Genomic DNA, 72,089 nt, shown 5'->3' with positions numbered 1-72,089 from the left:
AGCCAGTGCCCAAAGAGCCCCACACTGGTGTGTTCTAAATGAAGTAAGAAAGACACGGTGATCTCATCTTTACAATGTCTCGCCATGATTCTGCATGAGCCATCTACAAGTTTGAAGATGATACCACTATAGTGGGTTGTATCTTAAATGTCAATGAGTCAGAGTACAGAAAGGAGATAGATAGCTTAGTAACATGGCATCATAACAACCTTTCCCTCAACATCAGCAAGACAAAAGAGCTATACTGTACATTGACTTCAGGAAGGTGGGCAGTGCACATGCTCTGATCTTTAGCAACAGTGCTGAGGTTGAGAGAGCTGAGAGTTTCTGGTTCTTAGGAGTGAACATCAGCAAAAGCCTGTCCCGGCCCAAACATATGAATGCCACAGCCAAGAAAGTTCACCAATCCTGTACTTCATCAGGAAGCTAAAGAAATTTGGCATGTCCCCATTGACACTTGGCAATTTTTATCGAGGTACCTTTGAAAGTGTTGTATCCGGATGTATCATGGCTTAGTATGGCAGCAAGAAACTGCAGAGAGTTCACACAGCTCAGCTCATCCTAGAAACCAGACTCCTCTCCGCGGACTCGGTCTGTTTCTCGCTGCCTCAGTACGGCAGCCATCAACAGCCTCCACCCACACCAGACATTCCCTCTCTCCTCTCTTCCATCGGGCAGAAGATACAAAAGCCTGAAAGCACACATGGCCAGGCATAAGGACAGTTTCTAACCTGCTGTTCTAAGACTATTGAATGGATCCCTAGAAAAATAAGATAGATTCTTGACCTAGCAACCTACTTTGTTATGATTTTGCACCTATTGTCTGCCTACACCGCACTTCCTCTGTAGCTATTGCACTTTATTCTGCATTCTGTTACTGTTTTACCTTGTACTACCTCAATGCACTGTATAATCGTTTGAAATTCATGAACAAGACATGACAAGCTGTTCATTGTACCTCAATATATGTGACAATAATAAACCAATTTTAATTCCATTTCCAATTTAATCCAGAGACTAGATCAGACGCAGCACATGAGTTAAAGGGTAAGCCAATTTAAAACATGGTTATTATCGATGAATTTATTGAAAACTACTTCTCTGTTGATTTGTTCTTCTTTCTGCTGGGTTGCAACAACTTCATGATTTAACTTTCTGCTTTTAACCATGAGGCTTTGATTTTTTTTCTCTGTTAGCATTCTGAAGAAGCATCAACAAGCTTTTCTGTTGTGTGCATCCTGGAGGAAGAGGAGGAACATTTAGAGAGAAGTTCAGCAGCGTGATCATCAGACACACAGCCGCCACCCGATACCCACTTTGGTAAAGGTTCCAGCCACCAGACTGCACTGCGCATTGCCAGAGCGCACTGGTGGTTAACTGCTCAGTGCTGCACTCAGCCAGACGCAGTAAGACAAATGAAAGATCACCAGCCTTAAATGAGCCCCAGTTGACAATCACAGTAAATACGGAGCAAACATTCTGAGATCACCACTCTAGCTATAGGGAGCAGCCAGCTTTATTTCCCACTCATCCACCTGCGGCTGTTGATATCAACAGGATTTCAATAAACTGATATCACCTTGAAGTGTTGAAACAGGGAGAATCATTAACTGCGTGCAGGTTAGTCACTGATTGACTCTTATTGACTGTTGGTACAATTGTACAAGTATACTGGGCACTGTTCTTTCAAGTTGCAAAAGTCTCCTGTCTTTACTGTACTGGAATAAACCAGATGCCCCCACACCTCAGCATAGCTTGGGAAACAGTTTGAGTGGGTGGATGAGTGGAGGGCATGAGGACATGATCAAGCTAGTGAAGTTGGCTCTCACTAATTTTTATAGATGCACCGTACAAAGCATCCTTCTAGGCTGCATCACAACCTGGTATGGAAGTTGTCCTGTCCAAGACCGGAAGAAGCTGCAGAAGATCGCGAACACAGCCCAGCACATCACACAAACCAATCTTCCGTCCTTGGACTCACTTTACACCGCAGGCTGTCGGAGCAGTGCTGCCAGGATAATCAAAGACACAACCCACCCAGCCAACACACTTTTTGTCCCTCTTCCCTCCGGGAGAAGGCTCAGGAGCTTGAAGACTCATACAGCCAGATTTGGGAACAGCTTCTTTTCAACTGTGATAAGACTGCTGAACGGATCCTGACCCGGATCTGGGCCGTTCCTTCCAGATATCCAGACCTGCCTCTAGGTTTTTTACATACCTTACTTTCCCTTTTCTATTTTCTATTTATGATTTATAATTTAAATTTTTAGTATTTACTATTGATTTGTACTCCAGGGAGCGCGAAGCGCAGAATCAAATATCGCTGTGATGATTGTACATTCTAGTATTAATTGTTTGGCGACAATAAAGTGAAGTAAAGTAAATAACTAAGTAAGTAAGGAATTGTATGGGAGAGAGAAGAGAAGGGGAAGTGTGAATCACAGCAGAAGACCCAAGAAAGCCATACAGAAGGTCACTCAAACACCTGAAGTTGGAACAACAAATAGTCCACGTTTTAAAAAAACTTTCATCAGGACTGGAAAGAAGTGGGGGGGGGTGGTAAAACCATTATAAACTAGTGGTGAGAGGGAAAGAGGTACAAACTAGCAGATGATAGACAACGCCATTGGGGGGTAGGTAGACAGGAGAGGGAGAGGGAATGAAGTTAGAAACTGGGAGCTTCTTCCGTGGTTGATACTGAGATATAGCAACATTTTTGTTTTTTTTTATTGTTGAGTAAGTGTTGTGGTGTATTAAATTTTGTTAAAATATTAGATGAAAGTCTGAACAACTCCAAGTGAAGCTTTAGCTCTTTATGAGATTACAGCATTTAAACTGTCTGTACAAGTTAAACACTGTAGGCATGTTAAATGTTTGTTAATAGCAGTTGTATTCTTACAATACAAGTTTGTTAAATCACAAACACAAGAAAATCTGCAGATACTGGAAATTCTGGAGTCCTGACAAAGGGTCTTAACCCGAAACATTGACTGTTCATTCCTTTCCATAGATGCTGCCTGACCTGTTGTGTTAGGTTTGTTAACTGTTAGCTAACACAAAATAATCTGCAGATGCTGGGGTCAAAGCAACACTCACAACACGCTGGAGGAACTCAGCAGGTCGGGCAGCATCCGTGGAAAAGATCGGTCGACGTTTCGGGCCGATGATGAGTCCTGACGAAGGGTTCCGGCTCGAAACGTCGACCGATCTTTTCCACGGATGCTGCCCGACCTGCTGAGTTCCTCCAGCGTGTTGTGAGTGTTGCTTTAACTGTTTGCTAACAGCATCTGGATTCTTCCTTAGCCTCAGGAACTATCTGCATGAGAACAAAAGACCAAAGAGTTTATTTGTCTCTTCGTGTCTCTCAGTGCTTGTTGATTGAACCCCTATTACTGAGGCACATTTCGCTTGGTTCTTGGTTCCCAAGAACTCCACCTAGATCAAAGATTACGATCAGTAAGTGCTTAGCGTGGACCCAGGGTGATTTCACGAGTCAGAATTCAGAAATCCCCCAAGAACGGTGACAATCAAGTGGCGGCTGAGAATCGTGAGCCCTGAGATATTTGTGGAAATCTTTGCAACTTACTACGTAGTATTTAGTGTGATTTATTTGTGCTTTCTGTTTTATTATAATAAATTAGCTCAAGTTACGTTCTTGTGCTTGTATGCTTATTACCACTTCAACAAAACAAGAAACCCATTGTTGGCCTTTTGTCATAGTCATAGTCATAGTCATACTTTATTGATCCCGGGGGAAATTGGTTTTCATTACTGTTGCACCATAAATAATAAATAGTAATAAAACCAATAATAATTAAATAGTAATATGTAAATTATGCCAGGAAATAAGTTCAGGACCAGCCTATTGGCTCAGGGCGTCTAACCCTCCAAGGGAGCAGTTGTAAAGTTTGATGGCCACAGGCAGGAATGACTTCCTATGACGCTCAGTGCTGCATCTTGGTGGAATGAGTCGCTGGCTGAATGTACTCCTGTGCCCACCCAGTACATTATGTAGTGGATGGGAGACATTGTCCAAGATGGCATGCAACTTGGACAGCATCCTCTTTTCAGACACCACCGTCAGAGAGTCCAGTTCCATCCCCACAACATCACTGGCCTTACGAATGATTTTTTTGATTCTGTTGGAGTCTGCTACCCTCAGCCTGCTGCCCCAGCACACAACAGCAAACATGATACTGGCAGCACCACATACCCCATTTGACCATGCTCCTTTGACCCTCGTACACTGTGACCTAAAGAGATTTAGTTTTGTATAGGGCCCGAGAAACAACCAGCTTTTGAGGCTGAAAGGGAGGCCGTCTCTGCAGCTTTACCCCTGTCCCTTCCTCAAAAAGGCCTCCCCTCCAAAGTGCAAGTTTCTGTTCAAGATGATGTGGCTGTCTGGAGCCTGTGGCAGATGGATATAAGAATGAAGGAATGAATATGCCTCTGGGTTTCTGGTCCTGAAAGCTTTCTGATGCTGCCAACAGACACACTGCTTCTTGCCTGTTACTGAGCTTTAGTGGAGACTGGAACACAGGTAGGAGATTCTCTCGTCTCCCTCCACCCTGGGATGGGACGGGCACTCTCTGACAGACTCGCCCACAGGGTAAGGCATGCACAACAGAATTCAATTGTCAAGCGCAGGTGACATTTTTCTGAACGAGCATCAAAGGCACAGGAACCGCTTGCTGAACCCCCTCAGGCTGTGTCGCCCACACCTGAAGTTACTCCGGTGGAAATCTCACCTGCTAGTGGGGGAGTTCCTTGGATCTTCTGACTCCTGCTTAGCAGCAACACACCTGGTTCACTGGTGGCTCTGCAATATGGAAGAATGGTTGTCATTGTTGGAAGACGGCAGCCTTTAACCCTCCCACCCAACAAGTTCAGAAGAAAAAAGGCTCTGATAGGTCAAGTCAATATGCAGAGCTTATAGTAGTGCACACTGTCATTATGCATGAAACCAAAGAAGCTCATATTTACATCAATTCTTGGGCTGTTGCTAATGGACTTAAGGCTGATTTATACTTGTGCGTCAACTTGACGCCGTAACATACGCAAGTGGCCTACGCGCGTTGTGAGCATTTATACTTGTGCGTTGATGTGTCTGCATCGCTCTGCAATTCGAGCATGTCGCGCATGCACACGCACCTGCCCACACAAGGCTTCATGGTCATGGTAGTCATTCTCGGGGTAAACAAGTTTAAAGCGAGTGTCTTTTTTCGTAAAGGCAAAATGTGTCCTCCATAATTTCGGAAGTCTGTAAAGCTTTATGGAAAGCATTGCAGCCAGAGTTCCTTCCCTGCCCTTCAGTCGCCCAATGGGAAGCTATTGCAGCGTAGGAAGAAATGCGATGCTACCAAGCAGACCAATCACAGTTGTTGCGGTCTGCGTTGTCGCGACACGTAGTTACATTTTGGGAGAGGTGCGCGTCAGGCTACAGCGTAGGGATCCGCGTAAGACCTGTGTAGGGTTCGTGGCAACGCCGTACCTACGGCGTCCATTTGACGCACAAGTATAAATCAGCCTTTACTGTCTGATTGCCAGAATGCAGCTAGTAGTCTTATACTGTTATGGGACGTCCGTTATGAGGAACAGGGTTATGGAGGGACGTTTGGAACTAACCATTGCATGTCACTCGCTTGTGTTGACAATGACATCTAGCTGTCAGCCTCAAATACCCTTACCACTTGCTTGGTAGATCCGTGAAACTTCTGGTCATTTGGGGGGTACAGGGTACCGTGGAGTGGTCTAGGCAGTGGGGATTATTCTTTCCCACTGATGTAGTTTGTACAGTGGTAGGAAATTGTGGGCTATGATTAGAAATTAAGGGTTGAAAGCTGTTAAAATGACCCTTGGCTACTATTCACCATGGGCGTGCGCCTGCTCAGATTTGGCAAATAGCTTATGTTGGTCCTCTTCCTTTACAGAAGCGATTTCGTTACCTCCTCACCATGGTAGACACTTATTCTGGTCTTTTGATGACAAATGCTACTGTAAAATCTAATCAGGATGGTTCCATTTGGGGATTGGAACACCTCATTTCTGCAAATGGTGATCGGCTTGAAATTCAATCCGATAATGGTTCAGACTTCATGGGTTCCAGGGTACAAGGGTGGGCTATCTCTAACAGTGTATGTTGGGTCTTCTGTGTCCCCTGTTACCCAGGTCAGTGGTCTGATTGAACAAATAAATTGCCTATTAAAACAGTAAATTCATTTACTTATTCCTGCCCTAACTGGTCTGGATGGTTACCTGTCCTCTCTCATACTTTTGTATAATTTGAACAACCACCCATTGAAAGGAGGCACTCCCTTTTTGTTGATGACGGGATAATCTATTTCTTTTATTCCTGATGGCACAACTGACAGCTGATTCAGTTCTACATTGGGGGTAAAGTTTTTGTGACGTATTGCATACTGACAAGGAAATACATACAGGATGATGGTATGACTCAGGGGTGTCAGGGAAGAGAAGTGTGTGCAGTCACAATTACGACAGAGAAAGTACTCGGGAAGCTGAATAGTCTGAAAGTAGATAAATCTCCTGGACCAGATGGAATGCACCCGCGTGTTCTGAAGGAAGTAGCTGTGGAGATTGCGGAGGCATTAGTAATGATCTTTCAAAAGTCGATAGATTCTGGCATGGTTCTGGAGGACTGGAAGATTGCAAATGTCACTCCGCTATTTAAGAAGGGGGCAAGGAAGCAAAAAGGAAATTATAGACCTGTTAGCTTGACATCGGTGGTTGGGAAGTTGTTGGAGTTGATTGCCAAGGATGAGGTTACAGAGTACCTGGAGGCATTTGACAAGATAGGCAGAACTCAGCATGGATTCCTTAAAGGAAAATCTTGCCTGACAAACCTATTACAATTTTTTGAGGAAATTACCAGTAGGCTAGACAAGGGAGATGCAGTGGATGTTGTATATTTGGATTTTCAGAAGGCCTTTGACAAGGTGCCACACATGAGGCTACTTAACAAGATAAGACCCCATGGAATTGTGGGAAAGTTACATACATGGATAGAGCGTTGACTGATTAGCAGGAAACAGGGAGTGGGAATAAAGGGATCCTATTCTGGTTGGCTACCGGTTACCAGTGGTTTTCCACAGGGGTCCGTTTTGGGGCCGCTTCTTTTTACATTGTACATCAACGATTTGAATTATGGAATAGATGGCTTTGTGGCTAAGTTTGCTGACGGTACGAAGATAGGTGGAGGGGCCGGTAGTGCTGAGGAAACGGAGAGTCTGCAGAGAGACTTGGATAGATTGGAAGAATGGACAGAGAAGTGGCAAATGAAATGCAATGTTGGAAAGTGTATGGTTATCACTTTGGCAGAAGAAATAAACGGGCAGACTATTATTTAAATGGGGAAAGAAGTCAATATTCTGAGATGCAACGGGACTTGGGAGTCCTCGTACAGGATACCCTTAAGGTTAACCTCCAGGTTGAGTCAGTAGTGAAGAAGGCTAATGCAATGCTGGCATTCATTTCTAGAGGAATAGAGTATAGGAGCATGGATGTGATGTTGAGGATTTATAAGGCGCTGGTGAGACCTCACTTGGAGTACTGTGGGCAGTTTTGGTCTCCTAGTTTAAGAAAGGATGTGCTGACGTTGGAGAGGGTACAGAGAAGATTCACCAGAATTATTCTGGGAATGAGAGGGTTAACATATGAGGAACGTTTGTCCGCTCTTGGACTGTATTCCTTGGAGTTTAGAAGAATGAGGGGAGACCTCATAGAAACATTTCGAATGTTGAAAGGCATGGACAGAGTGGATGTGGCAAAGTAGTTTCCCATGATGGGGGAGTCTAGTACAAGAGGACATGACTTAAGGATTGAAGGGCGCCCATTCAGAACAGAAATATGAAGAAATTTTTTTAGTCAGAGCGTGGTGAATCTATGGAATTTGTTGTCACGAGCAGCAGTGAAGGCCAAGTCATTGGGTATATTTAAGGTAGAGATTGATAGATATCTGAGGAGCCAGGGCATCAAAGGTTATGGTGAGAAGGCGGGGGAGTAGGACTAAATGGGAGAATGGATCAGCTCATGATAAAATGGCGGAGCAGACTCGATGGGCCGAATGGCCGACTTCTGCTCCTTTGTCTTATGGTCTTATGGTCTTATGACAACAGACCCATCCTGTGTGTGTGGATAAGGGTAAATTGAGTAAGAGGTGATGACAACATTTCTAACTATATCCCTACTTTTGTTCTGTTGCTTTGTTCTGGTTTAATGCCTGCCTTGTGTTTCGTTGGAGGTAGTTCACGAGTTTACATACCTTGGCTCCACCATCACGGACAGTCTGTACCTAGAACCCGAGATCAACAGACAGATCGGACGAGCAGCCTCAACATTCGCCAGGCTGACAAAGAGAGTCTAGGAGAAGAGAAAGCTGACGACGCACACCAAAGTTGCAGTCTACAGGGCCTGCGTCCTCAGCACACTGCTTTACGACAGCGAGACCTGGAGCCTCTACTACAGACAAGAGCGGAGTCTCAACGCCTTCCACCTTCGCAGCCTGAGACGCATCCTGGACATCACGTGGATTGACCGAGGCACCAACAATGAGGTCCTGGCCCGCACCCAGATACCCAGCCTCTTCACCCTGCTCCAACAACGCTGTCTCCGCTGGCTGGGCTACATACACCGCATGTCAGACGGGAGGATCCCGAAAGACCTGCTGTATGGAGAACTGGCCTCCGGCAAGAGAGCACAAGGGCAGCCCCATCTTCATTTCAAAGATGTCTGCGAGAGAGACATGAAGTCGCTGAACGTGAATGTCGAAAGGTGGGAGGACATGGCAAGCGATCGCTCTCGCTGGAGGCTGGGACTACGCAGACGTCTAAAAAGAGGAGAAGAGAAGCTGAGGCTTGCTGCTAAAGAAAAACGCACTCACCGGAAAAACAGCACCAAGACAACACTGGAGGACAGCGCCTTCAAGTGCAGTCACTGCAGCCGAGATAGTCACTCCCATGTGGGCCTCTACAGCCACAACAGATGCTGCTCTAACACAGACTGAAGCAAGACTTCCCAGGCGCAGATCCATGGTCTCGGCAGACTAACGGATGCCACTATACTTGTGCTTTGTTGGATATCATACTTCTGTTGAGACCTGACAAGCCACCGATAACTTTGTGATTTGTGAAAATATTATTGTTTCGTGAAAATGTACATTGTGATATGTGCTAATTGTGCTAAATAGGGTCCTATAGGTGTGAGAGGATGTTGTAAACCTAAAATGGTTGACCTTATACGACCTTTTCCTGTGAAAAAAGTGCCAATTTGATTGTAATCTGACTCTTGCAACCTTGATCACAAGGTAGTGTCCGTAAATCTTACACATTGTGTTTTAATTATCAAGAAGATGTTGTTCACACTCTTTAAGGATGAGGACATATATTTTAATGTGATCCTTAAGGTTAATAATTTGATCTGTATAATGTTTCATGATAGTATTAGTTGTCAATCATCTAAGGGATATTAATATGCATTTTAAGCTGAAGGAAGAGTTCTATACACTTTGAATTGTTCAGTCATTCAGAGGGGTGGATGTGTTGTGGTTATTGAAATTTGTTAAAACATTAGATGAAAGTCTGAACAATTCCAAGTGACACTTTAGCTCTTTGTGAACTTGCAGCATGTAAACTGTCTGTACAAGTTAAGCACTGTAGATTTGTTAATAGTGGTTGTATTCTTACATTATAGGTTTGTTAAATGTTTACTAATAGCCTCTTGATTCCTCCTTGGCCTCAGGCACTAATGGCATGAAAGCAAAAGTCCAAAGAATTTATCTGAACACAAAAAAAAATCTACAGATGCTGGAAATCAAATGCAAAATCCTGGAGGAATTAGTTAGGCCAGGCAGCATCTATAGAAAGGAATAAACATTCAATATTTCAGGAGGAGACCCTTCATCAGGGCACATCAGGCTTGAAACGATGACTGTTTATTCTTTACTATAAATGTTGCCTGGCCTGCTGCGTTCTTCCAGCATTTTGTGTTTGTTGCCAAGGTATGTATCTGTCTCTGCGTGTCTCTCAGTGCTTGTGGATTGAAACCCTATTTATTGAGGCAACCTTTGCTTGACGGTTGGGACTTCACCTAGACTAAGGATCATGATCAATAGGTACCTAGGACGGACCCAGGGTGATTTCATGTGTCAGAATTCAGAGCACCCCCAGCCACAGCGACAATCAATTGGTGGCAAAGAGTGGTGACTCCTGAAAACTTTGTGGAAATCTTTATAAATTACTATGTAGTTCTATTCAAAAGGTTCAAAGGAACATCTGAACAAGCCTGATGCATTTTGGAATCAAGTCCTGGGGACTGATGAAGTTAAAATAGAACTTTTTGGCCGCAATGAGCGAAGGTATATTTGGAGAAAAAAGGGTGCAGAATTTCATGAAAAGAACCCCTCTCCAACTGTTAAGCACGGGGATGGATCGATCCTGGGCACTCAAATTGGTTTGGGTCTTTTGAGTCTGATCAACCCAGCCAAGTAAGAAAGGTTAGTTTCTGTATTAATTTTTATCTTCTTTCAAGGGATGTTGGTTTTGCAGGCTGAGCCAGCATTTAAGTACCAATGCTTAATTGCCCTTGAGAAGTGGAAATAAGCTTGCTTTTTGAACAGCTACAGACATTGAGGTCAACAATGCTGTTAGAGAGACAGATCCAGCATTTTAACCCCGCAGTGAACAGCGTGTATTTCCAAGACTTTATGGTGTGATTTGGCGGGCAACTTTCCAGGTAGTGCCCCCATACTTTTGCATCTCTTCATTGAAAGAGTGGGTAGAAGGATATAATGAGTGGTGTGCCAGATCCTCGATCTTTCACAACCTATTTAAATGACAGGGGCAAAACAACAAATGTGTTGTTGCTAAGTTTGTAGATATCACAGGGTAAGAAAATTGTGAGAGGACATAAAGATGCTACAGTGGACATAGGAAGGTGGACAAAGATCTGGCAAATTATCCATAATATGAGAAAATGGGACATTGTTCAATTTGACAGGAAAACTAGAAATAAAAGGATGTCTTCTAGATAGCGAGAGGTTACCGAGCTCTGAGATGCAGAGGACCTGGGTCTCCTAGTAACGCACACAAAATGCAGGAAGCACTCAGCAGGCCAGGCAGCATCTATGGAAAAGAGTAAACAGTCAATGTTTCAGACAAAGACCCTTCTTCAGGACCCGATGAGCCTTGATGAAGGGTCTAGGCCTGAAATGCAGACTGCTGCTCATCATTGCTGCTGCCTGGCCTGCTGAGTTCCTCCAGAATTTTGTGTGTGTTACGTTGATTTCCAGCATCTGCAGATTTTCTCCTGTTTGGGTCTCTTACTGCCTGATGTGCAAAAGGCAAGAACTCAGATACATCAAGCAAATTTAACAGAATGTTATTGAGAATTAAATACAGAAGTAGAGAGGTTTATGCTTCAGTTCTATAGGCCACTGGTGAGACTTATTTGCAGTACTGTGCTCAGCATTGTTCCCGTCATTTCAGATATTTTTCTTAGGAAGTAGTATAGAGAGGGTTTACTAGCAGTAATACCTGAAGTGGATGGTGTACACAGCACCACTAGACTCAAGAACGGTTACTTCCCCCAAGCCATCTGGTTGATCAATACCTCCACCCACAAACTCACCCCACCATCACTGCATACAGATCACCTAGTGTCACTTTATACAGTATACAGTCTATGTATATAGAAGTTCCTCGTACATTGTGTTTTATAGGATTGATATTTAGATTTATTGCAAGATTTATTTGTAATTTTTTTTGTTAATGTGTTTTTTATGCTGCATCAGAACAGGAGTAACAAGCATTTCTTTTTCCTTTATACTCGTGTACTGAGAAATAACAATCAGCAATCATGATTGACTGAGGAAGGAATGGACAAGCTAGACGTATCCATTGTTCAGAAGAGTGGCAATGGGCATATGTTATACATGGGAACTGGAGGCGTCTTGACTGGTTAGATGAAGCAAATAGTCAAACCAGTGAGGATTGCAAGCAGAAAAAGCGCTACACCTGCCCCTACAACTACTCCTTCACTACCATTCAGGTCCCCAAACAGTCCTTCCAGGCGACACTTCACCTGTGAGTCTGTTGGGGTCATCAACTGTATCCGGTGCTCCTGGTGTGACCTCCTGTATATCGGTGAGACCCGACATAGATTGGGAGACTGCTTCGCCGAGCACCTATGTCCCATCTGCCAGAAATAGGATTCCCTGTTGGCTACCCACTTCAATTCTACTTCCCATCCCCATTCTGACATGTCAGCCTCCTCTACTGCCACGATGAGGCCTCACTCAGGTTGGAGGAGCAACACCTTATATTCTGTCTGGGTAGCCTCCAACCTGATGGCATGAACATCAATTTCTCGAACTTCCGGTAATTGCCCCCTCTTTCACCATTCCCATTCCCATTTCCTCTCTCACCACCAATCCTTATCTGCACATCACCTCCCTCTGGTTCTCCTCCCCTTCCTTTTCTTCTATGGTTTTCTACCCACTTCTATCATATTCCTCTTTCTCCAGCCCTTTATCTCTTTCACCTGTCAGCATCCCGCCCTATCTCCCAGTTTCACCTATCAACTACCACCTTGTACTTCTACCTCCATTGCCCCCAACTTCTTGTTCTAACTTCTCATCTTTTTTTCCAATCCTAATGGAGGATTTTGGCCTAAAACATCAACTGTCTTCTTTTCCATAGATGCTGCCTGGCCTGCTGAGTTGCTCCAGCATTTTATGTGTGTTGTTTGGATTTCCAGCATCTGCAGACTTTCTCATTCTGGTGAAGATGGGTTTTACGGCATTGAATATAGAAATTTGATATTCTGTTGCAGTAGTATAATTTGGAATACTTTGTTCAGTTTTGGTCACCCTAATCTAGGAAAGATGCCATTGAATTGGAAAGAGTGCAGAGCAACTTTACAAGGGATTTGACAAGACTTAAAGGACTGAGTTATGGAAAGAATTTGAGCAGTTTGGAACTTTTTCTACCTGGTGCTTAGGAATGAGCGGTGCTCTTGTAAACTCGTAAGAAGCAAAAATGGAGTCAATGTGGACAGTCTTTTTCCCAGGGTTGGGGAATTAAGAATTAGAGGTTTAAGGTGAAAGAGGAGATATTTAATAGGAACCTGAGGGGCACCTTTTCACTCAGAGAGCATTCTGTGTGTGGAATGAGCTGTCTGAGGAAGTGGTTGGGCAGTTATATTAATGACATTTCAAAGACACTTGGAGAGGTATATGGGTTGGTGAGGTTTAGAGGGATGTAGGATAAAAATGGAAAAATGGTACAAGCTGAGATGGTAATTTTGGTCAGCAGGAACCACTTTGTGTGAAGGACCCGTTTCCATTCAGTATGACTTTAAGACTATGTGAAGATGATATTTCCTCTTGTAGAGTAATCTAGAACTTGAGATCATGATTGAAAAATAAGAGGTCGCTTATTCATGACAGAGAAGAAAGCAATGGGTCTTTAGAACTATTGCAAAAAATGATGGAATCATAGTTTTGAATGTTTTAAAGGCAGAAGTTGAGAAAAAAAAGGGGGTAAAATATTGCCATGAAAATGCAGGGTTCACATTGTAACCAGGTTAGCCATAATCTTATTGACTTGTAGAGCAGGGTTAAGGGGCCAAGTAGACCATTCCTGTTCCTAATGAACTAACGAATGTAGGCTTTGATGTGCTACCAAGTGACTTTGGCTGCAAATACTTTGTTTTGAGAGTGCCACATATGAAATTAGAAATGCAAAGCAGCTGACTAGAAGGAAAATCTCCCCAAAGTCAGTGGATGCATTACCACATATAGAACACCATGTAGATTCATGCTCAGTTTTAACCAGCAATCATAATGTCTTTGTTTTTGCAATGGAATCTGAATTAGCTGTTCACTCAATTGATTCAAAAGGATGAGGATCCTGTGAAAAGAATGTTGTTCTTTAGAAGAAAGTCTATTTCTTTGAAGAAACATAGATTCTTATTCAGACATACAAGGTGCTGAGGGAACTTGGTGGGGTAGATTTGAAGAGGCTATTTCCTTTGGTTGAAAAATCTTAGGATAAACCAGGGTCAGTGATGACTGAGATGAGGAGAAATTTATTTAAACAAAGGAGTTTAAATTGTTGGTAATCTCAACTACAAAGGCTGTGGATGTTCAGTAATTACATTTTTAAAGGCTCAGTGAATCAAAATTTTGAGACATTAAGCTATCCATACAATCTGGCAAATGAAGCACAGACTTGGTCATGAAGTTACTTAATTGCGGAACAAGTTCAAGGGATGATATGGCAGTGACTATTTCCTAGGTTAGCAGTCCACTTCGCTGTTTCTATCTGACCCAACAAGTTCAACCAAAGAGTGGCTACTGAGCAGTTGACAGCTTGAGCTCATGATTGTAATAGACAACTCAAACCACAGTCTAACACAAAACAAGATGGATTGGATGGCTAAAACAAAGCAGTCCTGATGGCGGGCTGTGCAATCTTGCACCATGAGTGGACTTAAGGTGCTCAATCCCCAGTTCTAAAACTGAGCAAGCAGCCAAAGGCAATTACCACATTCCCAGTCTCTATGCCAATGTCCCTTTGCAATGCTGCTCTCAGTCAATGAAATTCAGATGGGCTTAGAATTCAAATCAAAAAGCCCAGCTGAAGACTACCCCATTTCAAGTTAGGTAACACACACAAACTGGTGAAAAGACTGTGGTGAGGTCATGACTGTTGGCATCCTGAGGGTGGAGAGCTGATCTGAACACTATGGAGCTACTACCATACTCCCAGGATGATGCCTTAGCAGGCTAGGTAATCACTTGCTGGACTCCCTGAGACACTGCAAACGTCCTTACCTGTTGCAATTCACAGCTTTGATGATAGAAGTCTGAATATACATGGTGGCATTCAATCTAAAGTGATTTCATCGTCCCTTTTCTGTCTGCCTCTTGGGCATCAGTTCTTGTTGGCTCCTGAGCATCCCCAGTTGTTTCAAAAAGGCGCCATCCATCTGACTTGACTCAGATTCTGATTGTATTGAAAGAATCAAAAGCTCAGTTTTTACACATCATGGTAAATTTTTGCAAAGTGGATGGCTAACCCAGGATATTGGCCCATTTTATACTCTGCCTCTCAGGCCTCAGTCATTTGGTTTCAATATTAAATATCAAAAATACATTTCCTGTTAAGATCCAAAATTTCAAAATTGGTATGATTTGTTATGTCACCAAAGACTATTAGCAAATTTCTACATGTACCATGGTGAGTATTCTTACTGGTTGCATCACTGTCTGGTATGGAGGGGCCACTGTACAGGATGGTAATAGGCTTTAGAGAGTGTAGACTTAGCCATCTCCATCACGGATGCGAGACTCCTCATTATCAAGACCATCTTCCAAAGGTGGTTCGTCAAGAGGGCAGCATCCATCTTAAGCACTCTCACCATCTGGGACACGCCCTCTTTTCATAACCACCATTAAAGAAAAGGTGCAGAAGCTTGGAGACACACGCTCAACATTTTTGGAACAGCTTCTTCCCTTCTGCTGTCAGATTTCTTGCGGACACTATTTATATATTTATTTTTATTGTAACTTATAGTAATTTGTGTGCCTGTTCTCTACTACTGTCAAATTTTAGTGACTTATGTCAGTGAAAATAATCCTCATTCTGATTCAAACATGATGTGCTTTGAATTTTATTTTGGTATGGTTGGTCCTAATTCTTCAATGAATTTAACAATCCAGCCATTTCTCTTGTTCAAAAGTTCACTTTAGGTAGGTCAAATATGATGGCAGAATATAGTATTAATGGTAAGACTCTTGGCAGTGTGGAGGATCAGAGGGATCTTGGGGTCCAAGACCACAGGACGCTCAAAGCTGCTGCGCAGGTTGACTCTATGGTTAAGAAGGCATAAGATGCATTGGCCTTCATCAATCGTGGGATTGAGTTTAGGAGCCGAGAGGTAATGTTACAGCTATATAGGACCCTGGTCAGACCCCACTTGGAGTACTGTGCTCAGTTCTGGTCACCTCACTACAGGAAGGATATGAAAACCATAGAAAGTGTGCAGAGGAGATTTACAAGGATGTTGCCTGGATTGGGGAGCATGCCTTATGAGAATAGGTTGAGTGAACTCTGCCTTTTCTCCTTGGAGCGATAGAGGATGAGAGGTGACCTGATAGGGGTGAATAAGATGATGAGAGGCATTGATCAAGTTGATGGAGATTTTATCCCCAGGGCTGAAATGGCTAGCATGAGAGGGCACAGTTTTAAGGTGCTTGGAAGTAGGTACAGAGGAGATGTCAGGCGTAAGTTTTTTTACCCAGAGAGAGGTGAGTGCATGGAATGGACTGCCAGCAACAGTGGTGGAGGCGGATACGATAGGGTCTTTTAAGGGACTCCTGGACAGGTACATGGAGCTTAGAAAAATAGAAGGCTATGGGTAACCCAAGGTAATTTCCATGGTATGGACATGTTCAGCATAGCTTTGTGGGCCAAAGGGCCTGTATTGTGCTATAGGTTTTCTATGTTTCAATATTTCTATATTTTGTTGTCAGAATATGTACACAGAATACAACTTTGATATCCGTCTTCTCCAGATAGCCACGAAAAACAGAAAAACCACGCGAGTCAGCATTGAACAGACAACAATGTGTTTGCTGTTACAGCCCCTCCCTGCATATTATATTCTTTGTTATAAAATATGGTGTGATGTTCCTTTATTAATGCAAACATGTTTACTAATGTGCGTGAGTTTGTAAGCAGGATGATTGCATTTTACTGATACAAGTCAGTTAATTATTCCAGGTCTACTCTCATTCTGCTCTATTTAACCTTTGTAAGAAGGGGTGAATTAAACCAAGCCAACAGGACACCAACCAATGAAACATTTAAACCAATCCAATAAAAATTGAATAATGAAATGACATGTAAAAAAAACTGCACATAACTATTCAGTGACGTACATAAATAAACGAAACCAAATGTTCCAGGGCAGCATTGCAAGATTTATATAAGTTGCTTCACATTTGCATACAGTATATTGCATAGGAATGAAACAGTTTTTAATATTTATAGTTCGAGTAGGAGCTGCCAAACATTTGTCTTTAGCACCTAAGTTGCTCTTTGAAGACTCTCGTATGGGAATCCCTTTCTGCCCTTTATCTTGTCTCTGTAAGGTGTCTTTCACACTAATCGGTTTGGATGGCTACCCATGTGACAAGAAACGCATAAAATAATTCAAACACGTCAAAACCTAAAGCTGACGAATCTGCCTTGGTGTTTGAATTTGCAGACTTACTTAGCTGAGCAACAGTTCAATTATATCGCAAATGCCACATTTTGTCAGCAATCTTTGCAACCAAATCATGCATCATCTGGTTAGACAGGTTTCTTTTAATCGACATACTCTCTGCATTTACTAGAATAAAACATCAGAAAAGTAGTAACAGAAACCTCACTCATTCGCACCTGCTTCTTGATCCTATCTAGAATTAGCTAGCACTGAGTAGACTGCTGCATAATCACAGTGATTGTGTATTGAGTCAGGCCAAGATTCAATCACTGGGTTCTCCAGAGCACTAAGCAATTTTGTTCACTGCTGAAGATGAATGCTTATCTTAAGCTTCACGGCAATGTGTTATCTGAAGTGATAATAGGCAATTTAAAGAAAAGCAGCTTCTCTTGCAGTAGTTTGTTTAATGGATTATTACCAAGAAAGACACTTCACATAAATTGGAATCTCACATGATAACTTACGTGTAACTACAATTACAAATGCAGACATGAACATCTAGTAATGGCTTTGATGTCATTAGGCCAAAGTGATGTAACAAAATGCATTTTTTTATGAATCTGTCTCCCATCAATTCAACTATTCTCAAAGCAGGAATTTTGAATGGGGACTGTAGTAGACGTTTCAATACAATTTGTAACTGAGTTCAAACACTTGGCAATCAAAACATTTTCCAACTAAAAAATTGCATTGCAATACAGTACGTATATGAAATATATACATATACTTCAGACACAGAGAAGACAATCTTAGGTATACACATTATTAATTTGGTGCTTATGTTTCATACAGCTTACATGACAGGAAGCATAGCGCAAGAACAATACAAAATAACATATCCCGGTATATGGAACCTTTGTCGGCATTATAAACGGGATTAGCTTGTTTGTCATGATTTCCATAGCTTTGAATGGTGAGCATCTACTGCATGTGGCAGTAATTTGCAAGAGCTTAAGGGAGCCCATAAAATTGTAACATATTGCGGGATGTGAGGAGTATATTACATGAGTTCTCTTACTCCCCCTTTCCGTAAGCCCAAGAGGATGAATTTTTACCAACTACTTTAACTATTAAAAAGATAAAGAGGTGCCTAGGATGGGATATGAAGCCAAAACATTGGAGGAGACAGCATGTTGCTTAGTTATCACCTCACTGCCACTTGAATACATTTGGTGGTGTTTATCTAAAGAGGCTACTGGACAATTGATGGTAATTATTTCGATTAGTCCCACGACAGTGGCTGACTGGTTGCAACTATAAGCACGGAGATTTTGCAGGAGCTGGAAATCTGAAGTAACATGTCCAAAATTGCTCGAGGAACTCAGCAGGTCAGGTAGCATCAGGTGAGGACCTGATGAAAGTTCTTGGCCTGAAGCGTTCACTGTTTATTCCTCTCCATAGCTGCTGCCTGCCGTGCTGAGATGCCCAGCATTTTGTGTGTGTTGCTCTGCTTCTGGGTATGGTGGTCATGTTGATTTCAAGTTCCAATTAAAGGGACGCTCACCACTTACATAAAGTATTACCTCTTCGAAGGTGTCTCAAATGAAGGGGATATTGAAAGGCTTTCTGGAACAAGGTTTCACTAACATGAAACCAGCATTTATTCGAGAAATCCATAAAGGAATTCATTTAAAAAGAGACACTGCAGTGCTCATCCAGCCTATTGAATACCATACATGTGTCACAGACAGAGGGAGAGCTTAGTCATTAGCAACTGTGAAGGTATTTTCTATCTGCAGAAGGAATGGAAGAAGGCATGATAGCCATGGTAGGACTATTTCTGCTGTCATGGTTAACCTGGTCTCCTTTCTGGTCCTGTATTAGATATCCCTCTTTCGCTATACCTTCTCCACAAAGACCTTGCTTGAGAATGGATAGCCCTGAGTCATCTAACAGCATGCCAGCCACTACTCACCTCAAAAGCAATTGGAAGTAAAGAGCCCATATATATAATGGTCATAAGACCTTAAGACATAGGGGCCATTCAGCCCATCGAGTCTGCCCCACCATTTCATCATGGCTGATCCATTTCCCTCTCAACCCTATTCTCCTACATTCTCCCCATAACCTTTCATGCCCTGACCAATCAAGAACCTATCAAACTCTGCCTTAAATGCTCCCAATGACCTGGACTCCACAGCCACCTATGGCAACAAGTTCCAGAGATTCACTACCCACTGGCTAGTGAAATTCCTCCTCATCTCTGTTCTAAAGTGATGTCCCTGTATTTTAAGGCTGTGCCCTCTAGACTCCCCTACTATAGGGAACATCCTCTCCACATCCACTATATCTAGGCCTTTCAGTGTTCAATTTGTTTCAATGAGATTCTCCCTCATTCTTTTAAATTCCAGAGAGTAAAAGGTCCAGAGCCATCAATCGTTCCTCATACATCATTCCCAGAACTTCCTCTGAATCCTCTCCAATATCAGCACGTCCTTTCTTAAATAAGAGATCCAAAACTGTTCACGATACTCCGAGAGAGAGCTCACCAGTGCAGTGCAGTATAAAGCCTCAGCATTATATCCTTGCTTTTATATTCTAGTCTTCTTGAAATGAATGCTAACATTGCATTTGCCTTTCTCATCACAGACTCAACCTGCAATTTAACCTTTAGGGAATCCAATACAAGGACACCCTTTGTGCCTCAGTTTTTTGTATTTTCTCCTCATTTAGAAAATAGTTTATGCTTTTATTCCTTTTACCAAACATACATTTCCCCACACTGTATTCCAATTGACACTTCCTGGTCCATTCTCCTAATCTGTCCTTCTGCAGCCTCTCTGCTTCCTCAACACTACCTGCCCCACTATCTATATTCATATCATCTGAAAACTTGGCCAGAAAGCCAACAATTCCTTCATCCAAATCATTCACACACAACGTTAAAAGAAGAGGCCCTAACACCGATCCCTGCAAGACACCACCAATCGCAGCCATCCAATCAGAAATCTCCCTTACTTCCACTGTTCATCTCCTGCCAAATAGCCAATGCTAGTATCTTTCCTGTAATACATAGAACATAGAACATAGAATAGTACAGCACAGTACAGGCCCTTCAGCCCACAATGTTGTGCCGACCCTCAAACCCTGTCTCCCATATAAGCCCCCACCTTAGATTCCTCCATATACCTGTCTGGTAGTCTCTTAAACTTCACTAGTGTATCTGCCTCCACCACTGACTCAGGCAGTGCATTCCACGCACCAACCACTCTCTGAGTAAAAAACCTTCCTCTAATATCCCCCTTGAACTTCCCACCCCTTACCTTAAAGCCATGTATTGAGCAGTGGTGCCCTGGGGAAGAGGCGCTGGCTATCCACTCTATCTATTCCTCTTATTATCTTGTACACCTCTATCATGTCTCCTCTCATCCTCCTTCTCTCCAAAGAGTAAAGCCCTAGCTCCCTTAATCTCTGATCATAATGCATACTTTCTAAACCAGGCAGCATCCTGGTAAATCTCCTCTGTGCCCTTTCCAATGCTTCCACATCCTTCCTATAGTGAGGTGACCAGAACTGCACACAATACTCCAAGTGTGGCCTAACCAGAGTTTTATAGAGCTGCATCATTACATCGCGACTCTTAAATTCTATCCCTCGACTTATGAAAGCTAACACCCCATAAGCTTTCTTAACTACCCTATCCACCTGTGAGGCAACTTTCAGGGATCTGTGGACATGTACCCCAAGATCCCTCTGCTCCTCCACACTACCAAGTATCCTGCCATTTACTTTGTACTCTGCCTTGGAGTTTGTCCTTCCAAAGTGTACCACCTCACACTTCTCCGGGTTGAACTCCATCTGCCACTTCTCAGCCCACTTCTGCATCCTATCAATGTCTCTCTGCAATCTTTGACAATCCTCTACTATCTACAACACCACCAACCTTTGTGTCGTTTGCAAACTTGCCAACCCACCCTTCTACCCCCACATCCAGGTCGTTAATAAAAATCACGAAAAGTAGAGGTCCAAGAACAGATCCTTGTGGGACACCACTAGTCACAATCCTCCAATCTGAATGTACTTCCTCCACCACCACCCTCTGCCTTCTGCAGGCAAGCCAATTCTGAATCCACCTGGCCAAACTTCCCTGGATCCCATGCCTTCTAACTTTCTGAATAAGCCTACCGTGAGGAACCTTGTCAAATGCCTTACTAAAATCCATGTAGATCACATCCACTGCACTACCCTTATCTATATGCCTGGTCACCTTCTCAAAGAACTCCGTCAGGCTTGTTAGACACGATCTGCCCTTCACAAAGCCATGCTGACTGTCCCTGATCAGACCATGATTCTCTAAATGCCTATAGATCCTATCTCTAAGAATCTTTTCCAACAGCTTTCCCACCACAGACGTAAGGCTCACTGGTCTATAATTACCCGGACTATCCCTACTACCTTTTTTGAACAAGGGAACAACATTCGCCTCCCTCCAATCCTCCGGTACCATTCCCGTGGACAACGAGGACATAAAGATCCTAGCCAGAGGCTCAGCAATCTCTTCTCTCGCCTCGTGGAGCAGCCTAGGGAATATTCCGTCAGGCCCCGGGGACTTATCTGTCCTAATGTATTTTAACAACTCCAACACCTCCTCTCCCTTAATATCAGCATGCTCCAGAACATCAACCTCACTCATATTGTCCTCACCATCATCAAGTTCCCTCTCATTGGTGAATACTGAAGAGAAGTATTCATTGAGGACCTCGCTCACTTCCACAGCCTCCAGGCACATCTTCCCACCTTTATCTCTAATCGGTCCTACCTTCACCCCTGTCATCCTTTTTTCCTTCACATAATTGAAGAATGCCTTGGGGTTTTCCTTTACCTTACTCGCCAAGGCTTTCTCATGCCCCCTTCTTGCTCCTCTCAGCCCCTTCTTAAGCTCCTTTCTTGCTTCCCTATATTCCTCAATAGACCCAGCTGATCCTTGCTTCCTAAACCTCATGTATGCTGCCTTCTTCCTCCTGACTAGATTTTCCACCTCACTTGTCACCCATGGTTCCTACACCCTACCATTCTTTATCTTCCTCACCGGGACAAATTTATCCCTTACATCCCGCAAGAGATCTCTAAACATCGACCACATGTCCATAGTACATTTCCCTGCAAAAACATCATCCCAATTCACACCCGCAAGTTCTAGCCATAGAGCCTCATAATTTGCCTTTCCCCAATTAAAAATTTTCCTGTCCTCTTTGATTCTATCCTTTTCCATGATAATTATAAATACCATAGACTCTTATCTTATTTAGCAGCCTCATGTACGGCACCTTCTGAAAATTCCAATTACACAACATCCACCTATTCTCCCTTGTCTATCCTGCTTGATATTTCCTCAAATAATTCTAACCAGATTCGTCAGGCAAGATTTTTTGTTAAGGAAACCATGCTGACTTTTGCCTGTTTTACCATGTGCCTCCAAGCACCCCGAAACCACACCAACACCTTCCCAACCACTGAGGTCAGGCTATAATTTCCTTTCTTAAGCCTTCCTCCCTTCTTGAAATATATAGTGACACTTGCAATTTTCCAGTCCTCCAGAACCATCCCAAAATCAAGTGATTCTTGAAAGATTATTCCTAATGCCTCCACAATCTCTTAAACCACCTCTTTCAGAACTCCGCGGTGTACACCATCTGGTCCAGATGACCTATCTATCTTTGGTGCTTTCAGCTTCCTGAGCACCTTCTCCCTAGTAATAGCAACTGCACTCACTGCACTCTCTTCTGCCCTCTGACACTCTAGAACCTCTGGCACACTGCTAGTGTCTTGCACAGTAAAGACTGATGCAAAATACTTATTTAGTTTGTCTGCCATTTTCTTGTCTCCCACTACTACCTCACCAGTATCATTTTCCAGAGGTTCAATATCTACTCTTGACTCTCTTTTAAACTTTACATATATGAAAAAACTTTTGGAAGCTTCTTTGATATTATTGGCTAGCTGACCCTTTGGCTTTTTTAGTTGTCTTCTGTTGGTTTTTAAAAGTTTCCCAGTCCTCTAAGTTCTCATTAATTTTTTGCTCTATCTTATACACTCTATTTTGCTTTAATGCTGCCTTTGACTTCCCTTGGTACTCATGGTAGTGTCATCCTGCCTTTAGAATACTTCTTCTTCTTTGGGATGTATCTATCCCAGATCTTCCAAATTGCTCCCAGAAATTCCATCCATTGCTGCTGTGCTGTCATCCCTGCTTGGCCTTCCAGTCCTCCATGACTATCATAACATTGCCTTTTTGACAAGCTTTTTCTGTTTTTAATTTTAGCCTATATATTGGCTACTGTTTGGAGGCCTGTATATAATTCCTATCTGGTTCTTTTTAGCCTTGCAATTTCTTAACTCTACCCACAACAATTCTATATCTTCCAACCCTGTGTCACCTCTTTCTAAGGATTTGATTTCATTTTTTACCAACCTCCACCACACCTCCTTTGCCTACCTGCCTGTCCTTTTTGGTACAATATGTATCCTTGGATGTTAAGCTTTTTCAGCCACAACTCAGTGATGTCCACAACACCATTTCTGCCAATCTCTAACAGCGCTACAAGATCATTTACTTTTTTCCATGTTAAGTGCATCCAAATATAACACCTTCAATCCTGTATCCAACAATCATTTTGATTTCTTCCATCTTCTACACTGCAACTCATCCCACTGACTGTAATTTTGTCATCATCTGCCTGTCTTTCCTTACAGTCTCTGTACACACTGCCTCTGCTTATAAACCAACAGCCCTATCATCAGCCCCATCACTCTGGTTCCCATCCCCTTGCTGAATTAGTTTAAACCCTCTCCAACAGCTCTAGCACACCTGCCCACAAGGACATTGGTCCCTTTCGGGTTCAAGTGTAACCTTTCCATTTGTACTGGTCATACATTCCCCAGAAGAGATCCCAATGATTCAGAAATCTAGAATCTTGCCCCCTGCACCAGCGTCTCAGCCATGCAGTTATCTGCTAAGTCATCCTATTCTTAACCTCACTAGCATGTGACATAGGTAGTAATCCAGCGACTGCCATCCTGGACATCCTACTTTTCAGCTTTCTACCTAGCTCCCTAAACTCTCTCATCAGGACCTCCTCACTTTTCCTACCTATGGCAGTGGTGCCAATATGTACCAGGACTTCTGGCTGCTCACCCTCCCCCTCTGGAATATCATGGACCCAATCTGAGAGGCCCTGACCCTGGCACCTTGGAGGCAACATACCATCTGGGGTCTCTATCGCATCCACAGAATCTTGTGTCTACTTCTCTAACTATAGAATCCCCTCTCACTACTGCAGTCCTCTTCTGAGCTACAGCACCAGACTCAGTGCCGGGGACCTGGTCAGTGCGGCTGCCCAGCCTCAGCAGGTCATCCCCTTAGCAGTATCCAAAGCAGTATCCTGTCTATTGAAGGGCATGGCCACAGGGGTACTCTGCACTGGCTGCCCATTTCCCTTCCCTCCCCTGACAGTCACCCATTTTCCTGCCTCCTGCAGCTTAGGGGTGACTACCTCCCTGTAGCTCCTATCTATCACCTGCTCAGTTTCCCGTATGAGCCAAAGGTCACGTGGGAATATTCCAGAAAAAAAATTATTCTTATCATCCATTTAATGTTAAGCCTGCAATAATCTTTCTCCAAGTCCAGGCAAGTTCAAATTATAACAATTAGGACCAAAAATATTCTCTGAACATGGACACTCACAGTGCCTGCTATATTAGTACTGAAATTATTTGGCACCTGTTTTCACCATTTCATCAAAGTAACTTCCCAGGCAATTGCACAGTGATGACTATTTAATTCCACATAGAATTGACAAAAATGCATGTTCAGACTCCTAACCAAACCAGACCAACCTTCTCGGAACTTGGAGGAGAGGGAGAGGTAAGATCATAATTTAGCATCATTAGGAAACATTTGGTGAAAGATCTAAAGCCTGCAATGAACACACATTACCTTCATCCAGGACTCACTTACATAACTAAGCATTTAACATAATACCAGAGAACAATAAAATTCCAACCAAATTTTACAGCATATACGTTCATTTTCAAGGACTCTACAACTCATATTATCAGTATTATTTATTATTATTATTATTATTATTTGTTTTTTGTATTTGCACATTGGTTGTTTGGTAGTCTTTATTTTGCGTGTAGTTTTTCATTGATTCAATTGTATTACTTTGTTCAACTGTGAATGGTTGCAAGAAAATGAATCTCCGAGTACTTTAAACTTATGAACTTTGGAATTTTTCAAAGCCATTGTATGTGAATAAGCTGGACATTAAACCTATTGTTCAGTAAGTGTGTTGACAGTTCTTTGCAGATACTGTTAACCAAACTCTAATTAAGCAGAACCAAAGTAAGATCCATTGAATGAGTGGAATAATTTGAACTGGACTCCTGACCTGCTTCTCAGACAGATGACAATGGTGAATAACGTCCCTTACCTGAAACTGAAACCTAGACATTGCTAAGGCTTCTTTCATTGTAGGGGTCTCTTTCTAGATTCACCAAGCACGTCTGTAATTAAGACAAAGAGTTCTGTATGCATCTCCGTGTCAGAACGTAAGGTTTTTAGTTAATTGATCAATAAACTGAAGATTTAAGGTCAAGAAGAAACTTCAACTTGAGTCTTAAGAACCAAACTCTCCCAACGTCAAATCGAGTGAGGTTGACCCACAACTCCAGCAAGCACTTCACCGGCATTGCTAGCTCAACTAATAATACAGGCAATTAGTGAGCCACTTCAGAAGCTTAGAAGTTGGGCTAGAAAGCTTTTTAAAGTGCTGAAAGCTTTACATTCCATGGTCAAGAGGTTTTAACAGTACATGCAGTAGCTTATATTAGACTAGGTCAAGTTTCCATTCAGGAACAGGAGAACATTTGTTCGAATGTACGTAAATGCAAAGTGGTTCATACAAAACAACACAGTAAACAAAAAAAAAATGCTCTGATAGCCTCAACAGCATTAAACCCAAAATTTAAACAAGGAATACTAGAAATACTCAGCGGGTCAGGCAATACCTGTAGAGAGAGGAATAGTTAATGCAGGGTCCGTAGAATCCTTGCTTAATGGCATGAAAAAAGGATGGGAACCCTTGAGTTAATGACTCGGGTTGATGAACTCACATCACTTCCAAAATTCACTCACACATTTCCACGCCTATCTTATGATCCAGCACTTTAAAAAAAACTTTTGTTCGGGATAAACTGATTTGATAAGTGCATAAAGAAAATGATTCTTTCTGTTCATTACTGTTTGTGAAACCCCAATAAGTGGAAATGGCTGCCCCATTCCTTACATTGTTGGAGTGACTATTACTTTAAAAAATGATACTAAAGAGCTTTGGGAAGTTTAGACTTTGTGTAAGTGCTCCTCAATTCTCCACAATGCCTGAGGTTGTTGTAAGTTTTTTTTTACAGAGGTTGCCTGTGCATTTTGTGTTGAAGGACCCAGCTAATGAATAACGTGAGATCTCCAGCAGTTTCTGCAGAGTTAGAGTACTTCAGTCAGCACCTTCATTGAGTGGCTCATGGAGATGAGGGAAGACCTGATGAGTGTCTGAGGACAGAGGATGTCATTCAGCCCACTGGGGTGGGTTGTAACTTGGGCACAAGGTATCAGCCACATCCAAAGGTTAGACCCTGTTTCTCACATTTCCACAGAAATAATCTGAATTTCCCAGCTCCATCCTTGCACTCCCAGATGATCCCATTGTCAAACCTGTCCACTCCAGATGCATTTCACTAGCCCTTGGATATTTGGCTCCAAATCCATTTAAAATGGTATCAACAAGTTTGCTCTATTCAGGTGCCAATAGGCTCACTCAAGCTCCCAGTTGCCTTAGAGTTAATTCTGTCCATGGGTTCTCCACAGGCCCTTGGCCTTAGAAATCCTTTACTGATCCATTGACCTTGCTTTCATAAGACATTGTTGACCTTAACTAGTCAGGTAGTTCACAGTTAATAGCCACAGGTCATGCACAGAGAGTGTGAAGATGATCTCTGTGGAGAGATGCCTTGGGTGATGAAGAAGGGAAGAGCAGAAGGTAGGATTAGTACAGGGTCCTCAGTGATTAGGCTGGGCTATCATGGAACTAGTTTTTGATTTACTACAGAAAGAGGGTGGTCAATTTGGGGTGTCAAAGTCATGATATACCAGACAGAATTGACTGTGAGCCTAGTATGGTAGAACTGATTGACAGGGTCAGGGTTCCACAATACTGGGGTACAATAGTGAGAGCTCAAGGGAAAGCCAGAACAAGTGGATAAATTCCTTAATGTTTGGGCATCTGCCTTCTGTCAATATGAAGCACTTGATCTCTAGTTCTCAGGGAATGTACTCGGGCCATTCTCCACAGCCTATGGCCTCTCTCCACAGAGAAAATTTTTAAACCAACTCTATTTGTGACATTTTCTCAGGATCTTCTCTGAATGATGTTCAACCCATCCTACAATGAAGTTCCCTGTCAAGACCCCTTCAGCCGAACAGGTTTAGGCTGAGGTAACTAGGTACTAGCTGGTCTTCTGCAGGATATGAAGATGGAGACAACTTTCCTGTGCTCTGCCCCTCAAACTGACCAATTTCCAGTTATCTTAAGGATGCTTAGCTCCTCTTGAAGTGTGAAAGGGTACTACTTGGGTTACTGACAATAGAAATGCACATGAGTAAAGTCAAGTCAGATGCTTCTCATACATCATTTTTTTGATTTTCTTTTCCACTGGCATTGAATCTGCAATAACAATTAAACAAATAATGGATCAGTATTAAAAATACATAATTGGAGCATTTCATCTGCTGATGTGCTGTGGGTCATGGACTGTTGCATCATTTTTTTAGCCTTTGGTAGCTCAGTAGGAAAAAGATTATTTACTCGAGAAATTCTACAGACACTAGAAATCCAAAGCAACATACGTAAAATACTGGAGGAACTTAGCTGGTCAGACAGCATTCTTGGAAATAAAAGAAACAGTTGACATTTCAGGCCAAGACCTCAGTCCTGAAAAATGGTCTCAGCCCAAAACATCGACTGTTTATTCATTTCTGTAGGTAGTAAGTTTCTCCTGCATTTCATGTGTGTTGCAACAGATTATTTATCTTCTTTCAAGAATCTCTTGTAATCACAAGTCTTTTTGTTACAGCATGTTAAGTATACAGTTACCTGACTAATATATTGTATTTTCTCTCCAAAGTGGCACGGCCTTAAGTATTTGGACAAGGGATTGAATTTTGAAGAACGTCCTGCTGTCCTCTGATAGAAGGTCCCAGTACCTCCACAGCTCTTTACCCCACCTTTTTCTCAAAATCATCTTGTGTTAATTCCTCAGTTTTCAGTGCCATGTTTTACAATCTTTAACTGTTTAAAAATTAGATCATTTAAACATTATAATTTACATTACGCCCTCGTACCCCTTCCTTTCCAGTCCTGATGAAGAGACTCAGCCTGAAATATCAATTGTTTATTCATCTCCATAAATGCTGCCTGATATGCTGAGTTCCTGCAGAATTTTGTATGTGTTGCCCTGGACTCTCTTATGATTATAATTTAATTGTATGTGTGAACCTGGTGGGTGAAAATTGCCATCGATGTAATCATGGGAACACTTCAAAAAGTTATCCCACTGGTGATGAAACACCTTAACATGACTTGAGTTTCTGATGGGAAGCAAAGAAATGAAAACTGAACTTGTTCTTTTGCTGGCTTCTAAACTAGGAAAAGATGTGAAGACAGACACCAAGAATTGGGGAATTGTCACTTTTCAAAATAAAGTGATAAAGAGCTGACACAGCTGTGGCAATCCTGCAACCATCTGTGACAAAAGGACAAAATGTCATGTAAAGTTTGGTTCTTAATCCATATGTTCCTGTGGACATGCATGCCTGCAGTTCTTCAAGCTGTGTGCCAAACTGAGGGGCCTACTTAGATTCAAATGGCAATGTCAAGTTTTGAAGTGTGGGAAGCCAATTAGAAGTGGTGGGAAGCTCAATGTATTTTCTTGGCATTTAGCAAATTTTCTTGTCAAAGAAATCTGATGGTCTCGATTGCACATTATCCCAGTAAATTAAAAGGGATGGGGTTGGTTGGGGGGGGGGGGTGCAGATTAGGGGAAAAGTGGGTTGGAGAGCTGGATGGAAACATCACAAGGAAAGGTTATGCATTGTGATGTTTTGAAGACCCAGGAGAAGCATTAATATAAGCAATGCCAAGTGCCAGTAAGAAGAGTGTACTCTACCCAGCAATATTTCCAAAATGCATGGTGATCTTTGACACCTTAAACTCCAATTTGCTGAGTTAATCCACTTCGCAGCATGCATACAAAAAGGTACCAAAGCATCAAAGGGAAGGAGCCTGTATGTCCCACTGCCCCTGTACTCATCTGAACTGTTTATAGATTCAGTCCAGTATCCTTGATGCATGAAGGATATCTGAAGAATAAAGTATTTTCAGCATAAGAGCCCATTTTACAGCAACAATAGTTTTCAAAGAGAATTCTTTTCTTCCTGAGGTATTTCTGTTTCAGAGAACATGCTCTGCCTACAGTACCAGTTCTGGCCTCTCTGCTAGCTTCAGAGCCTCGTGCATTCCTGCAGCAGAGAGTTTACGATTAATATTCCTGTATCTGCACCTCAACAGATTATGATAGGTTGTCCGCAGGTCTCGGTTGAATAACGCATATATAAAAGGATTTAGGAGTGAATTTGCATATCCAAACCACAAGATCGTTCTTTCCAACCAAATTGGTATACAGCTGCACTTGGTGCCACATATGAAAGGTCTTGCTGTGGAAAGTATGAAGAATGGTAACCAGCATAAAGTAAATGCTCCAACTACAATGCCAAGAGTGGTTGCAGCTTTCTGTTCCCTTTTGAAGATTGACATGTTCGTACGCTCATTTTTGAGAAGACGGGTAAAGTTAGTACATTCCTCTGACTCTTTGCGTGGCTTAACCCCTCTGTGATCTGCCTCAACCATGTTCATATTGCCACGCCGAGGGAATCCAGTGAAGGTATGCTTGGCAGCACTCTTCTTGGCAGCCTTGAAAATCTGGTGATACATGAGAAGCATGACTGACATGGGAATATAGAATGCCACTGCCGTAGAGTAAATGGTGTAACCAAAGTCTTGGCTGATCAGGCAAACCTTGTCATCGTTGATATTCTTGGCCCAGCCAAAGAGAGGTGGTAGTGTGACAGATGCAGCCAGAAGCCATACACAAAGGATCATTTTGGCCATGCCTTTCCCGCTCTGTCTGACTGGATATGTCAATGGTCTTGTTATTCCTAAATACCTGCAATAAAAAGAAAATTGGTGATTGGCAAACCCCATGTTCATCTGAGGCTCACTTTGTCTACTGTCTTTAGAACATAGAATAGTACAGCACATTACAGGCCCTTCAGCCCACAAAGTTGTGCCAACCCTCAAACCCTGCCTCCCATATAACCCCCCACCTTAAATTCCTCCATATACCTGTCTAGTAGTCTCTTAAACTTCACGAGTGTATCTGCCTCCACCACTGACTCAGACAGTGCATTCCACACACCAACCACTCTCTGAGTGAAAAAACCTTCCTCTAATATCCCCCTTGAACTTCCCACCCCTTACCTTAAAGCCATGTCCTCTTGTATTGAGCAGTGGTGCCCTGGGGAAGAGGCGGTGAAATGATCGGACAAAGTCAGCATGGATTTGTGAAAGGAAAATCATGTCTGACGAATCTCATAGAATTTTTTGAGGATGTAACTAGTAGAGTGGATAGGGGAGAACCAGTGGATGTGGTATATTTGGATTTTCAGAAGGCTTTTGACAAGGTCCCACACAGGAGATTAGTGTGCAAACTTAAAGCACACGGTATTGGGGGTAAGGTATTGGTGTGGGTGGAGAGTTGGTTAGCAGACAGGAAGCAAAGAGTGGGAATAAACGGGACCTTTTCAGAATGGCAGGCGGTGACTAGTGGGGTACCGCAAGGCTCAGTGCTGGGACCCCAGTTGTTTACAATATATATTAATGACTTGGATGAGGGAATTAAATGCAGCATCTCCAAGATTGCGGATGACACGAAGCTGGGTGGCAGTGTTAGCTGTGAGGAGGATGCTAGGAGGATGCAGGGTGACTTGGATAGGTTGGGTGAGTGGGCAAATTTATGGCAGATGCAATTTAATGTGGATAAATGTGAAGTTATCCACTTTGGTGGCAAAAATAGGAAAACAGATTATTATCTGAATGGTGGCCGATTAGGAAAAGGGGAGGTGCAACGAGACCTGGGTGTCATTATACACCAGTCATTGAAAGTGGGCATGCAGGTACAGCAGGCGGTGAAAAAGGCGAATGGTATGCTGGCATTTATAGCGAGAGGATTCGAGTACAGGAGCAGGGAGGTACTACTGCAGTTGTACAAGGCCTTGGTGAGACCACACCTGGAGTATTGTGTGCAGTTTTGTTCCCCTAGTCTGAGGAAAGACATCCTTGCCATAGAGGGAGTACAAAGAAGGTTCACCAGATTGATTCCTGGGATGGCAGGACTTTCATATGAAGAAAGACTGGATGAACTAGGCTTATACTCGTTGGAATTTAGAAGATTGAGGGGGGATCTGATTGAAACGTATAAGATCCTAAAGGGATTGGACAGGCTAGATGCAGGAAGATTGTTCCCGATGTTGGGGAAGTCCAGAACGAAGGGTCACAGTTTGAGGATAGAGGGGAAGCCTTTTAGGACCGAGATTAGGAAAAACTTCTTCACACAGAGAGTGGTGAATCTGTGGCATTCTCTGCCACAGGAACCAGTTGAGGCCAGTTCATTGGCTATATTTAAGAGGGAGTTAGATATGGCCCTTGTGGCTACGGGGGTCAGGGGGTATGGAGGGAAGGCTGGGGCAGTGTTCTGAGTTGGATGATCAGCCATGATCATAATAAATGGCGGTGCAGGCTCGAAGGGCCGAATGGCCTACTCCTGCACCTATTTTCTATGTTTCTATGTTTCTATCCACTCTATCTATTCCTCTTATTATCTTGTACACCTCTATCATGTCTCCTCTCATCCTCCTTCTCTCCAAAGAGTAAAGCCCTAGCTCCCTTAATCTCTGATCATAATCCATACTCTCTAAATCTCCTCTGTACCCTTTCCAATGCTTCCACATCCTTCCTATAGTGAGGAGACCAGAACTGGACAGTTTCTGGCATTAGAACAGCAATTACCTTTCATGGATGTGGCACGCTTTCAGACAGTCTGAAAATAATGCACAGTTGATCCGAATCATTCTTGCTCATAAAAATCTATTAAATAAATCAGGTGTCACCTAAGGGTCTCAACAATTTGTATATATTGAGGAAGCGTTGTGAATGCATTGCAGCAGCAGTAGTTATACCATGGCGAATACTGCCAATGCACTTCGTAGATATAGTTGCCAAATAAAACAGGCATGAAACATAAAGTTAATTAGGAGATATACACAGCAAAACAAAGTAATATAACGATATGACAACAAAGCAGTATCAAAGTTTTTCATAACAAATATCTTTAAGGAGACCATGATAAATCATTATGGTGTAACGATTTGATCTCTATGAACAGTCTGTAAGATAAGCTTTTCATTGTATTTCAGTGCACATGACAAAAATTTTTAAAAATCCAATTCAAGAATGATAAAATGGAACAGTCCATGTTCCAAGCCTACACTGGTAACACTCTCCAACTCTCTCTATTCAACATCAGCTACTGCATTGGTGCTGTTTCCTGTACCCATGCTGAGCTCATCGATTTCATCAACTTTGCCTCCAACCTCCACCCTGCCATCAAATTTACATGTCTCTCTCTGACATCCTTCTCCCCTTTCCCGATCTCTCTGTCTCCATCTTTGGAGACACAGCATCTACTGATACTTTTTATAAACCTCCTGACTCTCACCACTATCTTGACTCTTGATTATATCTCTTCCCATCGTGTCACTTGCAAAAATGCCATTCTCTTTTATCATTTTCTCCATCTCCAATGCACCTGTCTCCAGGATGAGCTCAGAATCAGAATCTGGTTTATTATCACCGGCATGTGTCGTGAAATTTGTTAACTTAGCAGCAGCAGTTCATTGCAATACATAATATAGAAGAAGAGGAAAATAATGAATAAATAAATAAATACATACATTACAGTCTACATATATTGAATAGATTAAAAATCGTGCAAAAAAACAGAAATGTTTAAGAGAAGCAGGGGAGGAGAAGATGGCGGAGCAACGCAGCTCGCGCGGCTGCTCTGAAATGATATCGTATTTGTAAGTAGGTACCGTGCACAATCCTGATTTGATGGAGACAGACGTGAGGAGCATGGAGGAACATCTGGAGAAACTTCTGAAATGCCGCTTCGCTGCCGCGCTACTGTGCGATCGAGAATCTCCGAAGGGGAAGGCCCCAAATCCTTGGCTTTGCCTATTGCCTGTTGCTGGGGCCGAGGTCGAAGCACTCGGCAGAGATGGTGCTCGGTGCTCGGTGTCAGAGGGCTGGTCGGAGGCTCGAAGTTTTTGGATGGACTGAAGAGTCGGCTGTGGCCGGGTGCTTCCAGGGTGCTGCATCGGCAAGTTTGTGGCGTTGGAAGCTCATGGCAGGGAGCATTTTTGTTCCTTCTTTCATCTGCGTGAGATGATGGGACTTTCAAGAGACTTTGAGACTTTTTTTTTACCATGCCCATGATCTGTTCTTTATCAAATTACTGTATTGCTTTGCACTGTTGTAACTATATGTTATAATTATGTGGTTTTTATCAGTTTTTCAGTCTTGGTTTGTCTTGTGTTTCTGTGCTATCATTCTGGAGGAACATTGTATCATTTCTTAACGCATGCATTACTAAATGACATAAAAGAGGACTGCGTGTCCTCATAATCTAATCTAATCTAATCTAAATAATATATATTAAAAAGTGAGTTATGTTCACTGGTTCAATGTTCATTAAGGAATGGGATGGCAGAGGGGAAGAAACTGCACAGGACTGAAAGAGTGTGTGCCTTCAGGCTTCTGTACCTCCTACCTGGTGGTAACAGTGAGAAAAGGGCATGCCCTGGGTGCTGGAGGTCCTTAAAAATGGACGCTGCCTTTCTGACACATCGCTCCTTGAAGATGTCCTGGGTACTCTGTAGGATGGTACCCAAGATGGAGCCAACTAAATTTACAACCCTCGGCAGCTTCTTTCGGTCCTGTGCAGTAGCCCCTCCCCATACCAGACAGTGATGCAGCCTGTCAGAATGCTCTCCACGGCACATCTATAGAAGTTTTTGAATGTATTTCTTGACATACCAAATCTCTTCTAACTCCTAATGAAATATAGTTGCTGTCTTACCTTTTTTATAACCGCGTCGCTATGTTGGGACCAGGTTAGGTCCTCAGAGATCTTGATACCCAGGAACTTGAAGCTGCTCACTCTCTCCACTTCTGATCCCTCTATGCAGATTGGTATACATTCCTTCGTCTTACCCTTCCTGAAGTCCACAATCAGCTTTTTCGTCTCACTGACGTTGAGTGCCGGGTTGTTGCTGCAACACCACTCCACTAGTTAGCTTTTTCAGTCTATAACATCTGAGGTGTCCATCTTCTTCACAGAACAGAGGTTACTTTCCACCACCATTGATGCTGCCCTCATCCACATCTCCTCTATTTCTTGCAAATCTGCCTTCAGTCCATCCTCCCACCACCATAACATTTCTTATTCAGGCATCTTCCCCCTTCTTCTCCTGTTCTGATGCAGGGCTATGTTTCCTGCTGGAAAACGAAGATCTTGGTGCTGCTCCCTGCCACTATAAACCACCCTTCATCCTATGTTACATGTCTTTCAGGTTCTGAATCCACATTCTGCTCATCCCCCAGCACCGTTCACTTTGTACGTCCTATACATTTAATGTTGGGTGTGACTTGTCTGGTGGAGGCTCTGGTACCTCCACCAGGCTCCTCCATAAAAGTGATGTTATCCACAATGATACTGCGGCTTGCCCATGATAGGACTGTGAATTAGTGTGGCCAGTCAAGGAAGCAGACAGTAGTCCTTGCCTCCATGATCCATTCCTTAACACTTGGCCAGTTCCAAATCCCTTTAAGTGAACGCTTCCCGGAAACACGTCATTCAGGATAACTTTCTGCTGGTCCACAACCTGAATACCTCTCATTGATGAAAATACCCGAGATATTTAATAGGCATCATTATGGGCAAACTCGATGTATGAAATGATACACTTCGAAAAGTCGAACTTGCAGGCAGAGTGCAAGGTCAATGTCGGGATTCTTAGCAGTGTGGAGGTCAAGAGCAGCTCATTAAAGCTCTGGTTAGACCGCACTTGGAGTATTGTGTTCAGTTTTGGCCACCTCATTATAGGATGAATGTGGAAATTTTAGAGAGGGTACAGAGGAGAATTACCATGACGCTGCCTGAATTAGACAGCAGGTCTTAGGAAAGGCTGAGCAAACTAGAGCTTTTCTCTTTGGAGTGAAGGGGGATGAGACGTGACTAGATAGATGACAAGAGGCATAGGTTGAATGGATAGGCAATACCTCTATCCCTAGGCAGCAATGGCTGATACAGAAGAGCATAATTTTAAGGTGATTGGAAGAAACTATAGGGGCAATGTGTGTTTTTTACATAGAGAGTGAGAAGTGCCTGGAACGCACTATTGGAGGTAGTGGTAGAGGCAGAGACATTAGCGACATTTATTTAGATAGGTACATGGTATTTGGGAGAGAAGGGTTAGGTTGATCTTTGCATATATTAAACGTTTGGTGGAACATTGCAGGTCAAAGGGCCTATACTGTGTTGACTTGCTCTGTATTCTATGTTTTATGTTGCATGTTCTATGAGGAAGTTAATGGTCTAGGGAGACCTTGATCTCTGCAGAGAGAGTAGTCCACATTAATGTTAGAAGGATTTTCCAAAGCATGTTACAACACTGTGATGACAGCCATTGAAATCTCAGCTGTGGAGATATTACTCATTAGAGAGGACCAGGTTGGAGATCTATCCAGGTTCGAGTGTGAAACTAAAATCTGAATCAAACCTGACCCAATTATAGCCAATCTGATCCAACCTTGAACTCAAGGACATGCCTTGTTCAATATCAGACATGACCTGAATTCAACACTTGCAATCCAGTCCCATCAGGCTTGAGTTGTGTAGACAGTATCTAAGTCAACTACTGAGCCTTAGTATACTTACTTGTAAAGAGGCCTAAACTTACTGAAACCCAGGAACTTTTAATGGATTTATTCCCCAGTCTGATAGTTGCATGCAATTAGGTCAGGCTCAAGCTGGGTAGCCAAGTTGTAGACTAGATATGTTGTGGCATCTTTGTAGATTTTCTGGGAAAATGTTTTCTGCAGATGAACAGGAATTCACTGCTGCTTTGACGCCCCCAACACCCTCTAAATGGGTAAGTACTCTAATACCACACCAGCACTGCCTGCAATGGGTTGTTGGTAGCATTTTCACCACTTGGGCAATATCACGTGAGTATCTCTGCAGCTAAATGTTGCAGAAAACATTCATTGTAACTTACTTGTAGCTCACTATGTAAACATTGCTTTAGCAGCCTGCATCAGCTCTAAAGCTGACTAGTCTGGTGTGCAGACAAGAGCAGAATACCGCTTTCAATGGTCTGTTACTGCTTGGTGCATTCCTTGAGCATTTTGAGAGTGCTAGTGTACTCCTGGTTGTACTATGAGTTCGCAATGGCCATAGATTGCACCCTAAAAGATACTCTATGTTAGGTTGATAAAAGACAAAAATGCAATTCTTGGCTCACACTATCATTTGGAACACAAAGAAGGCTAGGAAACCTTCAAAAGCTTTATGACATATTTCAAACAGAAGCTTTTCGATGGGCATAATTTTACCTGGAAATGATCGTGAATGGACTTAATCCAGATTAATTGCTTTTTATAAAACCATATGACTGTTGGAGCAGAATTAGGTTACTAGGCCCATCAAGTCTGCTCTGCCATTCCATCACTACTGATTCATTATCCCTCTCAGCCCATTCTCTTGCCTTCTCCCCATAATCTTCAATGTCCTGACTAATCAACATCTGCTTTACATGTACCCAAAGACTTGTTCTCCCTGGACGTCTGTGCAATGAGATCTACAGGTTCACTCCACTCAGGCTAAACGCATTCCTCCTCATTTCTGTTCTAACTGGATGTCCCTCTATTGTGAGGTTGTGTCCTCTGGGCCTACACTCACCAGCGATAGGAAACATCCTCTCCACATCCACTTTTTTTGTCCTTACAATATTCAATAGGCTTCAATGAGATCCCTCATCATCCTTCTAAACTCCAATGAGTACTGGCCCAGAGTAATCAACTCTTCCTCATATATTAACACTTCCATTCCCACAATCATTCCCATGATCATCCTCTAGACCATATCCAATGCCAGCACGACTCTTCTTTGATAAGGAGCTCATAATTGCTCAACATTCTCCATGTGCAATCTGACTAATACCTTATAAAGACTCAGCATTATATTCTCTCAAAGTGAATGCTACCATTGCACTTGCCTTCCTTACCACTGACTCAACCAACAAGTTAACCTTCAGGGAATCCTGCACAAGAACTCCCAATTTCCTTTGCAACTCTGATTTTTAAATTTTCTCCCCATTTAGAAAATAGTCTATGTCTTTATTCCTTCTATAAAAGTGCATTACATATACATATTTCCCAACACTATATTCTGTCACTTCCTTGCCCATTCGCCTAATCTTGCTAAGTCCTTCTGAAGACTCCCTGCTTCCTCAACACTACCTGCCCTTCCAATCATCTTTGTATTGTTCGCAAATTAGCCCATAATGCCATTAAATCATTGACAGGAAAAGAAGTTGTCCTAACACTGACCTCTGCAGAACTCCACTAGTCACCAGCAGCCAATCAGAAAAGCCCCCTTTATTCCCACCCTTTGCCTCCTGTCAATCAGTGGATCTTCTATCATAGTAGTATCTCTCCTGTCATACTATGGGCTCTTGTTAACCAGCTTCATGTGCAGTACCTTGTCAAAGGCCTTCTGAAAATCCAAGTAAACAACATCAATTGACTCTTCTTTGTATCCTGCATATTATTTCTTCAAAGATTTCCAACAGATTTGTCAGGCATTATTTCTCCTTAACGAAACCATGTTGACTTCAGTCTATTTTAATGTGTGCCTCCAAGATTCCCAAATTCTCATCTTTAATTCTGGACTCCAACATCTTCCAACCACTGAAGTCAAGCTAACTGGCTTAGAATTTCCTTCCTTCTGTTCCCCTCTGTTCTTAAAGAGCAGAGTGACATTAGCAATTTTCTAATCCTCTGGAACCATTCCAAAATGTGATTTTTGAGAGATCACTACTAATGCCTGAACAACCTCTTCAGCTAACACTTTCTGAAACCAGAAGTCCGGATGACTTCTCTACCTTCAGACCTGTCAGCTTTCCTAAGTACCTTCCCCTTAGCAATAGCAACTGCACTCATTCTTCCCACCTCCTTCTCCCCTCAGTACCTTCAAATTTCTGGCATACTGCTAGTGTCTTCCACAGTGAAGACTGATGCAAAATGTTTATTAAGTTTGTCCACCATTTCTTCGTTCCACCCCCCCCCATTATGACTTCCCCAGGTTCAATATCCACCCTCGCCTCTCCTTTATTCTTTATATATCTGAAAAAAAAACCTTTTTGCATCCTCTTTTATATTATTGGCATGCTTGCCTACATACGTCAGCTTTTCTCTCCTTATGCCTTTTTCAGATGTTGGTTTTTAAAAGCTTCCCAATCCTCTTTTTTTTTTGCTTATTTCTAATAGCCCTCTTTTGCTTTTATTCTATCTTTAACTTCCCTTGTCAGCCACAGTTGCAAATAAGAGAGATAAGAGAGAGAGAGATAGAGAGATAGAGTTAGAGATAGATAGATAGAGAGCGAGAGAGATAAGAGAGAGAGAGAGAGTAGAGAGAGATAGAGATAGAGATAGATATAGAGAGAGAGAGAGAGAGAGAGAGACTGAATTGGGTCAACAGTTCACTGATGTTAATAATAATTGTTGGAGAATTTGAGGAAAAATAACAATAAACACCAGGACAAGAGGCCATTAACTAAAACACTCAAACTGAACGTTAATGCCAACACTGTTGCTGGCAGCAATAATTAAATATTTAATACTGCTCCTTTACAGCATCAAGCAAAACAGTCATCCTCTTTCCCAGATAAGGATGAGGGTAAGCAGGGAGCAAACTGTTAAGTTTTGTAACTTAAAAACATTACAACAATAAACATTTCTGTGCTTTTGGTCAGGTCTTGACAAGTATAGAATTTAAAGAAGGGTGTTAAGTGCCACCAGAATGAAACACTAATTAGCTGGAACATGCAGACACATGAGTGCGATTGCCCAACCTTTTCTGCAGCCCACCTGCGCGGGCACGTAGACTGCGTGGCAGATATATGGTTATGACATTCTTCTTTGTGATGTATCTATCCTGCACCCTCCGAATTGCTCCAAGAAATTCCAGCCATGGCTGTCCTGCTGTCATCCCTGCTAGTGTTACCTTCCAAACAAATTTGGCCATCTCTTCTCTAATGCCTCTGTAATACCCTGTACTTCACTGTAATACTGACATCTGAGTTTAACTTATCCCTCTCAAAATGCAACTGAATTCTATTATAATATGAACACCACTGTCCACCAAGGGTTCCTTTACCTTAAGCTCCCTAATCAAATTGGGTTCAGTACAGAACAGCAAATCCAAAGTTGTCTTTCTCCTTGTGGGCTCAACCACAAGCTACTCTTAAAAGACATCTCATGGGCATTCTACAAGTTCCCTCTCTTGGGATGCAACATCAACCCGATTTTCCCAATCTACCCTTGTTCTTGCAATCTTGCTCTTTTTACATGCCTTTTCTATCTCCCATTGTAATTTGTATCCCACATCCTGTCTACTGTTTGGAGGCCTGTATATAACTCCCAGCAGGGTCTTTTTACCCTTGCAGTTTCGTAACTCTACCCACAAGGATCCTACATCTTCCGATCCTATGGAACCTCTTTTGAAGAATTGGATTTCAATTTTTACTAACAAAGCCATCCTACCCCCTCTGCTTACCTACCTGTTCTTTTGATTCAATGTGTATCATTGGATGTTAAGCTCCCAAATATGATCTGCTTTTAGCTATTACTCAGCAGTGCTCTCAATATCCTACCTGCCATCTTTAACTGTGTTACAAGATCATCTACTTTATTGTGTATTCTATGTGCATTCAGTCTAACACCTTCAGTACTATACTTGTCACCCTTTTAGATTTTAGACCAGCGAAGACAGAGAAGCAGAATTAGGCCATCTAGCCCATTGAGTCTGCTCTTCCATTCAATCATGGCTGCTCCTTTTATCTCCTCCTTAGCCCCACTCCCCGGCCTTCTCCCCTTAACCTTTGATGCTGTGTCCAATCAAGAACCTATCAATCTCTGCCTTAAATAGACCTAACCACCTGGCCTCCACAGCTGACTGTGGTAACAAATTCCACAATTTCACCACTATCTGGCTCAAGAAGTTTCTCCGCATCTCTGTTTGAAATGGATGCCCCCCCTATCCTGAGGCTGTGCCCTTTCGTCTTAGACTCCCCCACCATGGGAAACATTCTTTCCACATCTACTCGGCCTAGGGCTTTCAACATTCAAAAGGTTTCAATGAAATCCCCCCTCATCCTTCTAAATTCCAGCAAATACAGACCCAGAACCATCAAATATTCCTCATATGATAATGCTTTCATTCCCTGAAACATCCTTGTGAATCTCCTCTGAACTCTCTTCAATGCCAGCACATCTTTTCTTGGATGAGGAGCCCAAAATTGCTCATGATACTCAAGATTCAACATCACATCCCGACTCCAGTATTCTAGATCTCTTGAATGAATGCTAACATTGCATTTGCCTTCCTCACCATTGATTCTCCCTGCAAGTTAACCTTTAGGGTGCTCTGCTCGAGGACTCCCAAGTCCCTGTGCATTTCAGATTTTTTGGATTTCTCCTTGTTTAGAAAATAGTCTGCACATTTACTTCTACTACCAAAGTGCATGACCATGAATTTTCCAACACTGTATTTAATTTGCCGCTTTCTTGCCCATACTCTTAATCTGCCTGTCTTTCTGCAGCCTACCTGTTTCCTGAACACGACCTGCTCCTTCACCAATCTTTGTATCATCTGCAAACTTGGCAACAAAGCCATCTATTTCATCTTCTAGATCATTGATATACAGCATAAAAAGAAGCGATCCCAACACTGACCTCTGTGGAACACCACTAGTACTGCCAGCCAAACAGAAAAGGATCACTTTATTCCCACTCACTGTCTCCTACCAATCAGCCAATGCTCTAACCATGTCAGTAACATTCTTAACATGGTAAGTAGCCTCATGTGTGGCACTTTATCTAAGGTCTTCTGAAAGTCCAAATATACACATCTACTGCATTCCCTTTACCTATCCTGCTTATAATCTCCTCAAAGAATTCCAAAAGTTTTGTCAGGCAAAATCTTCCCTTAAGGAAACTGTGCTTAATTTATCCTGTCTTGTCCTGTGTCACCAAGTACTCCATAACCTCATCCTTAACAATTGACTGCAACATCTTCCCAACCACAGAGCTCAGGCTAACTGGTCTGTAGTTTCCTTTCTGCTGCCTTCCTCCTTTCTTAAAGAGTGGAGTGACATTTGCTATCTTCGAGTCCTCTGGCACCATGCCAGAATCCAATGATTTTTGAAAGATCATTATTAATGCTTCCACAACCTCTACCGTTACCTCTTTCAGAACCCTAGGGTGCAGTTAATCTGATCCAGGTGACTTATATACCATTAGGTCTTTCAGCTTTTTGAGCACCTTCTTCCTTGTAATAGTAACTGCACTCACTTCTGTTCCCTCACAATCTTCAACATCTGGCGCACTGCCAGTGCCTTCCACAGTGAAGACTGATGCAAAATACTCATTCAGTTCATCTGCCATCTCTTTGCCCCCGTTATTACTTTGCTGGCCTCATTTTCTAGCAGTCCATAACCTTTCTCATCTCTATTAATTTTTACATACTTGAAATAGCATTTACTATCCACTTTGATATTGTTTGCTAACTTGCTTTCATATTTCATCTTTTTCCTCCTAATTATTCTTTTAGCTGCTCTCTGCAGGTTTTTGAAAGCTTCAAAATCTTCTATCTTCCTGCTAATTTTTACTTTGTAGTATGCCCTCTCTTTTGCTTTTCCATTAGCTTTGACTTCCCTTGTTAGCCACGGTTGTGCTATTTTGCCATTTGAGTATTTCTTTGTTTTTGGAAGACATCTATCCTGAACCCTCCTCATTTTCCCCAGAAACTCAAGCCATAGCTGTTCTGCTGTCATCCCCGCCAGCATCTCCTTCCAATTTACTATGGCCAACTTCTCTCTCATACCACTGGAATTTCCTTTACTTCACTGAAAAACTGCTATGTCGGACTTTACTTTCTCCCTACCAAATTTTAAGTTGAACTTGATCACTGCCTCCTAAGGGTTATTTTACCTTAAGCTCCCAAATTATCGCTGGTTCATTACATAACACCCAATCCAGTATAGCTCATTGCCTAGTAGGCTCAATGACAAACTGCTCTAAAAAGCCATTCAAGAAACTCACTCTCCTGAGATCCATTACCAACCTCATTTTCCCAAGTGACCTACATGTTAAAATCTCCTATGACTATCATAACATTAACCTTTTGACATGCCTTTTCTATTTTACGTTGTACTCTGTGGTCCACATCCCAGCTACTATTAGGAGACCTGTATATAACTGCCATCAGGGTTATTTTACCCTTGCAGTTTCTTAACTCAACACACAAGGATTCAACATCTTCTGATCCTATGCCACATCTTTCTACTGATTTGACGCCGTTTTGCCCTCCTGCTACACAGCAACTCATCCCACAGATTGTAATTTTGTTCTGTCATCCACCTGTCCTTCCTCACAGTCTCATCTACTTGTATACCAACTGCCCCATCCTCAGCCCTATCACTCTAGTTCCCATCTCCCTGACAACTTAGCTTAAACAGTTGTAACAAACCTGCCCATGAGGATATTGATCCCCCTCAGGGTCAGGTGTAACCCATCCTTTTTGTATACGTCAAACCTTCACCAGAAGAGATCCCAATGATCTAAAAATCTGAAACTCTGCCCCTTGCAGCAGTTCTTCAGCCAAGCATTCATCTGCTGAATCATCCTTTTCTTACCCTCTCTGACACATGGCACAGACAGTAATCCAGAGATTACTGCCCTTGAGGTCCTGCTTCTGAGCTTTCTATCTAACTCCCTATATTCTGTGTTCAGGACCTCATCCCTTTTCCTATCTGTGTTGTTGGCACCAATATGTATCACAACTTCCAGCTGATCACCTTCTCCCTTTAGAATGCTGCGGACCAGACCTGAGCCATTCCTGACCCTGGCACCTGAGAGGTAACGCCAGGGAGGAGGAGAAGATGACGGCGCGACGCAGCGTGCAAGGCTGTTTGGAATGAATATCAATTATGTGTAACTAGGGGGCTGTGCACAATCCGGATTTGATGGAGACAGCTGTGAGAAGCGCAGAGGAACACCTAGAGCAACTTCTGAAATGCCTGCTTTGCTGTCACTGCTATTGTGCGATCGAGAATCTCTGGAGACGAAGGCCCCAAATCCTCGGCTTTGCCTATCGCCTGTTGCCAGGGCCGGGGTCAAAGCACTCGGCAGAGATGTGTTCAGTGTCGAAGAGGTAGTCAGAGGTTCGGAGTTTTTGGACGGACTCGGAGTCGGACTGTGGTCAGATGCTTCCAGGATGCTGCATCGGCAAGTTGGCGATGCTGGAGGTTTACCATCTGCGTGAGATGATGGGACTTTCAAGAGACTTTGAGACTTTTACCGTGCCATGGTCTGTTCTTATCAAATTACAGTATTGTTTTGCACTGTTGTAACTATATGTTATAATTATGTGGGTTTTGTCAGTTTTTAAGTCAGTTTGTCATGTGTCTTCGTGATATCATTCTGGAAAAACATTGTATCATTTCTTAATGCATGCATTACTAAATGACAATAAAAGGGGACTTCGTGTCCTCATAATCATAATCATAATCTGGGTGTCTCTTTCACATCCACATATATGCATAAATTTTTTGTATAAGATATGAGCATAAAATCAGGCACTAATGAATCCAATTTGTAGCCTTTTTATGTTTCTTAGATTACTCTGGATTCTGTGCATGCTATTTTATTCTATAGTCAGAATTCACAGGTGTATTTACATTATAGATGAGATTTCAAAAGTAGGGGGTAAGATTGTAGAGGGTTTTGAAAGCAACGATGGTCATTATAAAATAAAACTCTTGTTAAACTGGAGTAATTTCTGTTCAGTGTGTGCAGTGGTGACATCTGAGCAGGACTTGGTGCAAGTTAGGATTAGACCACTGAAGATGCTGACGTTTAAGAGCTAGACGACAAGAGGCCGGTCACATGAGAACTGGAGTACTCTAGCCTCAATGTAACAAAAGTCTGAGTGAGTGACATACATAAAATGCTGGAGGAACTCAGCAGGTTATGCAGCATCAATGGAGAGGAAAAATAGTGGGTGTTTTGGGCTGAGACCCTCTCATTGGGACAGGAAAGGATTGAGAAGTCAGAATGAGAACGTGAGGGGAAGGGAAGGAATATAAGCTGGAAGGTGATCGGTGCAGCCAAGTAATGGGGAATGTAAATGGGTGGGGCACCAGAGTTTGGTGAGAGGCAAGTGAGAAGAGAAGGGGCAAGAGGCGAGCCACAATGGGGAATGGAAAAAGAGTGAAGGTTGAGAAGGGAGATATTACTGGATGTTAGTGAAACTGATGCTTCACCTGCTCATTTTGTATATGTGTTACTCTGGATTTTCAGCATCTGCTGAATCTCTTGTGTTTAAATGTCTAAATGATGTTCTCAACAACTGATAAGCTGATTTCACGTAGAATCAACCTAAGTTATGTTTGCATTCAGGATGACCATTGCACACTGAGATCTTTCAGCAGAGAAGATCAAGCCTTGCTATTGCTTCCTGTGGTCTGCTCAGATCTGGCAATGAGTGGTTCAGACAGTTAGTCACTTTCAAGTTTTGCTTCAAAGTCAACATTACAGTTAGCATCCTTCCGACTGCAAAAACACAGATGAAGGTCACACCGTAGGGGTAACCAAAGTAACATTTGAGTTTACTGTCACGTCCTCAAGTACATGTATGCACAGGTGCAATAGACATCTGACTTGCAGCAGCACCATAGACACATAGCAGCCAGAGTTTGAGTTAATATTGGTTCTATTGATACAAACGCATCAATGGAAGGTGATGATCAGATTATACCTGCAGAAATACTGAACGAACGGTCAAAGAATAGCCAGCTAAGATTTGACGGGATTGTGGAAAATAGGCCAGGTGAGCAAAGTGAATAGAGAATATGAAAGGAGTCGACATACACAAGGCAGTGGCAGACAAGTGAAATGGCAAAACTGCTAGTAGATTTACACTCAGTGGCCATTTTATTAGGTGCCTCTATACGCCTGCTCGTTAATGCAAATACTTCATCAGCCTACCATGTGGCAGCAACACAATGCATAAAAGCAGGTAGATGTGGTCAAGAGGTTCTGTTGTTGTTCAGACGAAACATCAGAATGAGAAAGAAATGTGACCTAAGTGACTTTGACCATGGAATGACTGTTGGTGCCAGACGGGGTGGTTTGAGTATCTCAGAAACTGCTGACCTCCTAGGATTTTGGCACACACATACTCTAGAGCATCACTGAACACACAACATGTCAAACCTTGACGTGGATGGGCTACAGCGGGAGAAGACTGTGAACATACACTCAGTGGCCACTTTATTAGGTACACCCTGTACTTAAATGTATATTGAGGAGGAAATTAAATAGCCCATGGCAGCTTTGAAGCCAGAGGAAAGAGAGTATTGTTGAGATGATGACAATAAATTATTATTTAATAAACAAAGAAAATAAATCAAGTTTGGACACTGACTGTATCAGCTACTTTTGGTTTTTTGAAAAGTTATCTAAACTGCTGAAAATTAAACTTAGGGAGAGAAACTAGTAAAAAGCGAGGACCCGATAAATGATTATGTGTAATCAATCTGGCTTTTAGGAACCAATTTTTAAAGGTTACATGTGTTATTAAAGTTAGTAATATGTGACTTTTATAACAGTAATATCAAAAGAAAAAATGATTGTGATTCAGCATTGAAGTCATCATACTGACTGATTGATTTTCACATTTACTTTATTTTCCCCATGGGTCATTTTTGGAAGGCTTCTTCCAACAATAAGCACAATATCAACATAATTCCTGGGTAGCAGATCCATATATTTATCCAAATCTCTTCATTATTATTTTATATTCCTCCAATTGATTTGCATTATAAAATAAAAAAGACTGAAAACACTCAGATCTCAGGCAGTATCTGTGCGGCAAAAAACAGAAGGACTATTTTTGAGGCCATCAACCTAAAACATTGTGTCTTTCTCTTTTCTGACCTGAAGAGTATTTTTATTATTTCCCAGTTCTGTTTTAGATTTGCAGGCTTTTTTTTTAATTCATTAGAGTAGAGAGGGTCTTTCCTATTGCGGGAGAGTCGAGGACCAGAGGACATAGCCTCAGAATGGAGGGGCATCCTTTTAGAATGGAGATGAGGAGGAATTTCTTTAGCCAGAGAGTGGCAAATCTGTGGAATCCATTGCCACAGGCAGCTATGAAGGCTAAGTCTCTACGTATATTTAAGACAAAAGTGGTAGATTCTTGCAACACACTCAAAAAATGGTGGTGAACGCAGCAGGCCAGGCAGCATCTATAGGAAGAGGTACAGTCAACATTTTGGGCCGAGACCCTTCGTCAGGACTAGACGAAGGGTCTCGGCCCGAAACGCCGACTGTACCTCTCCCTGTAGATGCTGCCTGGCCTGCTCTGTTCACCAGCATTTTTTTGTGTGTGTTGCTTGAATTTCCAGCATCTGTAGATTTCCTCGTGTTTACGTTTTTAGATTCTTGATTGGTCAGGCAGCTGTGGAGGCCAAGTCTTTAAGTATCTTTAAGGGAGAGGTTGAAAGATACATGATTAGTCAGGGCATGAAGGGATATGGAGAAAAGGCAGGAGGGTGGGGCTGAGAGAAAAAATAGATCAGCCATGATGAAATGGCAGAGCAGACTTGTTGGGCCAAAATGCTTAAGTCTGTTCCTCTGTCTTATGGTCCCATGGTCTTATGGTCTAATGGTTCCAGTCTAAGTCTTTGCATATGTACACAATCATTTTTACAATTCTGGATTGCTGCATGTGGCAGAATAAAGAAATGAAAAATACTCTGAAATAAATAATTATTTAGAAGCAAATAGTATACAGCTTTCAAACAGTAAAAGTCATTATAAATGCTTCATTATCATGTATGTAACCTGTAATAATTGATGGCACCAGATTCCAGCTGGCAACTCTCAATTATGCCACTGAAATGAGAATCTGCACTGTTAGAATTGTGATTCCATAAGGTTAACTCCTTGTCATATTGTAATAGGCTTGTATGTGTCAGAAATTATATGAGGTGAAAGATAAACTTTGAATATCACTCAGGTGAGAAATTACTAATTATGTTTTCTGGTGGTTTCATATTGATTAGTTTCTCACCTTCACTGAATCTTTTGAAAATACAGAATAACCTATAATCTGCAGAGCCAGTAATTAGAGAAGGGGAGTTTGAACCAGATCTATATAATACAACTGTGGCTGACAAGGGAAGTCAAAGCTATTGTAAAAGCAAAAGAAAGGGCATGCAACAAAGCAAGAATTAGTGGGAAGATAGAGGATTGGGAGGTTTTCAAAACCCTACAGAGAGAAACTAAAAAAATCATTAGAAGGGAAAAGACGAAATACGAAAGCAAGCTAGCAAATAATATCAAAGTGGATAGTAAAAGTTTTTTCAAGTATATTAAAATAAAAGAGAAATGAGAGTGGAAATAGGACCACGAGAAAATGAGGCAGGAGAAATAATAGCGGGGGACAAGAAGGAGATGGCTGATGAACTAGATGAGTATTTTGTGTCAGTCTTCACTGGTGAAGACACTAGCAGTACACCTGATGTTGTAGTGTGTGAAGGAAGAGAAGTGGGTGCAGTTACTGTTACGAGAGAGAAGATGCTCAAAAAGCTGAAATACCTAAAGGCAGCAGTCCCCAACCACCGGGCCGCAAAGCATGTGCTACCGGGCCGCGAGGAAACGATATGATTTGGCGACAGGAGTCAGCTGCACCTTTCCTCATTCCCTGTCACGGCCACTGTTGAGCTTGAACACACGCGAGGTCATTACCCGCGCGTTATCCATGTCAGCGCGGGAAGGAGATCAACTCCTCGAGCTTGCAAATGACGACGGGCTGAAAAGTATGTTTGACATAACATCTCTGCTGGCATTCCGGATCAAAGTCAAGGCTGAATATCCTGGGATAGCCATGAAAACACTGAAAACATTTCTTCCATTTCCAAAATATCTCTGCAATGAATGCAACAAAAACTAAATTGCGGAATAGACTGGACATAAGGAACCCCCTTCGAGTATCACTGTCTCTCATCACCCCTCGATGGGACCGTCTTGTTGCAGGAAAACAACCCCAGGGCTCCCGCTGATTCAGCGATATTGGTGTGTTGCAATGATTTTATATGTTCATACGGGGAAAATATGTGCTGTGTGTTTAATATCCAAACGTTACTTAAAATGTTATGATGCTGTTGACTGAAAAGTGACTTATATAACCATATAACAATTACAGCATGGAAACAGGCCATCTCAGCCCTTCTAAGTCCGTGCCAAACGCTACTCTCACCTAGTCCCACCGACCTGCACTCAGCCCATAACCCTCCATTCCTTTCCTGTCCATATACCTATCCAATTTTTCTTTAAATGATAATATCGAACCTGCTTCTGTCACTTCTACTGGAAGTTTGTTCAACACTTACTTCAAGCTCCCCTGTCCTCCCCTGATAATTGACTTCTCACTATATTCATGCGAGGAAAATATACGCTGTGTGTTTAATATTAAATTTGGTAGATAAACCTTTTTAGAAATGAAATTGAGTGTATTAGCCACTTATCACTTATATTCCAGTCGTGATTAACACCCCCGCCCCCCCCCGAACAGAATCAGCAAAAACAATTTGTAGAAAAAATCGTCAGGTCACGCATGCGCACTGGTGCCCGCGCAAGGCTTCATGGTCATTGTAGTCTTTCTCGGGGTAAACCCAACGTACTTGACTACTACTCTTGTCTGTTGGCAACCCTATCTGCCCCCCACCCCCCGGGTCAACCGGTCTGCAAGAATATTGTCAATATTAAACCGGTCCACAGTGCAAAAAAGGTTGGGGACCCCTGCCTAAAGGTACATAAGTCACCCAGACTAGAGGAACTGCACCCTAGCATTCTGAAAGAGGTAGGGTTAGAGATTGGGGTGGCATTAGAAATTATCTCTCCAAAATCATTGGACTCTGGCATGGTGCCAGAGGACTGGAAAATTGCAAATGTTACTCCACTCTTTAAGAAAGGAGGAAGGCAGCAGAAAGGAAATTATAGATCAGTTAGCCTGATCTCAGTGGTTGGGAAGATGTTGGAGTCAATTGTTAAGGATGAGGTGATGGAGTACTTGGTGACACAGGATAAGATAATACAAAGTCAGCATAGTTTCCTTCAAGGAAAATCTTGCTTGACGAACCTACTAGAGTTCTTTGAGGAGATTACAAGTAGGTTAGATAAATGGGACTTTCAGAAGGCTTTTGACAAGCTGCCTCATATGAGGCTGCATACCAAGTTAAGAGCCCGTGGTATTACAGGAAAGTTACTAACATGGTTAGAGCATTAGCTGATTAGTCAGGGGCAGTGAGTGGGAATAAAAGGATCCTTTTCTGGTTGGCTGTCAGTGACGAGTGGTGTTCCACAGGGGTCGGTGTTGGGACCACTTCTTTTTATGCTGTATATAAATAATTAGATGATGGAATAGATGGATTTGTTGCCAAGTTTGCAGATGATATGAAGATTGGTGGAGGGGCAAGTAGCTTTGAGGAAACAGATAGGATGCAGAAGGACTTAGACAGATTAGGAGAATGGGCAGGAAAGTGGAAAATGAAATACAATGTTGGAAAATGCATGGTGGTGCACTTTGGTAGTACAATTAAATGTGCAGACTATTTTCTAAACAGGGAGAAAATCCAGGAATCTGAGATGCAGAAGGACTTAGGAGTCCTTGTGCAGAACACTCTGAAGATTAACTTGCAGGTTGAGTCAGTGGTGAGGAGGCATGAAAGGGTTATCATACGAGGAATATTTAATGGCTCTGGATCTGTATTCGCTGGAATTCAGAAGGATGAGAGGGGAATCTCATTAAAACCTTTCAAATGTTGAAAGACCTAGACAGATTAGATACAGAAAGGATGTTTCCCATGGTGGAAGACTCTACGACAAGAGGGCATAGCCTCAGGATGGAGAGTCTTCCTTTCAAAACAGAGATGTGGAGAAATTTCTTTAGCCAAAGGATTTGTGGAATTTGTTGCCACATGCAGCTGTGGAGGCCAGATCATTGGGTCTATTTAAGGCAGAAATTGATAGGTTCTTGATTGGACTTGACATCAAAGGTTACAGGGAGAAGGCCGAGATCTGGAGTTGACAGGGAGATAGAAGAAAAGAATCAGCCATGATTGAATGGTGGAGCAGTCTTGATAGGCCAGATGGCCAAATCCTGCTCCTATGTCTTATGATCTCATGGTCTTATATGAAATAAGGTCAATAACGCTCCTGACTAAAACTTTGTGAAGCACGTTGGTGAGGCAGGTCAGGTTGCAGGATCTTAGTGTCAGCAAATGAAGAGCTGGAAGCAAGATTCATTGAGCATATGATACCAAAACATGTCATTCAGCTCAGCTGATCTGTGCTCCAAAAGATTGACCTTTCACACTATTTCACCCAGATACATCTATGCATTACTCTGTTGCATTACCTTTTACCTAGTTTTCCCTTACTTCCATCTGTCTATTCCCCCCAGCTACTTCATATGGTAACCGGCTGTGCAGCACTAAATCTCCTAATCTATAGTCAGTGCTGGTAATAAATCACTGCTATTCCCCATTATACATGCAGTATGTTGTGTGACAGACCTTGTACCTACTACAGCAAACTTAACACTTGATGTCAAATTTCTGCTTTTTTGAATGAAAAAAATCATCATCAATACTGTAAACTAGCGTGAGAGTTATTCACTATAGTTTGCTTTGTAGATAGAATCAAAGAATTTTACATGACAGGAGGCTTTTACCTATTGCATCTGCATGGTCTCTCTGCTAGTGAAGGCCTGTTTCTCTGATTCTTCCTTGAATAGAGCAAAAATCACACACAAAATGCTGGGAGAAGCAGCAGGTCAGGCAGCACCTATGGAACTGCATAAACAGTCAATGTTTCGGGCCGAGAACCTTCTTCAGGACGGTCTTGGCCCAAAACGTCGACTGTTTATTCATTTCCATAGATGCTGCCTGGCCTGCTGAGTTCCTCCAGCATTGTGTGTGTGTTGCTTTGGATTTCCAGTATCTCTGCAGACTTTCTCGTGGTGTGACAGAGCAAAAATGATCTTTTTAAATATGAGTGAACTCTCTATGGCAGCAACATACTGCAGGGTATTCAGTTACAAAAGTGAAAAAGTCTGTGGTGTGAGAACACTCTACAGCAGTGTAGCATTACTGTGCTCAGTAGCTGGTAGTGTGAGTCTGAGGGCTGTGTTACCTTCCAATGCTTGGGTCAAAGTCATCTTCTTCAGTATATACACCACAATAGCTAAAATCTAACAGAGCAATGAGAAGCAAACCATGTATTATATTTGAATCCATCCACTGGTCAGGAAAAGGACATACGTAGGTAAGAATCTCACCAAGATCAATTCACAAGCTTGCATTGTGGCTGTTAACAGAAGGATGCATGGCTTCTGTGAATAGGCTCGAGAAGAATTATTCAAATATTGTCCAGATTAACTTTCTTTAATATTTCGCAATAGCTATAACCAAACCATTCAAAAATATTTTTACAAATGAAAATTTTCCCTAGAAAATTAAAAAATGTTTAGAATGGGCAACTCCTAGCTGCAAAGGGATTTACACTACATGGCCTAATTTTATATAGTAGCCTTAGTATAATAAAACTTTTATTCAGTAATATTTTGTAGTGATTGACACTGTGCAATGTAAGCAGGTATTAAGATCCATGGCAACTTTTTTAAAGAGTTGGGTTTTCAGGAGTGTGGCTTAATGGAGAAGTGGAAGTACAAACAGAGGTCGAGGGGTGATGGAATCTCAAAGATTAAGGCATGAGCAGCTAAAGGTATTGCTGTCAAAATAGAAGAGATTAGACCTGGAGAGCCAGGACATCTCAGAGAATTGTGAGGCTGAAAACGACAGAAATAGAGATTGGCAACATGATTAGGAATTCGATCTGAAAGCACAGGGGTCATATCAGAACAAGATGTAGAGTATGTTGGAAGTCAGTTAGGAGAACACATCTTTTCATACATTGGAAGCCAGTTAGGAGAACATTGTAACAGCTGAGAACAATTCAAATAACTCTGAACCATAATAACTGCCTATTAAACATTTGTTAGGACAAATCGCGTTTGCAGAATTATTATCGCCTCACCACGGCTGCATTCACAATCCAGTAAATTTCTCCAGCAGTGTAATTGGGAACTTCCTGAAGAAGTGTCCAGTAATAAAATGAATGCCATTTTAGAAGAGAAAGGTATTAAATGGTAGCAATTATAGAAAAAATTGTAAATGCTTTATAAAAGAATTACAGTCCAAATGCCTTAAATATTCATCTCATCAGTCAGCATCTGATTGAATAAGTATGTGTTTTCCTTCTCTTTCACATGTTGTTATACTTCCAATGTTTTTGTAACATGAACAAGGAGTGGTCACATGGTTACAATTGACACCAGTCCCAGAAGAACATCAGTGCCCTAATATCGAGTTACATTCCTTCAAGTTTCCTAGTTCTAAGTGTAACGCCTTGGGAAAGGTTTCACTGTTAACGTAATGGTTTCTCTGTAGCAGCAGTGTTTGGGTTATGACTAGAGATAACGGGGCTTTGGAACGTGCGGCTTCCAATGAGAGGAATGTTTTACTTTCTTGTGCACTGAGTGCGAGGGATTTGTGGGCTTTTGTTTGGTTGAAGATGGAGAGAGAAGATGCTAGAAGGGAGAGGTCATAGACTTCAGTACTGAGTGGACATGGAATGGGGTCGGGAGTCGATGACGCCTGGGGAAAATTGATGGAAAAGGAACGGACAGGAAAATCATGAGCTCCAATGTGCACATTAGATTGTTTCCTTAAAATTGGCCCTTTTCTTTTTGTTTTCTTTTCTAGCCCTCAAGTAAAGAACACTAAATCATATAATTGCATATGGTGTACTGCCTGTTATTGCATGGTACTGATTTGTAACAGGGGAAAACATCATGCAGAATCCACACAAATGAGATTTCACAAGTTTGGCAGGCCGGAGAGTGTCTTTCCCTAGACTAACGTGGCCCACCAAACCTAGGGGTTACATTAGCTCCTACACAAAATGAAGTACGTTTTGTGTGCTAGCTGAACACATTGATATTTCTTCAGCAATTTTGAGAAGAAAAATCTTTCTTGCTTCACATTATGATAGTATTTCCTTACTCTGCTGTGGAATTCGGCAATTTCTGATTCTTCCAACTTTTGAAAGAAACAAAATAAATATGTTTTGATTTTGACGGGAATTGTAAGTTATCATTACAGCTATCTGGCAAAATAAAATCCAAATGCAACACATCCTAAATAGATATATTTTTTTGCCTAAGTTGCCTTTCGCCATCAAAATCTGTCTCGGCCTCTTTGTGTTTCCTCCCAGCTTCTTGCTCAGCTCATAGAGACAGAAAATCTCTAAAGATGAATGGCATTTTAATACCAAGTAATTGAATTAATCCCTACTGTAAGCCATATTATATTGTGTATCTGTTGCAAATTCATCAATTATATATTGGAACACACACAAAATGTTGGAGGAACTCAGCAGGCCAGGCAGCATCCATGGATAAAAGTACAGTCGATGTTTTGGGCCGAAACCCTTCAGCAGGTCCTGCTGAGTTCTTTCAACATTTTGTGTCTGTTGCATGGATTTCCAGCATCTGCAGATTTTCTCTTGTTTGTGAATATACACATGTTATATTCTTAAGGGTTAAATTTAGGATGGGGGGGATTCGAATTACATTAATAAACAAATGTATATACTTTTTGGCAACATGAAGTTTAGCAATTTAGGTCTTTAATATTTTTCCCTTTTCTCCTTGCAAAGTTGGAACTGGAAATAGAGGAGGGCTGCAGCAGAGACGTAGGTTGTACAGGAGGTATGTGAAAAATTGGGGTGGGGTTTTCCTATCAGTACATGGCTAAAGGGATAACCAGCACCCTTGAAGCCCCTGGAGCCTAGACCCCTCTCTGTTACCATATTTTTGGCCCACATGAACCTTTTCATGTCAGATTGCCATCTTTCCCCTCCTGTATGATCTTTTAGGCCCATTTCTTATGATATGTACTTCAATATTATATGAATGGTGGCTGATTAGGAAAAGGGGAGGTGCAACGAGACCTGGGTGTCATTATATACCAGAAAGTGGGCATGCAGGTACAGCAGGTGGTGAAAAAGGCGAATGGTATGCTAGTATTTATAGCAAGAGGATTTGAGTACAGGAGCAGGGAGGTACTACTGCAGTTGTACAAGGCCTTGGTGAGACCACACCTGGAGTATTGTGTGCAGTTTTGGTCCCCTAAACTGAGGAAAGACACCCTTGCCATAGAGGGAGTACAAAGACGGTTCACCAGATTGATTCCTGGGATGGCAGGACTTTCATATGATGAAAGACTGGATGAACTAGGCTTATACTCGTTGGAATTTAGAAGATTGAGGGGGATCTGATTGAAACATATAAAATCCTAAAGGGATTGGACAGGCTAGATGCAGGAAGATTGTTCCCGATGTTGGGGAAGTCCAGAACGAGGGGTCACAGTTTGAGGATAAAGGGGAAGCCTTTTAGGACCGAGATTAGGAGAAACTTCTTCACACAGAGAGTGATGAATCTGTGGAATTCTCTGCCACAGGAAACAGTTGAGGCCAGTTCATTGGCTATATTTAAGAGGTAGTTAGGTATGGCCCTTGTGGCTAAAGGGATCGGGGGTATGGAGGGAAGGCTGGTACAGGGTTCTGAGTTGGATGATCAGCCATGATCATACTGAATGGTGGTGCAGGCTCGAAGGGCCGAATGGCCTACGCCTGCACCTATTTTCTATGTTTCTATGTTTCTATTAACTTCTGTTGCAACACTCCTTTTGGCACTTTGTCAGTCACAGCCTCCACTAACACAGAGTTGCCAATCAAATGAAACTCATGGAATATTTGTTGAAGGGTTATTGTATTATAGTTGATTACAAGCTGTACATTTTACAACTCGAAGAAAACAGTCATCATACCTGAAATGTTAACTTAATTTCTCTTGCCACAGATGCTGCCCAATCTATTTCTTTAAACTTTTAAATTGTTTTAGTTTAATACATTTATGATATTTTACTGTTAATTGATAGGTATTTTTCTGTAATTGGAGTGTGAGCTTTAGTACAAAAGCTGAATCCATAAATATTGGAATTGAGATCCATTAATTGGTCAATGAAATGTAGTTTGAATAATAACAAATAATCAAAGTAATTCTTTGTTTGATTTTATTTACAATGCAAAGGCTAGAGCTTGAAGCAGTCAAAATATATTTCTGAAGCAGGCAGCTGATCAGCAGTGAGCCAATAATTCAGTCCTTGACTGAAATTTCTCAAAGATTACAGACTGGCAGGAGAGGCTTCATGAGAAGATGAGACAAATTAAATTTACTGTATCAAGAAGCAAAATTTGATCAAATCTACAAAGATCTCCTCCTATATAAGCAGAAGGTGCTTGGCAAGCTGAAAGGTCTGAAGGTAAATAGGTCAACTACACCCTAGGGCTTTGAAGGAGGTAGTTGAACGATTGTGGAGGCATTAGGGGATCACTAGATTCTGGAATAGTTTCAAAGGACTAGAAATCACTTAAGTCACTTCCCACTTTAAGAAGTAAGATAGGCAAAGCTCAGGCAGTTATAGGCCAGTTATCCTGACTTCAGTGTAAGATGTTGGAGTCTATTATTAAGGATGAGGTTTTGGGGTACTTGTAGGCACACAATAAAATAAATCCAAATCAGCATGGTTTCCTTAAGGGAAATCGTGCCTGACAAAACTGTTGGAATTTTTTGAGAAAATAACAGGCAAGATAGACAAAGATAAGTCAATAAATGTTTTTACAGTACTCGTATTTTCAGAAGACTTTGGCAAAGTGCTGCACATGAAACTGCTAAATAAGATAGGAGACCATGGTATTGTCGGAAAGACACTAGCATGGACTATAGATTGGCTAACTGACGGAAGGCCAAGAGTGGGAATAAAGAGGGCCTTTTCTGATTGGTATATTCTGCAGGGGTTGGTGTTGGGTCTGCAGCTTTTCACATAATATATGAATAACCTGGATGATGCAATTGATTGCTTTGTAGTCACGCTTGTGGATGATACAGAGATAGATAGAGGGGCAGCAAGCGTTGAGCAAGGAGGGAGTTTGCAGAAGGACTTAGACAGATTTGGAGAATGGGCAAAGAAGAGGCAGATGGAATATAGTATAAGGAAGTATCATGGTACATACGGGTAGAAGAAATAAAGGTGCAGGCTATTTTGTAAATAGTGACTGAATTCAAAAAGCAGATGTGCAAAGGGACCTGGGAGTTTTAATCCAGGATTCTCTGAAGTTTAACTTGCAAGTTGAGTCAGTTGTAAGGAAGGCAAATGCAAAGCTAGCATTCATTTTCAGAGAATTAGAATATAAAGGCTAGGATGTAACATAAAGGCTTTAAAGGGCATTGATTAGACCACAGTTGGAATATTATGATCATTTTTTGGTGAATACCTATGGAAGGATTACGGGCATTGGAGATGATTTGGAGGAAGTTTACGAGAGTGATCCTGAGAATGAAAGAGTTAATGTATAAAGAGCATTTAAAGGCTCTGGGCCGGTACTTGCTGGAGTTCAGAAGAAGAAATCTCATTGAATCCTACCGAATACTGGAAGGACAAAATAGAGTGGACACGGATAAGATATTTCCAATAGTGGGAGAGTCTGGGACTAGAAGGCACAGCCATAGAAAAGAAGGTCATGCCTTTAGAACGGAGATGAAGAGGAATTCCTTTTGCCAGAATCTGTGGAATCATGGCCACAGACAGCAATGGAGTCCAAGTCATTGGGTATATTTACAGTAGATTTGGGCTTGGTAAGGACATCAAAGGTTATGGAGAGAAGGCAGCAGGATGGGGTTGAGAGTGAAAATAAATCAGCAATGATCGAATGGCTAAGCAGACACATTGGCCCAGTTGGCCTAATTCTGCTCCTAGGGTTTTATAACCAATCATGATATTTTACAAAAGAAGCGTTTTATTTGTTTTCACTATTTCTACTGTTCTTAAAATATTATTTTTTTAGTACTGCATTGTAAATTATATCGATTGCAAGTAAATGTACCTTTTTTTTTAGTTCAGAAGCCTCTGCTCTTTGATCCATTAGTATTTTAGTAATAGTGACCATCTGACAAAGTGCATCACAATCTTGGTCTTCACACCTTTATGTGTGGGATGATCCCAGGTACTTTATGCAGGAAACAAGGCAAATCACCTGAATCAGTTGTGGTGCATGTTTGCTCACCCTGAAAATGAAGGAAAAGGACTGCTTTCATATCACAGACAGGAAGGTGTGCTTGGAGGAAGCATTGGATCAAGCATTGGATCAAGCATTGGATCACTGAGGGCAATACATTTATACAAAATCGCCCAAGTAACCAAAAATCCAAATACAACTCCACCTTAAAAGCATGAGCCAACATTCAGCTTTGACTCATGCTTTCTCACACATCATGTGAGTATACCGAAATACTTACTATCAGAAATTTACTACAGCTGTGGGAAAAATCACAGCTATAAGATCACAGGAAGATTGTGCCATTAGCCAGTCTGCGCAGAACATCCTTCCTCCATAACCCTGCAAATATTTTCCCTTCAAATACATGCCCCGTTCACTTTTAAATTGTACAAGATTCAAGATTCAATTTTATTTATCACATGTATATCGAAACATACACTGAAACTACTTCTTTACCTCTGAGGTGCAATCTAAATTCCAACCAATCACGACTTGAAAATGTTTGTCCTAATGCAACTTCTGATTTTTTTAAGACTCCACTTTAATAGGCATACATGTACACCTGCTCCATTAATGCAAATAACTTTCCAGCCAATCATGTGGCAGCCAATCAATGCATAAAAGCAGGATTTTTGGTGACAGATGGGATGCTTCTGAGTATCTCAGAAGCTGCTGATCTGGGCACACAACAAAATTCAAAGTAAATTTATTATCGAAGTACACATATGTCACCATATGTAACCCTGAGATTCAATGAAAGACTGCACACAAAAGGATGGACAAACTAATGTGGCAAAAAGGAGCAACAAACTGCAAACATGAAAAGAAAGAGGAAAAGAAAAAAAGTAATAAATAAATACATTAACAGACAAACAAGTGAATAAATAAATGAGCAATAACTATTGAGAACATGAGATGAAGAGTTCTTGAACATGACTCCATAGGTTGTGGGAACAGTTCGATGATGGGGCTAATGAAGTTGAGAGAAGTTATCCCTTCTGGTTCAAGAACGTGCAGAGAATGGTGTGAAAAACAAACAACATCAAGTGAGTGGCAGCTCTGTGGGCAAAAATGCCTTGTTAATGAGAGAGGTCAGAGGAGAATGGCCAGACTGGTTCAAACTAACAAGAAGGTAACAGTCATTTAAATAACCATATGCTACAACAATGGTGTGCAGATGCAGAAGAACATCTCTAAATGCACAATGTGTTGAACCTTCAAGTAGATGGGCTACAGTGGCAGAAGACCATGACCATAGACTCAGTGGCCACTTGATTAGGTACCTCTTGTATAGCTATTGATTGTACTTTGCTGAAAAAAATCTCAGTTTCGTTCTTCAGTTAAGTTCAAAGTGTTTCAAGATCACTGAGTTAAAAGGCAGAGTCAATTTTCATGTGGAGTCAATTTTTTAAATCGCAAGTGAAATCTTAATTAGATTCTTGAATATTAGCACTGGGTATCAGATATTTATAGGCTGAATCTCAAAATGTTCTAAAAGATGTGTAAATTATGTCCAGTCAGGGATTGGAAAGCCTCGACCCAAAGGCTTTTTGCCTTATTGTCTGCATACGGTCCCTGGAATCAGCCCACACCTTGATAGCGTGAAGGAAGGCTAGGTTTGTTGGCTCAAAGCATGCTGAACTCTAATGGTGTGTCATAGGTGGTGGCAGGGCCTCTACTGAAACAAGAAACCTCCACCCTTAATATCCTCAGAGAGCTTTGACAGCAATTGGACTGTCCGGTGCATTATATGATACCTAAAAATATTTTTTAAATGCTGTTAATAATGCTTCATAAAATCAATAAAACATTTTCAACTGTTGCAAATAATTAATTATATTAAATGACTAAATTAATTAATAATTCCACTGCGTATTTTTCCATGAACCTGCAGTCTCTATTGAAATCAATGGGGTTGTAAATTATCACAGGGCACTTACTATTAACCAGTAGGTCTAGGACTTTCACATTTTGACTACAGTGCCTAAAAAGCTTGGAATTGCTCCCGTCTAATAAGGTAAATCCCAACCATTCTGAATAGAGTTGCGGACAATTTTCCAGCAAGGATCTATTTACATATGCACTATATGCAATATAGAATCCATTGAAGATATCCTTGAATCTATTGAAGTCTAGCCCTATCAGGAGAAAGCCCTTTCCCTTTCTAATTTCTGACTGTCAAACCTTTAATAATTTGAAACCAGTCACAGAAACTGCTTGGGAATCAAAATTAAACACAATATTATACAGTTTACCATTGTTTGTGAAACTGAGCAATTCAATTTATTATATTCTTTGAGATTAATACATCCCCGTTGCTTTATTGCATGGATCATCAAAAATAGTTTGGAGAAGCTAATAAAATGAAGAGCAACTGGAAAAGAAATAAATAGACATTAACAATTAGTAATATCTCATATTTAGACACTAGCACCTAAACAAAAGTTGACATTCAACTGATGTTAGCATGTCAAATTGAACTGGAGGGATCCATTTAAATACAGAGATAGCAAGGAAGCCAAGTGTAACCAAGCCGATGATGTGGGACTGCCATTATTCCCACAATTATATCCATGGATTAATATTGAAGCAAAAACTCAAATGTCAATGCCTTGATCTGTTGTTACCTTGATAAATGTCTTTGCTTGAAGTATAGATAAATATTTATCTGTTGTTATAAAATAGCATTCTAAATGACAGAAAAACCTGCATACCTAACCTATAGGAAGGTTGGCCTAAGGATTGGAGAGCTGCTCCCATTTGTCACAAGTGAATTACACATAACATCTATTTAATGTAATTGTGCCCGTTCCAAATAGATATCCTGCCTATTGAGAAAAAGGACTATTTCACCTTAGTGGGTCTGATATTTTTCTGGTATCACTCACTTAACACGAGAAAGTGAAGAAATAATGTGCAATCTATAACCTTCAATTTTACTCTCAGTAAACCCATCAACAGAGAAATACTGATTCAAACACTGTTATATTGCTATTTTAAAATGTCTGCTGGAGTTCCCAACACTATTCACTTATACCTCACACAGACTTTAAACATTGTCTGTTAATTCATCTTTTTACATTATATGTCATTGATGACTTTATGGTAAAGTTTACGGATACTACCAAGATAGGTGGAGGGGAAGATCATATTGAGAAAGTATAGAGACTCAGAAGAACTTAGACAGATTAGGAGAATGGGAAAAGAAGTGGCTGATGGAATATAGTGTCGGGAAGTGTATGGTCACGCACTTTGGTAGAAGAAATAAGAGTGTAGACTATTTCTAAATGGAGAGAAAATTCAAAATTCTGAAGTGCAAACGGACTTAGGAGTCCTTCTGCAGGATCCCCCAAAGATTAATTTGCAGGTTGAGTTGGTGGTGAGGAAAGCAAATGTGATGTTAGATTTCATTTCAAGAGGATGAGAATATAAAAGCAAGGGGATGTACTGTTGAGGCTTTATGATGCACTGTTGAGGCCTCAGTTGGAGTACTGTGAGCAGTTTTGGGCCTAACATCCAAAGAAAGGATGTGCTGGCATTGGAGAGGGTTCAACACATGTTCACAAAAATGGTTCCTGGATTGAAAGGCTTGGCATATAAAGAGCATTTGATAGCTGTAGTTCTGTACTCACTGAAATTCAGATGAATGAGGGATGACCTCATTGAAACCTATCGAATACTGAAAGGCCTCAATAGAGTGGATGTGGAGAGGATGCTTCCTATGGTGCGGGAGTCTGAGACCAGAATGGAGAGGTGTCCTTTTAGAATGAAGATGAGTAAGAATTTCTTTAGCCAGAGAGTCATGAATCTGTGGAAGTTCTTGTCAAAGACGGCTGTGGAGGCCAAGTTTGGTATATTTAAGGCAGACGTTGATAGGTTCTTGATTAGTCAGGACATGAAACGATACCATAAGGCTATAAGGTATAGAAATAGAATTAGGCCATTTGGCCCATCAAGCCTGCTCTGCCATTTCATCATGGCTGATCCAATTTTCCTTTCAATCCCAATCTCCCGCCTTCTACCGATATCCCTTCATGCTCTGGCCAATCAAGATACAGGGAGAAGGCAGGAGATTGGGGCTAAGAGTGAAAATGGATCAGCCATTACGAAATGGTGGAGCAGACTCGATGGGCCAAATGGGCTAGTTCTGCTCCTATATCTTATGTTCTGTCATATATACTGTGGTCTCTGCCTGAATAATGATCCTGGGCTATGTGGAGGCATGACATACGGGAAGATAATTACAGCAGCTGTGTAATCACACACGCGTGCCCACCCGCCCTACCCACACCTTCTCTGGATGCTATGGAGATTACTCCTATGAGCTTTGACTCACTTGTCATGCACCCAAGCCACAGAGGAGGCAGCTATGATGTCTGCAGCAACTGCCAGGCCCAGGAAGAATGCACAAAGTATGTTGTAACCCAGCAATCAGGGCTCATCAAAAACCATCTTAATTTTCATTAATGGGTTTTATAAGGTTTGGCATTTTTGAGGGCTCCTGTGATTGGGCATTAGAACAAATGTGGCACTCCTTTAATGCTCCAAATAAGGGTGAAATCTAGTTATTTGGAAATAGATGATAAAAAAAATAGCAACAGCATCAATGGTGTGAATGGGATTAAGTGTTTCCACAGATAGAATTTTAATGATAATAAAGATCTTCTTAGAGTTATTTGCAAGTCTATGACATTAACCCGTGACAAAGAAAAAACTGACTGCATCTGCTGGAATCCTAAAAAGTATATTACACCTCAGTAGAAGTATATGATACTTCAGTCAGCTACCTTTCTTCCCCCACTTCTGTTGTCTTTCTATTGATTATTTACTTTTTCTCCTTTCCCAGCTCTCTACGGCTCCAATGATATTATATGCCTGCTTAATATATTTCTATAATAGTACTCCAAGGATTCAGAAGTCATAATAAGTCCATTACAACAATATCTCTTGAACTCCTGATACCTTTACCTAGTACTAAAAAGTTAACCAAGAATATCTCAGACCTCCATTATACCTTGCCTGACATCGTTAGAATATATTTCCAAAGATAGCAATAGTTTTTGGATACCTTGATCAGTATTTTGATGACTATTGCTCAAGGGATGCCTGTGGTCTCATCAACTTCAGCTGACAAATTAGAGGAATATATTTCTATATCATTCCAATGCCTATCATTGGTATAAGCTGATCAAACATTTTATATCCATAGTTAAAAGAGAAGCAGTAAAACACTACAATTTACATCTATATTTGTTATTTTTCATCCATGAGTTTCTGTTGTTTTATAAGAAAGGTGATAAATGAACTTTCACATCACCGAAAACTACTTGGTAAGTCATTATTGGCCAATGCATTTGTGGGCATTGCAAACATAAGAGAAAGACTAATGGTAGAATGGACAGTGGAGTTGGCCATCTAAGATTACAGTGGGATTTTGTTTTTATTTAGTTGTACTGTACAGTACAGAGTAGGCCCTCCAGGCATTTGGAACAGCATTTCCCTAGCAACCCCCGACAACTTGGATTTAACCCATAATCGCAGGACAATTTATAATGTCCAGTTAACCTGCCTGGTATGTCTTTGGACTGTGGGAGAAAAGCAGAGCTCCTGGGGAAAACCCATGCATTCCGCGGGGAGGACGTACAGGGGATACTGCGTTTGAATTCTGAACTCCAGCACCCTGAGCTGTAATAGTGTCACACTAACCACTACACAACCGTGACACCCTGATCATATTCGAACAGGGCAGTGGGCCAAGAAAAGGCAGATTTAGCTTATCTCAGATAAATATAAGGTTGCATTGTAGTAAAATAAATCAAGACAGGAGTTACGTCGTAAATAGAAGAGTCCTGGGACATGTTATAGAACAGAGAGACCTGGAAGTGCAGGTACATAGTTCCTTGAGGGTGGTGACACAAATAAACAGAGTGGTGAAGAAGCTGTTTAGCACACTTGCTCAGAATATTGAGTCGGTAAGGCTCCATTTGGAGTACTGTGTTTATGCCTCCAAAGTGAAGATGGTACAAATGAGATTTAAGAGGCTGTTACCGGGACAGGAGGATTTGGTTTAAAGGAGAGACTTGATAGTCTGGACCTTTATTTACTGGAGCATGGGGGGGGGGGGGGTCACCTCACAGAGGTTTATAAAACCATGAGGGGCATAGATAAGATGAATAACAAAGTCTTTTTCTCAGGGTAAGGGAGTCCAAAACTAGATTGCATAGGTTTAAGTTGGGAAGGGAAAGATTTAAAAGAGACCTAAGTGGCAACTTCTGTCACACAGTGGATGGTGAGTGTCTGGAAAGAGCTTTTACAGCAAGTGCTTGAGATGTGTACAATCACGATATTTTGAAGGTATATGGACTGTAACATGGATAAGAAGGGTTTGGAGGGATATGGGCCAAACCCAGACACATAGCACATGCTCAATCTGGCAATTTAGTTGGCTGGGACCAGTTGGGCCAAAGGACATGTTTCCATGCAACCTCTTGGATTTATTCTGCCCGTTGAACTTCTGCATCAGCTGCATCTTTTCATGACCAATGCTTCCCTGGGTGCCCCGAGAAACCTTTAGGTCATAGTTTTAATTGAAAGTCTAGGTGTCCTCCGGAATTACTTCCTAATCTATATTGGAAGATCATGGTCATATTGTCTACAGCTGCGGTTAGTTTATGCATGTGATATGGATTCCATTAAGCATTTCAATTGCCAAAATATCCTGGTGAACCTGTGCATTAGTTGATCATAGTCTGCAAATTCTACTAAAGTGATCAGGGATTGATCGTTTTAATCTAAATTACAAATAGAATCAGCAGTCAGGTTTTGCGTACTGCAGCATTTCTTACAGAGGTGACGCAATTAGTGATCTGCCATCATTTCATCTCTTATTTCAATTTTTTTAAAGAAGAAAAAAGTGTTTCCCATACCTCTACCCCGGGATAAATAAAACTGGCGAGTTAATTCGCAAGGAAAAGTTACGTTAACGCGGAAGCATTCAACTGAGTATATTTGTTTTTTAAACCTTGTCACACCGCGTCGCAAAATTATCCATCTAATCCAAGTTTATATGCAAATGAACGATATATCTGGAAAAAGATTCGTTATAAGAGAACCTCTTGCGATACTTTCAAGTTAAGTTCAGTGAGTCTGAAGCTATTTAACATTGACCGTTTTATATCGGTGTTACGAACATAATGCAATGGGACTGTTGAATTTTAAAAGCAAGCTGTTGAATTCATACACGAGTTCTTTCAATGCCTACTTAAGAAGCATAAAGGGATGGGAAATGTTGAATAACATTCTCCGTTTCGAGTCTGTTTCCTCGAGGATCTGAAACTGCAACATATAATGTGCATTTTCTACCCTTCGTAGGCCCGCCGATGTTGTGCATTGGTACATTATTTTCCCACAAAATAGCACCTCATAGTAACACTAGTGGAAACGAGTGCTTATTTCGCAAACGGGCAGAATTTGACGCTCAAGCTCACTCATACGTGCGCAATCAGACATCCAGTTATCAACATTTCACCTCCTTCTCCAGCTGGGGGGACAGTAACTGACAACAGACATCCGCGCCAGCTGGGACGTGGATTCCCCCGCATCGGGTATGAACACACTCTGCTTTCTAGACTCACAGGTAGAAAAATGAGTGTGCGTGTTTGTGAAAGCTTCGTTCTACTTTAAGATCAAATCAAATAAACACTAACAGGCGCGCCGCAGTGTCACAGTGCCAATTACAAGGGACGTCTATAGTGTGTAGCAACTGCGACCGTAAAGGTGCTTTACAGACTATGGCAGACGTGTCAATACAAGCTGGACTCCCTCTCCCTTCTTCCATCCTGTTGACTGAGTATACCCGCGGTTCTCTGCGTCTCGAAGAGCCTCTTAAATGGCAAGCTAAAGCGAGATTTTTTACATGGGCCGAATAAAGTCCAGAACCACGCTTTCATTCGCCTCCTCATTCTTGTCACACCAATTATTTTTATCGTATCCCTTTATTTGATCTGAAGAGTTGTACTCTATTTACAAACGACTTTCTTGAGAGGATTTACTTCAAACACACATACACAGTGAAACAGTTCAGGAAACATGTCAGAGTAATTTTAAAACCGGATAAGTTCGCATTACTGCGCATTGAAATCATAATTTTCGATGAGCGGGCAGTTACTATTAGACGGCCGGCCGATTGGTGGCAAGTGAATTGCATTTTGCATACAAGGGGTTTCGGGGGCAACTCTTGCATTCCTACACGGTCGCGGATACAAATGATTGCGGGGCAGGTATGTGAAGAGCTCACCTGTCAATACTGATGACACACAGCGTCATGATAGAAGCGGTGCAGCACATCACATCCATGGCAATGAAAACGTTGCAGAAAACTTGCCCAAATATCCACTGGCCTCCTATCAGGTCGGTAACGATAACAAATGGCATCACGGCCACGGCCACGGACAGATCGGCCAGGGCCAGAGACACAATGAGATAGTTAGAAGGCTGCCGTAGCTTCTTCACGAAACACACCGAGATCATAACTAGACAGTTGCCAGAGATGGTGAGCAAGGTAATGATGGACAGAACAATCCCGATGATCACCTTCTCCGTGTCGCCATAGGGCAAGATCTCCGCTCCGCACTTGGTGGCATTCTGCAGCGGGGAGGTGTCAGCGATGGGTCGAGGGCTTGGTGTGGGCTGCGGGGCAATGTGTAAGATCTTGGGGTCCAGCGACCCAGGGATCATCAAAGGGGTGTTCAGCTCTTCTAGGGCTCCCCCAACGGTATGCCAGCGGAACTTGCTGATATAGCTGCCGTTAGTGTCCATCACCAGGTCCGACAGTGCCCACAGCATTTGTTCGGCGCCGAACCTTTGCTGTTGAAGATGTTCACACAATGTGCAGAGCGAATCCAGACTGGTGATTAATTGGCCGTGCCTGCCTTCGCGGCGTCAATCATTCGACAGAGTAGATTTCTTTCCAGTCACTTTTTGCAGGACATTGGGCTAGTTGGAGAACCCGTGCAAGCGGGCGGGTGCTGCGGATCCCCCGACTCGGGGCGCGCCAGTGGCGAAATTCGCCCGCTTCCCTTCGTTCCCTGGCATTGCGCAAATTCTCTCCAAAGGTGAGCGGCTTTGAACAAAACCGAAGTCCGAGGAGGAGCAACAGATCCTCGATTTTGGGGAACGGAGAGCGGTCCTTCACATGGAAGTTAGATTTAAAACTCGCCGTTTATTTTTCTTCGCTGTATATCCTTGGGAATTCCCTCTATGATGTTACGTTCTGCATGGGTCAAACTCGTCTTTGACTATTTCCATCATTCTGGGCTTAACTCCTGAACACCTTCCCTTTTTTCCGTACCTGGAGGTGCTCTGGTAGATCTCTCCCATGGAGGGCCACCAGAATGACTTCAGACATGTATTTTTGAATCTCCCCGTCGATTTTTTTTTGTTGTTGTTGTAGCCAGTTTTTTTTAATGGAGCTCTCGGCTCTCTCGTACACGAGGGCTAGGGGACAATTTTTAATGCCAGTGTAATTTATACACCGGCAGCCTGACGTGGCAGGGTGTAAGGTTAGGAGAAAAAAATATATATATGGTTCGGTGGGTCTCCGGTTAATCAGCGTATTGATTCAACTGGGTAATCAAACCGAATTCTTGCCTTTATTTGCGTTGATCCTGCATGGCAAGTGTGAGCTCACAATTATTCCCACAGACAAACCGGCAACACAAGAATTACAGTAGTTACTTTCTATATGATTGAGTGCACTGTTTCTGACGGCTAATACTTTTTCTTTATTGATTTGTTTAATTTTCTCTTTCATTCCGAAACTTTTATTTCACCTGTTTTAAGCGCTCGTGTTATTCTTGCTCAGACGCTGTTTGATACGATAATGGAAGAGTGCCGGTATTTGTGGCTGCCCGCAGCACATCTTTATGTTGCGTTGGTTGTTGATGCAAACAACGTATTTCACCGTATGTTTTGATGTACATATGATAAATAAATGAATCTGAAACTGAGCTTTAGTCTTTCATTTGGGAGGAGAATTCTCACAGTGAAATGAATTCCCTGTTGCAATGTAGATGGACGACAGACAACCTGTTTCTCTGCGGGGCAGGGCAGGGCAGGGCAGGGCCTCTGGTTTGATTACCCAGCTGAATCAATACGTGGGTTAACTGGAGATTCGTCGTCTGCGGAAAACCTGTTTCCTGGGGCTGAAATTCTCTCTCGGCTGTAGGTGTGCACGCATGCAATTACCACACTGGGAAGGAGTAATGCCAACTAGATAGGCATGGGGATATGTAATGGATTCCTGCTGATAATGCAGGTAGTTTAAAAAAATTGTGCAGCAGAGAAACAAACCCCTCGGCCTAACATATCCGTGTTGAACTTTTTGCTCTCTAGTAATCCTATTTGCCCCATTAAGACCTTATTCCATGCTGGAATTCAGGTTGGAGGAACAACACCTTATATTCCGTCTGGGTAGCCTCCAACCTGATGGCATGAACATTCACTTCTCTAACTTCCGCTAATGCTCCACCTCCCCCTCCTACCCCATCCGTTATTTATTTATTTATTTATTTATTTATTTATTTATTTATTGCACACATTCTTTTTCTCTCTCTCTCCTTTTTCTCCCTCTGTCCCTTTCACTATACCCCTTGCCCATCTTCTGGGCTTCCCCCCTCCCCTTTTTCTTTCTCCCTAGGCCTCCTATCCCATGATCCTCTCATATCCCTTTTGCCAAACACCTGTCCAGCTCTTGGCTCCATCCCTCCCCCTCCTGTCTTCTCCTATCATTTTGGATCTCCCCCTCCCCCTCCCACTTTCAAATCTCTCACTAGCTCTTCTTTCAGTTTGCCCTGACTAAGGGTCTCAGCCCAAAACGTTGACTGCACCTCTTCCTAGAGATGCTGCCTGGCCTGCTGCATTTACCAGCAACTTTTATGTGTGTTGCTTTATTCCATGCTTTGCCTTTTTAAAGCCCGTCTAAATGCCTCATAAACGTCTCTGATTCCACCATATTCCAAAAAAAAACTTGTCGCTAAGGTCCCCTTTAAATCTTCTACCTCTCTCACTTTAAAATGGTGGACTTTTTTTAACGTTCTAACAAGGGGGTAGTTGGAATTTGACTGTCTGCTTTATCTATGGCTCTCATAATTTTATATAATTCTACCAGGTTACAGCTCAGCCACCTTTGCTCCAGGAGAAAAAAAAACACTGCCCATCCAATGTCTCGTCATTACTAAAGTCTTCCTCCAATCCAGACCACATCATGGTGCATAAAAAAATTATGTGATTCCATAGGCCTCTGTCCTTGATGTCATGTGTTTTCTTAACAGGCAGAAATTATATTCAGGCAGATTGGAATTCTACCCATCAAAATTACCAATAGATGAAAACTTCTAAGCATCGTGATGGCATGTCTTGATCCATTTTGAGCAGAAGATTAAACATTTTTTTTCTGATAAATGTCCTCACAAAATCTTGAAAAGATATTATTCATGTCTGTGTTATGGTCTGGACCGTGAAATCTGCATTCCAGTGCACAGTCCAGTTCATCAATCCTTATTCCAGGTTTTCCTGTTTTCCCTTGTTCCATTGGGTGCCTTAATTGAGGCACCTGATTCTCATTTTGGGCTGACACATAAATACCTCTGCAAAGCAATGATTCCCTGCTGGACTGTTCCCTTCCCCTCTCCATCCCCATCTTAATCCTGGACAATTACTTTGGCAGTTTATCTCAACAGTTACTTTGGCACTAAACTTTGTCTGTAACCTTGCCTGCAATCTCGCCTGTGTCGCTGTCTAGTTCAACTGCCAGAGTGAGACCAGAGCCTTGTCATGCCATGGTAAGGAACTATGTATTGTTGATCTTGGAACTGTCTCTTTGTGACCCTGTGTTTAGTGTCTGTGTCAAAGAAGAAGCCCGGTCCTAGGTCCTGTTCCCAAGGAGGGGTCCAGGCTCTGTGTTCTTTGTTCCTGTGTTCCAAGTTCCAGGCACCATGTTCCAGTCCTGCCCAAGTCAAGGCTTCGTGGTCTTGCCCAGCCCAGGAGTGCCTTGCCCAGCCCGGTGCTGGAGATTCCTTCTCCTGTGCTGGATCATTCCCATCTGAATCCTTGGCAGTTTACCTTGGCAGTCATCCTGGCCCTGTGCTCCAAGGAGGAGTCCCAGCTCTGTACCCAAGGGCCTAACCAAGCCTTGTCCAAGAGCCAAGTCCTGCCCTGGTGTACCTCGCCCTGCCCAGTGCTGGAGTTCCCTCGTCCAGTCCAAGCCACGTCCAAGAACCTCGTCCAGTCCAAGTCAAGGCTTTGTGTTCTTGTCCTGGCCGTGTGCCTCATCCTGTGCAGGAGTTCCACGTCCAGTCCTGTAGCCTAGCCATGTCCAGTCCTGTACTCATGTCTTGTCCTCACGTATATCTGGGGTCTGAACCCAAGTCAAGACCCAGGTTCTGAGTCCCTGTCCAGTCTCTGACTCGAAGTCCTAGCCCTGGCTCTTAGTTCCAAGTTCCTTATCCTGGTCCTGCTTTCCTAGTCTTAGTCCTAGCCCAGGCCCAGTATCCTTGTCTCATCTAGGGCCTGTGACAATGTCCAGCGTCGTTTCTTCCTGACTCCCCTTGCTTTCTTGATAAACCTTGTCCTATTCCTAGTACTTCAGTGTCTGTGTCTTGCATTTGGGTCCGCTCCCAATGCTCCCTTGTATTGAGTGATATTGAGATAAAATTTCATTTTATTTCTGTTTAGGAACAAAACTCCTATTATGACTTCAGAACTTTATTATATATTTGCTCAAAACATTCAGCATGAATGCTATTGGGAAAAAAGGAAATGTTTACATTTTAAAAGTACAACAACCAATAAATAGCTTCTTTAATCTTGATTAAACTATTTCTCAAAGGTATCCCTAACAGAAACTCAAATTATCACGATGCAATAGAGCAAATAAAGAGGGTATTAAAAGAAACCTCACTCCCCATGTACACATCAATAGCTTAAGAAAAGTACTAAAGTTGAGAAGTAATATTGTGTATAGGTAATAAGTTATGGTCAGCAATTAAAATAGAAGATTACACAAATTACAACAAAGTCAACAAATTATAAGAAGTTCTGTCATTTGTTAGGGGTTCTTGATGTTCTCACTGAATGTAGAATTTACTATGAAAAGGAGAATCTAAAATTAGACATACACGGGAACTAAAGTAGAATACTGTGGATGCTGCAATGCTGAAATAAAAAGAACGGGGAATATTCTGCAGATTAAGCAATGCCTTCAGAGAGAAATATAGAGTTTGACAGCAACAGTTCCTGCATGTCCATTATTCATGGCTTGAGGTTTTTTTTTTTGAGTTAAGGTAGCAATTTAGTTGCACTTATTCAATTTAGTATATTTGATTGGCTGTTCACTGTGCAGTGTTCACAAGATGAGGAGACCAAATGCATTTTGGTCTCAAGTCTGATCCTGAGCTATTATCTTTATTTGATTTTCTTTTTGTTCTTTCCTCCTTTCCCCCTTTCTGTGCATCTTCTTCATGTTCAGATGAAAAGTCATCAGAGGCATTGACTTTGTTTCTTTCTTTCTAGATGCTGCTCAAACTATTGTAAATTTTAAACATTTTTGGGATAACTTACAGAGGACTGTGCACATAGATATTAAGAAAGAGGATGTGCTACAGCATTTGAAAAGTATCAAATTGGATAAGTCACCGGAACCAGATGAGATGTACCCCAGGCTACTGTGGGAGGTGAAGGAGGAGATTGCTGAGCCTCGAGCGATGATCTTTACATCATCAATGGGGACCGGAGAGGTTCTGGAGGATTGGAGGGTTGCGGATGTTGTTCCATTATTCAAGAAAGGGAGTAGAGATAGCCCAGGAAATTATAGACCAGTGAGTCTTTCTTCAATGGTTGGTAAGTAGATGGAGAGGATCCTGGGAGGCAGGACTTATGAACATTTGGAGAGGCATAGTATGATTATGAATAGTCAGCATGGCT

At 42.0% G+C, this 72,089-nt stretch overlaps 1 protein-coding gene across 1 annotated transcript; it reads right to left on the bottom strand.

The window, feature by feature from the left end:
• Positions 1-29,810: 29,810 nt before the first annotated feature.
• LOC140185946 (5-hydroxytryptamine receptor 7) lies at positions 29,811-66,953 on the bottom strand. Its single transcript, XM_072239743.1, has 2 exons — positions 66,406-66,953; positions 29,811-30,564 (listed from the first exon to the last, which is right to left on the bottom strand). The coding sequence occupies exons 1-2, from the start codon at positions 66,951-66,953 to the stop codon at positions 29,811-29,813; spliced, it is 1,302 nt and encodes a 433-aa protein (XP_072095844.1).
• Positions 66,954-72,089: the final 5,136 nt, after the last annotated feature.

This window comes from Mobula birostris, chromosome 21 (genome assembly GCF_030028105.1).
Source record: "Mobula birostris isolate sMobBir1 chromosome 21, sMobBir1.hap1, whole genome shotgun sequence".
In the NCBI taxonomy this organism is placed as follows: domain Eukaryota; kingdom Metazoa; phylum Chordata; class Chondrichthyes; order Myliobatiformes; family Myliobatidae; genus Mobula; species Mobula birostris.
Note: the sequence above shows the minus strand (reverse complement) of the source record. Positions and strands in the feature narration are given on the sequence as shown.

What these genes read in the sequence shown, in the direction of transcription:
- LOC140185946 (XM_072239743.1), bottom strand. Translation starts at nt 66,953, where the DNA reads ATGCTGTGGGCACTGTCGGACCTGGTGATGGACACTAACGGCAGCTAT. An exon ending in TGTGTCATCAGTATTGACAG is followed by an intron (nt 30,565 to 66,405) that starts GTGAGCTCTTCA and finishes TTTTTATTGCAG; the next exon opens with GTATTTAGGAATAACAAGAC.